Below are 72,089 nucleotides of genomic sequence, written 5' to 3'. Positions count from 1 at the left end.
CGTGTGTTTTCCTGTGAATCAGTACCCTCACTCAGAATGATATTTTCTAATTCATTCCAATATTCTATGAATTTCATGAAGTCATTGTTTTTTATAGCTAGTAGTACTCCTTTGTGGATATGTACTACATTTTTTCAATTCATTCCTCTGTTGAAGTGCATCTGGCATCTTTTCAGATTCTGACTATTATAAATAAGCCTTCTATGAACATAGTGGGGCATTTTTTTTGTATGTTGGAGCATCTTTTGGATATATACCCAAAAGTGGTATAGCTGGGCCCTCAGGTAGTTTAATGTCCAATTTTCTGAGGAACTTTCAGACTGATTTCCAGAGTGGTTGTACCAGTTTGCAATCCCACCAACAATGGAGGAGTAGTCATCTTTCTCATCCTCGCCAGCATCTGCTCTCACCTGAGATTTTTATCTCAGCCATTATGACTGGTGTAAGGTGGAAACTCAGGGTTGTTTTGATTTGCATTTCCCTGATTGTCCCGCGCTACGTCTCGCCAGCAGGAACGACGCGGCACACACAGGATCCTACTGCAGAAAAGCTTTAATGCATCTTGAGAGGGAGAGCATAAGCTTACAATGCGGAGACGGAGAGTGAGGAATAACCGTCCCTTATATAGGAAACTATCCTCGCCTAGGACGTGTCACTCTCTGACTGGTCGCTGCCAATTATGCCAGATGACGTACCAAAATGTACGTGTCCCTTTGAGTAGGGAAGTTTCCAGGCGCCTGCGTATTGTCCTTTTTACTAGGTGCGTTCTGCCGAATGCCGGTGCCATCTTGTAATGGAGTTTGTGAGGACAGCTCCTCACATATGTGAGGACAGCTCCTCGGACAGCTCCTCACATCTCTGTGAGGACAGCTCCTCGGACAGCTCCTCACACCTGATGACTAAGGATGTTGAGTATTTCTTTAGGTGCTTTTTGGCCATTCAATAATCCTCAGCTGAGAATGTTTGGTTTAGCTCTGTACCCCATTTTTGATAGGGTTTTTGGCTCTCTGGAGGCTAACATCTTGAGTACTTTGTATGTTTTGGATATTAGTTCTCTGTCAGATGTAAGATTGGTAAAGATCCTTTCCTAACCTGTTGGTTGCCATTTTGTCCTAATGACAGTGTCTTTTGCCTTAAGAAGCTTTTCAGTTTTAGGAGGTCTGATTTGTTGATTCTTGATGTTAGAGCATGAGCCACTGGTGTTGTATTCAGGAAATTTTCCCCAGTGCCCATGTGTTCGAGACTCTTCCCCATTTTTCTTCTATTAGTTTGAGTGTATCTGGTTTGATGTGGAGGTCCTTGATCCACTTGGACTTAAGCTTTGTACATGGTGATGAGAATGGATCCATTGACACTCTTCTACATGCTGACCTCCAGCTGAAGCAACACCATTTGTTGAAATGGTTTCTTTCTTCCATTGGGTGGTTTTAGCTTCTTTGTCAAAGATTAAGTGACCATAGATGTGTGGGTTCATTTCTGGGTCTTCAATTCTGTTCCACTGATCTATCTGCATGTCTCTGTACCAATATCATACAGTTTTTATGAATATTGCTCTGTAATACTGCTTAAAGTCAGGGATGGTGATTCCCCCAGAAGTTCTTTCATTTTTGAGTACAGTTTCCACTATCCTGAGTTTTTAGTTTTTCCAAATGAATTTGCATATTGCTCTTTCTATCTCTATAAAGAATTGAGTAGGAATTTTGATGGGGATTTCAATGAATCTGTAGACCGCTTTTAGCAAAATGACCTTCTGCAAATAGTGATATTTTTATTTCATCCCTTCCAATTTTTACTTTGACCTCTTTTCTCTGGTTAAGACTTCACATACTATATTGCATAAGTAGGAAAAGAGTGGGCAGCTTTGTCTAGTCCCTGATTTTAGTGGGATTGCTTCAACTTTCTCTCCATTTAGTTTGATGTTAGCTATTTGTTTGTTGTATATTGCTTTTACCATGTGTAGATATGGGCCTTGAATTCCTGATCTTTCCTGGACTTTTATCATTAATGGGTATTGATTTTGTCAAATGCTTTCTCAGCATCATGTTTCATTCTTAAAAGCTAAGTTGTGAGTTTATGAGGCTTTTGCAAGAGCCTCTGTATCAGGTCTACACAGTAGGCTAGAAAGAGGAACTTGTCTGTGTTTTGTGCTTAGAGCCACACTGACACACAGACACAAAGATATATTCACCCTCTTGAAATGGACTATTCTGTTGTTGTATGCAACTGATCAACCATTATTTCAATGGACTAGAGCTTTCTCTCTGTGTACTCTTGGACAACAGCTCTTAACAACTCACTACCTCAAATTGTCTGCAGGCATTTTGTGACAGTTTAAACAGTCTAGACACAGTGCCAGACCAAATGACAAATAAACAAGATTAGTAGTATTGTTTTTAATATGGATGTATATATGAATTTCAGATAGTTTCATGTATGTTGATTCTCTTTTAAGTAGTTGCCTGTGTAGTAACTACAAACTTATTATCATATTAAGTATGAGAACTAACACTATATATAATAGAGAATTATCTTTGTGTCTGAATATGAAAAAATACCCAAAGGTTCTCATGTGTGCATTCATGTATTACAGATGCTGGTGCATTTTTGGAAAAACTTTGGAAACTTCATGAGCGTTACAATCATCAGTGTGAGATCCTGGAGTTAAAGCATTTGCCTTTATATTCTCACCTCTCTTCCTTTTCACTCTTTGCTTCCTGACCATTGATGCAGTGTGACCAGCTTCCCATTTATCTCTATAACTGTCTTCATTGCCTGATGTCCCATCTTCCATCCATGATGGTCTATACTTCCTTAGAGTTGTAACCAAAATAAATCATTTCTCTCTTAATTGCTTTTCATGCATTTTTATCACAGTAATGAGAAAATACCCAAATGGTAATAGAACATAAATGATTAACTGCATACTGTTTTTGTTACTGTAGTATACTTACAGAGCAGATGGCATTCATGTGCTGGGTCCAGCATGGCTCCATGAAGGGGGTGTGACATAGTTTCTACCCCTAGTGCTCATTGCTGTCTAAAGGGTGTGTATGTGACATTGTTCCTGCCCCTGAAGCAAAAACAGACTGTTGATTTCATGCCCCCAAGGTATGCTAATGATTGCTGTTGTCCCCAAAGTTGATCCACTATCTTTACTACTCTAATTTCAATCTTTTTCTCTGAGGAATATACTTATCCTATTATTCAGAGTGAGTCATGCCATAGTAAATGAAACAAACACAGTTTTCAGAAATGATGAATGGAGATGGTCATGAGGGTATGGATGATGAGGAACAGACCCTCCACTTGGCCTTCAGGGTCATGGAAAAAGATCTAGAAAATAAAATCATATGGGCCATAAAAATCTTATGTGGCCCTTTTTGGAAATGGTACATTGCCAGAGTTGTCTTTGAATTTGAAATCATGAGAAAGCACATGAACCCTCTGGTCCAATGAATGCTACATTGATTAGCAAGGATGAATTAAGATATATTATGGATAGAGAGAGTGATTTTAAGAGTGATTTATGGATACAAAAATAGGAATTTTTAAATAAATTAAGAATAAATACTATTAGGAGAATACAGAAGACTATGAAATTGTCAGAATAAGAAAATGAAGATTAGAGAAATAAAAGATGATGAAGAAGCATATTAAAGGTTAGTGCTCTGTTTTTCTAGCTGACTGAAGAATTGAAAAATAATAATGTTTGAAAAGATATTAGACAAACCTAAATGTTTTACTTTCATAAATTCAAACCTTTCTAAGAAATTACTTTAATTTTAGTAGTTTGGCATTTTTCTATTCGTACATGTAAGTCGTTACCAATGTGTTGTCTGCTGTACCAGAAAACTAAAGATCTATGGCCAGCTACCTGAAAAACAAGGTGCGTAAACTTATAAGGAAATGTGCTTTTGTTTTGTGATTTGTTCTTCTCTAATGAAACAGGGAATGGGACTATTGATCCAGTACTTATAGAGTTTATGTAAATTTAAGAATTCTTGATAATTATTAATAATGATCAAAACCTTGATGATGGAACTATAGTAAATAAAAGACCTTCAGGCTTTCTCTGGAGGAATTAGGATATATGAATTAAGATTCAAAATATCATGGAATTCAGTTGAAGAATAAAGAATAATAAGTGTCATCAGGGAATACAGAGTACTTTACTATGGACTTTGACTCATTTTTGAATCGGTGTCATTCCCATTCTTGCCATTATCAATACCCTCTTCATGCTGAGGAAGGACCTCAGCATTCATGTAATAATCATATGCACAAGAAATATTTTATAAATATTGGTGATTATAATGACAGTGTATCTTGAGTCTTCCCTTAAAGAACTAAACTCAATAGTTGAATAGTCAATGTTAGTTAGCCATTATTATATTTTCTTTAACCATCACCACATTTAAAAACTTTATCCACTGCTCTAATGGATCCCAAATCAATAATACAAGTGTGTGTGTGTGTGTGTGTGTGTGTGTGTGTGTGTGTGTATGTGTCTTAAGCAGATTAACATTCTACAATCTTTCATGAGGTGAGTCTTCATTTTCTGTAAGTCTTCTGGCATTTTGTTGTTTTCTTTCTTCCTAGATGTCTAGATCTTATTGATACTGTACTTATCTAAAATAAACAAGTAGACATTACACAGAAGGAAGTCTTGTTGCCAAAGCAGTGAACACAGATGTATTGATCCAGTACTTATAGTATTTGTGTAAGTAATGATGGACATGATGTTTTATCCCTGATGAAAGTCTATATATTCCACTGATAGCAGGAGGTGACTCTGGTTCGACAATCATTTAACAAGCTCAGAATACGAACAGTCTGTGGAGATAATGGAAAGTATTTATTTCTGTTAAGAAACGTGTTTTCTGGGGTTGGGGATTTAGCTCAGTGGTAGAGCGCTTGCCTAGCAAGTGCAAGGCCCTGGGTTCGGTCCCCAGCTCCGAAAAAAAAAAAAAAGAAAGAAAGAAAGAAACGTGTTTTCCGAATCCATTTCATCAACAGATATAATTCTCCCTCAGTCAGCCTCAGGGATCAGAGGTGGAGAAGAATTTGTATTAGGTATTAAAGGAAACAAGCAGCTAAAATTGCTGAGCATCGATTGTGTGATATTTTGATTTGTCATTGCTGGTGACCAATTTACCCTGTTTTTAAATTAAGATTTTTGAAAGGAAGTCACCCCTAAAACATACACAAACTAATAATTGAAAAGGCAATACCGATCTTCAAACCCTTCCTGATACAAGCTTAAGGTCACTTAATTACCTATAATGTATATTTAGACATTTTAAAGTTCATGCCTGGAAGAAATGAAGCATAAGACACATCCAAATGGAGTGTGCCAGTGGTTATTTTTGGAGTGTTTTTGTTGACTTATGGTTGACAGCTTGTATAGGGAGATCTCCATAGCACCTGCTGTCCAAAGGCTGAAACTTCTAACTGCAAAAAGAGCAAAGCTGTGATTATGACTAGGCAGATAATCTCCTGATCCCTCAGATAGATTTTGGATGTATAAAATCTCTATATCGGCAGATCTTCCTGGTTGCTGCCGCCGCAGAGAGCTCATGGGCAGCACCCCGCAAGCAAACTTGAGCCTCGGGACCACAGGTAAGAACAACTTTTCTGCTGCAAGAGACCTGCCTGGTGAACTCGGGACACACAGAGGTAGAATTCCTCTAGGACCGGGCACGTCCTGTGTTCACCGGGAGTCCCACACCCGCGGATCTCTCTGCTTGCAGCAGCTCTCTGCTCCCAGACCACGTGGGAGAGAGACCTCACCACCTGGTCAGGTGGGCACTCCTGAGACTGCAGAGCAGAAGAGACCACCAACACTGCCCACCCCTGCCCACATCCCTGGCCCAAGAGGAAACTGTATAAGGCCTCTGGATTCCCGTGGGGGAGGGCACAGGAGGGGCAGGACCCCTGCACCTGAGACACTGCCGGAACCTGAAGGAACAGACCAGATAAACAGTTCTATGCACCCAAATCCCGTGGGAGGGAGAGCTAAACCTTCAGAGAGCAGACACGCCTGGGAAACCAGGAGAGACTGCACTCTGCACACATCTCGGATGCCAGAGGACAACACCAAACGCCATCTGGAACCCTGGTGCACTGAAGCTCCCAGAAAGGGTGGCGCAGATCTTCCTGGTTGCTGCTGCCGCAGAGAGCTCGAGGGCAGCACCCCGCAAGCGAAGTTGAGCCTCGGGACCACAGGTAAGACCAACTTTTCTGCTGCAAGTGACCAGCCTGGTGAACTCAAGACACAGGCCCACAGGAACAGCTGAAGACCTGTAGACAGGAAAAACTACACGCCTGAAAGCAGAACACTCTGTCCCCATAACTGGCTGAAAGAAAACAGGAAAACAGGTCTACAGCGCTCCTGACACACAGGCTTATAGGACTGTCTAGCCACTGTCAGAAATAGCAGAACAAAATAACACTAGAGGTAATCTGATGGCGAGAGGCAAGCGCAGGAACCCAAGAAACAGAAACCAAGACTACATGGCACCATCGGAGCCCAATTCTCCCATCAAAACAAACATGGAATATGCAAACACACCAGAAAAGCAAGATCTAGTTTCAAAATCATATTTGATCATGATGCTGGAGGACTTCAAGAAAGACGTGAAGAACTCCCTTAGAGAATAAGTAGAAGCCTACAGAGAGGAATCGCAAAAATCCCTGAAAGAATTCCAGGAAATCATAAGTAAACATGTAGAAGCCCATAGAGAGGAGTCACAAAAATCCCTGAAAGAATTCCAGGAAATCATAAATAAACAAGTAGAAGCCCATAGAGAGGAGTCACAAAAATCCCTGAAAGAATTCCAGGAAAACACAATCAAACAGTTGAAGGAATTAAAAATGGAAATAGAAGCAATCAGAAAGAACACATGGAAAGAACCCTGGATATAGAAAACCAAAAGAAGAGACAAGGAGCTGTAGATACGAGCTTCACCAACAGAATACAAGAGATGGAAGAGAGAATCTCAGGAGCAGAAGATTCCATAGAAATCATTGACTCAACTGTCAAAGATAATGTAAAGCAGAAAAAGCTACTGGTCCAAAACATACAGGAAATCCAGGACTCAATGAGAAGATCAAACCTAAGGATAATAGGTATAGAGGAGAGTGAAGACTCCCAGCTCAAAGGACCAGTAAATATCTTCAACAAAATCATAGAAGAAAACTTCCCTAACCTAAAAAAAGAGATACCCATAGGCATACAAGAAGCCTACAAAACTACAAATAGATTAGACCAGAAAAGAAAAACCTCCCATCACATAATAGTCAAAACACCAAACGCAGAAAATAAAGAAAGAATATTAAAAGCAGTAAGGGAAAAAGGTCAAGTAACATATAAAGGCAGACCAATCAGAATCACACCAGATTTTTCGCCAGAAACTATGAAGGCCAGAAGATCCTGGACTGATGTCATACAGACCCTAAGAGAACACAAATGCCAGCCCAGGTTACTGTATCCTGCAAAACTCTCAATTAACATAGATGAAGAAACCAAGATATTCCATGACAAAACCAAATTTACACAATATCTTTCTACAAATCCAGCACTACAAAGGATAATAAATGGTAAAGCCCAACATAAGGAGGCAAGCTATACCCTAGAAGAAGCAAGAAACTATTCGTCTTGGCAACAAAACAAAGAGAATAAAAGCACAAAAACATAACCTCACATCCAATTATGAATATAAGAGGAAGCAATAATCACTATTCCTTAATATCTCTCAACATCAATGGCCTCAACTCCCCAATAAAGAGACATAGATTAACAAACTGGATACGCAACAAGGACCCTGCATACTGCTGCCTACAGGAAACACACCTCAGAGACAAAGCAGACACTACCTCAGAGTGAAAGGCTGGAAAACAACTTTCCAAGCAAATGGTCGGAAGAAGCAAGCTGGAGTAGGCATTCTAATAACAAATAAAATCAATTTTCAACTAAAAGTCATCAAAAAAGATAAGGAAGGACAGTTCGTATTCATCAAAGGAAAAATCCACCAAGATGAACTCTCAATTCTAAATATCTATGCCCCAAATACAAGGGCACCTACATACGTAAAAGAAACCTTACTAAAGTTCAAAACACACATTGCACCTCACACAATAATAGTAGGAGATTTCAACACCCCACTCTCATCAATGGACAGATCATGGAAACAGAAATTAAACAGAGTCGTAGACAGACTAAGAGAAGTCATGAGCCAAATGGACTTAACAGATATTTATAGAATATTCTATACTAAAGCAAAAGGATATACCTTCTTCTCAGCTCCTCATGGTACTTTCTCCAAAATTGACCATATAATTGGTCAAAAAACGGGCCTCAACAGGTACAGAAAGATAGAAATAATCCCATGCGTGCTATCAGACCACCACGGCCTAAAACTGGTCTTCAATAACAATAAGGGAAGAATGCCCACATATACGTGGAAATTGAACAATGCTCTACTCAATGATAACCTGGTCAAGGAAGAAATAAAGAAAGAAATTAAAAACTTTTTAGAATTTAATGAAAATGAAGGTACAACATACCCAAACTTATGGGACACAATGAAAGCTGTGCTAAGAGGAAAACTCATAGCGCTGAGTGCCTGCAGAAAGAAACAGGAAAGAGCATATGTCAGCAGCTTGACAGCACACCTAAAATCTGTAGAACAAAAAGAAGCAAATACACCCAGGAGGAGTAGAAGGCAGGAAATAATCAAACTCAGAGCTGAAATCAACCAAGTAGAAACAAAAAGGACCATACAAAGAATCAACAGAACCAAAAGTTGGTTCTTTGGGAAAATCAACAAGATAGATAAACCCTTAGCCAGACTAACTAGAGGACACAGAGAGTGTGTCCAAATTAACAAAATCAGAAATGAAAAGGGAGACATGACTACAGATTCAGAGGAAATTCAAAAAATCATCAGATCTTACTATAAAAACCTATATTCAACAAAACTTGAAAAACTTCAGGAAATGGACAATTTCCTAGACAGATACCAGGCACCGAAGTTAAATCAGTAACAGATAAAACATTTAAACAACCCCATAAGTCCTAAGGAAATAGAAGCAGTCATTAAAGGTCTCCCAACCAAAAAGAGCCCAGGTCCAGACGGGTTTAGTGCAGAATTCTATCAGACCTTCATAGAAGACCTCGTACCAATATTATCCAAACTATTCTACAAAATTGAAACAGATGGAGCACTACCGAATTCCTTCTATGAAGCCACAAGTACTCTTATATCTAAACCTCAAAAAGACCCAACAAAGAAAGAAAACTTCAGACCAATTTCCCTTATGAATATCGACGCAAAAATACTCAATAAAATTCTGGCAAACCAAATCCAAGAGCACATCAAAACAATCATCCACCATGATCAAGTAGGCTTCATCCCAGGCATGCAGGGATGGTTTAATATACAGAAAACCATCAACGAGATCCATTATATAAACAAACTGAAAGAACAAAACCACATGATCATTTCATTGGATGCTGAGAAAGCATTTGACAAATTCAACACCCCTTCACGATAAAAGTCCTGTAAAGAATAGGAATTCAAGGTCCATACCTAATCATAGTAAAAGCCATACCCAGCAAACCGGTTGCTAACATTAAAATAAATGGAGAAAAACTTGAAGCAATCCCACTAAAATCAAGGACTAAACAAGGCTGTCCACTCTCTCCCTACTTATTCAATATAGTTCTTGAATTTCTAGCAAGAGCAATCAGACAACAAAAGGAGGTCAAGGGGATACAGATCGTAAAAGAAGAAGTCAAAATATCACTATTTGCAGATGATATGATAGTATATTTAAGTGATCCCAAAAGTTCCACAAGAGAACTCCTAAAGCTGATAAACAACTTCAGCAAAGTGGCTGGTATAAAATTAACTCAAATAAATCAGTAGTATTCCTCTACACAAAAGAGAAACCAGCCGAGAAAGAAATTAGGGAAACGACACCCTTCATAATAGACCCAAACTATATAAAGTACCTCAGTGTGACTTTAACCAAGCAAGTAAAAGATCTGTACAATAAGAACTTCAAGGCACTGAAGAAAGAAATTGAAGAAGACCTCAGAAGATGGAAAGATCTCCCATGCTCATGGATTGGCAGGATTAATATAGTAAAAATGGCCATTTTACCAAAAGCGATCTACAGATTCAATGCAATCCCCATCAATATACCAATCCAATTCTTCAAAGAGGTAGACAGAACAATTTGCAACTTCATCTGGAATAACAAAAAACCCAGGATAGCTAAAACTATCCTCAACAATAAAAGGACTTCAGGGGGAATAACTATCCCTGAAATCAAGCAGTATTACAGAGCAATAGTGATAAAAACTGCATTGTATTGGTACAGAGACAGACAGATAGACCAATGAAATAGAATTGAAGATCCAGAAATGAACCCACACACCTATGGTCACTTGATTTTTGACAAAGGAGCCAAAACCATCCAATGGAAAAAAGATAGCATTTTCAGCAAATGGTGCTGGTTAAACTGGTGGTCAACATGTAGAAGAATGCAGATCGATCCATGCTTATCACCCTGTACAAAGCTTAAGTCCAAGTGGATCAAGGACCTCCACATCAAACCAGACACACTCAAACTAATAGAAGAAAAACTAGGGAAGCATCTGGAACACATGGGCACTGGAAAAAATTTCCTGAACAAAACACCAATGGCTTACGCTCTAAGATCAAGAATCGACAAATTGGATCTCATAAAACTGCAAAGCTTCTGTAAGGCAAAGGACACTGTGGTTAGGACAAAACGGCAACCAACAGATTGGGAAAAGATCTGTACCAATCCTACAACAGATAGAGGCCTTATATCCAAAATATACAAAGAACTCAAGAAGTTAGACCGCAGGGAGACAAATAACCCTATTAAAAAACGGGATTCAGAGCTAAACACAGAATTCAAAGCTGAGAAATGCTGAATGGCTGAGAAACACCTAAAGAAATGTTCAACATCTTTAGTCATAAGGGATATGCAAATCAAAACAACCCTGAGATTTCACCTCACACCAGTGAGAATGGCTAAGATTAAAAACTCAGGTGACAGCAGACGCTGGCCAGGATGCGGAGAAAGAGGAACACTCCTCCATTGTTGGTGGGATTGCAGACTGGTAAAACCATTCTGGAAATCAGTCTGGAGTTTCCTCAGTAAATTGGACATTGAATTGCCTGAGGATCCAGCTATACCTCTCTAGGGCATATACCCAAAAGATGCCCCAACATATAAAAAAGACACGTGCTCCACTATATTCATAGCAGTCTTATTTATAATAGCCAGAATGTGGAAAGAAGCCAGATGCCCTTCAACAGAGGAATTGATACAGAAAATGTGGTACATCTACACAATGGAATATTACTCTGCTATCAAAAACAATGACTTTATGAAATTCGTGGGCAAATGTTTGGAACTGGAAAATATCATCCTGAGTGAGCTAACCCAATCAAAGAAAGACATACATGGTATGCACTCATTGATAAGTGGCTATTAGCCCAAATGCTTGAATTACCCTAGATACCTAGAACAAATGAAACTCAAGACCGATGATCAAAATGTGAATGCTTCACTCCTTCTTTACAAGGGGAATAAGAATCCGTGTGGCAGGGAAGAGAGAGGCAAAGATTAAAACAGAGACTGAAGGAACACCCATTCAGAGCCCGCCCCACATGTGGCCCATACATATACAGCCACCCAATTAGACAAGATGGATGAAGCAAAGAAGTGCAGATTGACAGGAGCCAGATGTAGATCGCTTCTGAGAGACACAGCCAGAATACAGCAAATACAAAGGCAAATGCCAGCAGCAAACCAGTGAACTGAGAATAGGACCCCCGTTGAAGAAATCAGAGAAAGAACTGGAAGAGCTTGAAGGGGCTCGAGACCCCATATGTACAACAATGCCAAGCAACCAGAGCTTCCAGGGAATTAAGCCACTACCTAAAGACTATACATGGACTGACCCTGGACTCTGACCTCATAGGTAGCAATGAATATCCTAGTAAGAGCACCAGTGGAAGGGGAAGCCCTGGGTCCTGCTAAGAGTGAACCCCCAGTGAACTAGACTGTTGGGGGAAGGGTGGCAATGGGGGGAGGGTTGGGAGGGGAACACCCATAAGGAAGGGGAGGGGGAGGGGTATGTTTGACCGGAAACTGGGAAAGGGAATAACACTTGAAATGTATATAAGAAATACTCAAATTAATAAAAAAAAAAAACTCTATATCAATGGTTCTCAATCTTCCTAATGCTGTTATCCTTTAATATAGCTCTGCCTTTTGTGGTTACTCCAACCCTAAAGTTATTTTTGTTGCTGCTTCATAACAAATTTTGCAACTTTTATCAATCATAATATGATTATGTTTTACAGTTTTCTTATGAGGTCTCTATGAAAAGGCCATCTACTCATGAAGGGGTAAAATCCAACAAGTTAAAAGATTATTCTCAATATTACTCCTATTAGCTTTGTTTCTGGCATTAGTTTAGCAGTTGATTGGAAACTCCAGGCCCAGAGAGCATGAGCACAATCTAAAAAATTTCTAAATGTAGATATGGCTCAAAAAGAAGAGAGAATGATACAAAGGAATAAAACAGAAGAATGAGATCAAAAGTTTCTGAATGAAGGTGGCATTTCCAGTACAATTTTACTACTATTTGATAATGAATGTTGGGGCCAATAGTAGAAAACAAAACAAGAAGGTACATGCAAACTTTTTAGGAATGCAACATGATTACATCAGGCTTACAAGTGAAGAACTCCACACATCCTTTCTGGCTGAAATGTTAAAGAGAATATCAAAGACTGATTTAACATTGCTGGACACAGAGGCAAACTTGGACTTTGAGATGGAAGGAGAAAGTTAAGTTCAAACAGGGAGAATATTGTTACCTAAGTGTGTTTAATTTTATTAACGCACTCTGTTTAATGATTCTACTCAATTATCTCTGAGGCCATGATGATTGGTTTAGAAACTCAACTTTTCAGAACTCATCCCTAAACTCTAATGACTCTACATTCTCCTGCAGTCTGTATTATCTATTTCTTAAAATGTTCTTGAAAAGTTTTATTACCACTTGACTTTTTAGCTACATCATGCACAAAGCAACTGTAGACTCTGGCCTCTATCTCATGGTGGGTATATTTTTGTCAATTTTTTCATATGTGTATTTTCTATTTCAGTTTCTGTATCACTGAGGTTAGTGGTAAAATCACTTCACATTTTACTCTGAGTTATTTATTATCTCATTTAACAGTTCTTTCCACATTATTGTTGCCAATCCCTTATCAGACAGAGTTTTAAAATATTTTCCCCAAAGTATAGATTGCCTTTTTTTCTCACAGTATTCTTTGAAGAAAAGGCAACCAGAATTATTCTTATGGTCACATTTGGATTGGTATCTGAGTGAAGTGGATGTGTGCAGTCAGCTTTATTAATGTATGTGGAAAGTAAGGCCTCATTGTTGAAAGACTTTTGCATTTCCCCTTAATATTTTTTGTGAACTTTCTGAAAATCACTTGACTGTTTGTATGCTCATCTTAATTTAAATTGATGTATATGTTATGCATTAGTTCTTATCTTTGTACTACATGTTTATCATCATTGTAGCTATCAGTGAAAATTATTGTCATAATATGATCATGTTTAGAGTCACCATGAAAACAAACCTCTTTGTGTGGATATTTCTAAAAATTGAAAATTCATGAGCAGTATGCACTCTTTCTTTTCCAGGGATTTTTTTAAATGTAAAATAGTTTTAAAAGATCATAATACTTAGGATTTACAAAGAGTTACAACCCCAGATGAATGTGTTTTTTTGTCCTTCATCTTTATTAACTTGGGAATTTCTCATTTACATTTCAATTGTTATTCACTTTCCCGGGTTCCGGGCCAACTTCCCCCCTCCCCCTCCCCTTGGCTATGGGTGTTCCCCTCCCCATCCTCCCCCCATTACCACCCTCCCCCAACAATCCCATTCACTGGGGTTCAGTCTTGACAAGACCAAGGGATTCCTCTTCCACTGGTGCTCTTACTAGGCTATTCATTGCTACCTATGAGGTTGGAGCCCAGGGTCAGTTCATGTATAGTCTTAGGGTAGTGGCTTAGTCCCTGGAAGCTCTGGTTGGTTGGCATTGTTTTTCATATGGGGTCTCAAGCCCATTCAAGCTGTTTCATTCCTTTCTAAGATTCCTTCAACAGGGGTTCCAGGTATTTTTTATTGAGAGAGAATGAAGCAAACTAAGCAAGAAGTCCCATCTCTGTCTGCTTCTTGACTACAGAAACAACATTTCTATCTCTTGTATACTTCTTCTGTACTATAGTGAGACCTCTGCCATGCCTTCCTCATGAGCTATGCCATCAAAGTGTGAGACAACATAAACTACCTTTCTTTCCTTCAGTTGCTTTATCATGTATTTTGTCACATCAGTAAATCGAAACAGAAACAGAAATTTGACATCAACATTGTTGTGACAAATTGATCATTCTTGCTTTTAAACAGCTTTGAAAGAATTTGTAGGACAAATAAAGAAGTGTTTGAAACTTTGGTATGGAGAATTCATAGAATATTGTTATTATAAGTCAGTGAACAATTTTGATTAGAATCTGGAAAAGCCACATGCCAAGAGAAATGGATATATTAGACACCCAGATCATCAGAATGCAGATGAGAATAAATACCCCATTAGAAAGTAGGCTATTATGCCATATAAAGAGACTAATTTGATTATATGTGAAAATTTGAGTGAGTCTGTATTCAAAAATAATGGACCCATTTGTGCTTCTAGAAAAAACTCCAAAAAAAGATAATATTCAAGTCATGTGAATGTAATTGCTCACTGCTCTTGAGTTTCCTCACAGTGAAGAAGAAAGATATGGAAAATTGCTGGTGGGTGAAGAATGGAGCAAACGAGTGTGTAAAATGTGGATAAGTTGGCTTCAGGGAAAAGAATTGTAATTTTTGGAGTAATACAAAAGGGAGAAACTTCATGCTCTGCAAACAGAGATTCAGACAAGTACCCTATATGGACAATATTCTGTGGATGGAATAATTGAGGGTACCACAATGTAACAAGGCATTAAGGAGAGTTCCCAAACTTAAAATGATTCTAAAAAGACTCCCTGTTCAAAAGTGGCTGATAATCAAATTTTCCCCATTGTCAATTTACATGGCATTTGTGAGTTACTGTGTTAGCTGTCCAAGGAAATTTAAAGAACTTTTCATGCTTGTAGCAGGATTTAACACTATTATCTATTTGGTGCTAGTTTTGATGATAGGAAAAATATCAAATTAAGGAGGTGATGGAACCTTTTACAACCTTCCAGAAAATCATTCTGGCCACAAAATGGATGGCAAAAAGATATTTTATAAGAAAGCATTTAGATTCTATTATGTGAACAAAGAAATTGAAATTGAAGTGGAAATGTAGATACAGGAGTGATAGGTACGTTGAGGCTAAAGGTACCAATGAACAGACATTTTTTATTGGATTTTTAAAATTTGCATTTCAAATATATTCCTTTCCCAAGTTTCCAAAATATAAGCCCCCTATACTATTCCTCTCCCCTTCTTCTATAAAGTGTTCCCCTCCACAACCAACCCCCTTCCTGTCCCCTGACATTCCATTACACTGGGTGGAGGGGGGTCCAGCTTTGGTAGGACCAAGGTCTTCTCCTTTCATCACTACCTGACAAGACAATCCTCTGTTATGTATGCAGTTGGAGGCATGAGTCAGCCCATGTATAGTCTTTGGGTAGTGGATTAGTCCCTGGGAGCTCTGGTTGGTTGACATTATTGTTCTTATGTGGTTTCAAGCCTTTTCAGCTCTTTCAGTCCTTTCTCTAATTCCTCCAACATGGATCTCATTCTCAGTTCAATGGTTTACTGCTAGCATTTGCCACTGTACTTGACATGATCTGGCTGTACCTCTCAGGAGACAGCTATACCTGGCTCTTGTCAGCATGCACTTCTTAGCTCCGTCAATCTTATCTATATTTGGGGCAGACTCTGAATGGCTGTTCCTTCAGTCTTTGCTCCAAACTTTGCTTCCATATCACCTCCTATGAATATTTTTTTCTCCCTTTTAAGAAGGAGTGACACACCCACATTTTAATCATCCTCCTTGAGCTTCATGTGGTCTGTGGATTGTACTGTGGATAATTTGAGATTTTGGGCTAATATCCCTTATCAGTGAGTTCATACCATCTGTGTTTCTCCATGATTGGACTACCTCACTCAGGATGTTTTCAAATGAACAGATTTTTAAACATAGAGTGGAATTAATCTAAGAACGACTGCATAGTGTTAGAGACAACAATACTTGAGGTATTTGGCTATTCTGAGATCTTTGACTACATGCAATCCCATAAAGCACAAAAAATGTAAGATATAGTGTTGTATAATTTGGGTTTTGGTTTGTTGGATTTCAATATCGCTTGCCTCATTATTCCTACTCACCCATTTTGAAAGAGAATAGGTACTCTGTGTAATTTCATTGAATAGTGTGGCCTTACCCAATAATACTACAGGTACTCATAGTTCTGTAATTCATTTGTGTAGGGAGCTGTATTGGATTTGGGCCTAGCAGCTTTGTGACTGTATGGTCACAGTTAAGATTACTTCTATAAGTCTTGAGATGGTTAGACAAAAAGCCTCTCTCATGAATTTATGGCACAAGAAGATAACAATCAGCCCGAACAAGACCCTTCTGGGTCTCTTGCAGGGTTTGACCCCTGCTGAGCCCTGCTGATGCTTGTTGAAGCCTTTTGTTCCTAACTAGGAGCAGTCTGGCCTGGTACTTCACACCTGAGTCAGAATTAGGCTGGCCTTCCTGGTTATTTCCCTAATTTATTCAGGTCACTAGTTAGTTGGTCTTTTGTTACTGAAGTCTCCAGCCAGGGTTTCCCACTGTGCTTCGCAGATACCTGCTAACTGGTGTTCTTGGGGTATATAGTTTGGTGAGTAAAGTTACAAGAGAGCCCTTCCTCTTCTGGCTTGACACGAATAACCTGTGTGTGTGTGTGTTTCTTTAATCCCACAGGCTTCCGCCCGATTCTCGGTACCGTGTCGGTGTGGGCACTGACACATTTGAATCATGAGAGAAACTTTGGTCGTTGGATACTATTCTGGGACTTTTAAGACTATAGGACTTGGAGGGATGTAGTAAACACATTTCATTCTAAGAAGAAAATGAGTAATGGGTTTGGAATAGAATGGTATTTTCTAAAGTCATTTGCCAAAATTGGAACAAGGATGTTAATCCATTCCTCTCAGACTGATTGCACTATAATCACTATGAAAATATAATTAAGTATGCATCTATGTTAATGTGTCAAGAAAGAAGATTCTCTCTTTATGTAGGTTGCATTTTTACACAATGTCCTTGAATAAATACATCTTAAAAAGTGAGCTAAGGTCATATGGATGAAAGATGGCAGGCATGCTGAACTTTTGTGGTAGCTAAAGATGATCTCTTAGCTAAGTCTTTCAAGTCATTATGGGTTGTACCATAAAACTGATCGAAAATAACATTACCTAAATATCATCTCCCTTCCTTCCTTACCTTCCTCCTGTGTTCCTTCTTTGCCTCCTTTGTTCTAAATTACATTCTATGAATTTAGTCACAGAAAAGAGAAAGTAACAACCACCATAGCTACTTATTCCATTATAGGAATGATTGAAAATATTGTGGGATTGTGTAATATAGATTAGCCTAAAATGATATGAATGTCTTAAAATCTTGGAATTGGATCCTTTATATATGTGGACATTATGATGAGAGAGTCATGTAAAAAAGTTTATGACAACTAAGTGATTTTTCTGGATATGGTTCAAAATTTATCATGGCAATCATAGGTGTACCCTGAGAGGCATGGGCCACAGAGACTTCATCTGAGGATTGCTTCTCACTACTGATATACCTTAATACACATATATACATTATACATGCATGCATAATATTTTTTGACTGGAAAGTCCTGGGGAATCTACTTTTTTGTATTATTCATTCTGAAGTTAAAAGTACACAGAGCTATGCTGAGATTTTAAAATGGATGCTTTGGTTTTGAACCTTATATTCCTATGCCTGTGTGTGTCTGTGAGTGTGTCTGTCTGTCTGTCTGTCTGTCTGTCTGTCTCTCTCTCTCTCTCTCTCTCTCTCTCTCTCTATGTTTGGGTGTTCAAGAAAAAAACAAAAACAAAAACAAAACAAAAACAAAAACAAAAACAAAAACAAAAAAGGAAAGAACTCTCTAAAGACTGGTACATATAAAATAAAAACTTTAGAAACCTTAAATGTTGAACTATATCACCTTTCTAAAGATAGAATGTATCATAAATTGCTTGAGGAAGTGACTTTTACAACTGTATATAGAAAAATACACCAATAATCTCTGCACTTGAAAGAAGGTGGGAATATTTCCATGTTTACATTTGATCCTGAGAAAGTTTCTAGGTGGGCAAGAACATTTATTCTGAAGGCATAGGAATGTAAGCACCTTTCAAGAGGAAACTCAGTTGAGGAGTTTTCTCTGTGAGGTTGTACGAGGTTCTAGCCTATTGTCAGTACTTGATAAGTGTCCTGAGTTGTATAAGAAAGGGCGCTAGTAGGCAATATTACACAAACTTTGCTTCAGTTCCTTTATACAAGTTCTCTCTTGAATGTTCAGCTTACTTTGAATAATGTACTCTAATGTGTAAGCAGAAAAAAATTTCCATCACCACCACATACAAAGCAAACCAATCCAACAAACAAAAGGGTTAATTAAGAAGAAAACCTCTGTAACTCCTCTCAGTTCTTACTACATGGCCAAGGATGCCTGGATTGAACATTATTTGATACACATGACTTCTGGCCTGTTCAGTAATGATCTGGAAATATGTATTCCCTGGGTCAAAGAATCTAGCGAGACTTATGCATTTTATTTTTAGTATTAATTGCCAGCTACTATAGGGAAGATGAGAAAGAAGATGATACCCTCCTCTTTCCTCGATTACTTAGCTTACTTTATTCATGTTTCCCATCCCTCCCCACCATATGTTTTCTACATTTGTGTCTTGTTTAGCACACTATTGGCAACAGTAATCTGGGAATATCTACCATTCAGCTTTATCCTGTGCACTGTTAACTCTTTCCTTTTATAGCATTTGCAGAAAAGAAAACAGTGATTGCTCTAGGTAAATGAACAAATGGGTAAAGTATTTACCACATATGGTTTTCAGTTACTAAATTTATATCTCAAGTCCATGTAAAAGCTGGGTGCAGCAACCCACACCGACAATTACAGTGCTAAGGTGGCACGAATAGGGAGATAGTTGGCACTCACTAGACAGCTAATCTAACCAAATCTATGGGTTCCACATTAATTTGAAGTTCATTGTGTCAAAAAATAAGAGTGAGAACATTTGAACAATATATTCAACATTACCTTTGATCTTTACCTGTATGTACTTATGTATAAACATTAAAAAAATAAGTATTGTGTGTAGTCTGCCCACAGATTTCTCTTCTCTGTTACATGAGTCCCAGTACTCAGTGTCACCCTTAGCGCTGCAAAAGAACACTGATTACACTTTCACTTCCAGTTTTCACACAACTCCTGTTGTTCTTACAGATCCTTTTTCTGTGTCCTTCCTTCCACACTTCTTTGCTGTGTTACAGTCTCAAACTCAGAAGGAAAACACTTACTTAATCACAGGCAGCATTTGCTCCATGACCAGGAGGGATGCCAATGGAACTCTCTTACTCTCAGTTTCTCATTCTCTGTTATACTAGACCTAATTCTCAGGTTTACCTGTAATGAAACAATAGACTAACATGTACAGTACCCATATTGTGATCATGCCTCCTGTGGAATCCTCAGAATGACAACCTCAGCCTGTCATTGCTGCCTCATGGCTGTGTCCCAGTTTATAACTCAGGTAGACATCTTCTGCTCAACCAAAGTATATATCTAACAGAAGATCTGTAGACCTGTTTTGTACTAGAGGCATGCTCTTTTTCAAAGAGAAAATGGCAGGGGAATGGATCTGGAAAAGAAGGGAAGAGGTTGGGGGAGCTAGGAAGTGTGGAACTGCAGTTCGGATGTTTTATATAACTGAATAACCTATACTAAAAACAAACAAAAATGCCACAAAACCCAAGCAAACAAAAAATGTGTGAGAATGTGAAACATATAGCACAATCAGGACAGAGATGCATTTTGAACCATTCTTCAGGAGCATAAGTCATTTGGGGACACTACCGTGTTGTGTGCCACATTAGGGGCTGACTAAGTGCCAAATTTAGCTTCCCTTCAGAATGTGCCATCCCAGAAAGTCCACATTGACAAAAGAGTAAGAAGAAAGTGTCAAGACCCAGCTCTGCACATTTAAGCTCTAATGTAACTTCTCTCTCAACAGTGAAGAACTCTGAGTGCCCCATCTCAAATGCTGCCGTTGGCTGCCCTTTAAAATATGGACATGGGATGGAGCAGGATGGAATCATTTTGATTATGCAATATTATTTTTGTTTCTGTTTCACTTAATCTTAAGAGGGAGTAAATAGTCCTCACGTATGGATATAAAAATATTTTTTATTTTGGGTCTGTGTCAGTGTGTATCTGTTTGTTTCTGTGTATGCATGTGTACTTCTTTGCGTATGTGAATGTATGTATGTTTGTGTGTTTGTGTACGTGATTTTGGAAGCCATAGATGTGTGCAAATGTGTATGTTTGTACACATGTTTGCTTGTGAACTGAAAGACTCCACGACACCCTGCTTTTTGTACTTTTCCGTTGTTTTCATTAGGGCTCATTGCAAAAAGAGAGGGAAAACAGAATAGTGTTAAACTTCACAACCTCTGCCTCTTTGTCCTTGCCCAGTTCCCTTGTCCATTCAAGCCTAGGAAGAAAATTGCTTAATATCAGTAGTAAAATAAATATAAATGAATAAATTGCTATTCATTATCTAAAAAACCTTTACACAGTTGCTGAGATAAAGAACACAGTATAAGATACATAAAATGTAATAATAATGGAAATTGAGATAATGAGAACTTGAGTATAAAGGATAATTCATTTGTATAATTGCAACATAGGATTTCAATCAATTAAAATGAACTCTGAGGAGGCAACCACATGAACTGAGATGAGGAGTAAGAATATTAGGATAATTTCAAAGGCATTAACCCAAGGTCAGATAAAATGCTGGTAAAGTTTGAATTTTAAACACATATTAAATAGATGAGAAACCATAAACATTATTCTTTTAGCTTACGTAGATAACTAGGTATTCTTTAAAGGGGTATACTTACATTTTTCTTCTTGGATATTGTTTTTCTTCCATGGCATAAAACTGAATTTTCTATTAAGATTTTCTATCAACGTTTTCAGAAATGAAATCTGTTCATTTTGAATTAATATCATGATTAATAGTGCTGAATTTTCTAGATAATCATTTCACCCAAAGCATTCATTAAAGACTGGAGAAACTTAGCTCCAATTGGTAGGGCGAGCAGTTGTTATCAGGTGACATGGAGACCGCATAGCCAGTATACATGGTGATATCTAGATTCCAAGGTTTATAATCACCTTGAAAATTTGAAAAGCATCATGTAATGGAAACAGGAGTGTTTCTGCTTCTTTCTTAAAGCAAGCAAAATTACCATTTGAATCCAAATGAAGAATAATATAATTGGGAAGTATAATGAAAAATTGGTTTTAAGACAGACAAACTAGATTTTCAGCTTTTCTGATTTATGTGACAAAAATATCCTCACTATGAATATACTCAGGCTAGAGAATGGTAGAATCGATGATCAGGAGAAATATATCCATGAAGAAAGCTTTTGCAAGTGTGAGAACCTGAGTTTAGTTCCTCAGAACTCATGTAAAGGTCAGCATTGCAGCAGGCAACTCTGATGTCAAAACACTGTCAGATGATGAGAGATGGAAACATAAGAATCTGGAGAAGATCAGAAAGCAGCTACATTGGTGAATTTAGTGGTGAACAAGGAACTTTAAATTCAGAAATGTAGAAGTTGAAGACCAATTGCAAAGTTTTCCTCATGCTTTCTCAGTCTCATGTGATTGTGAAACATTAATAGTTGGATGACTCAAAATCTGTGCAGCTTCTTTTTATTTATTTTTATTTTTCCATCTAATGGACTGTTTTTATTCTTCTCCATTACCGGTGAATAGCCAAAGTTTGCTCAAAAAGACTCCTCTTTACCTTTCCATACCCTGAACCAGCCCATCCCTCACTTCACTACCAATTACAGCCTAAAGCAGTAATTAAGTTAGTATAACTTATGTAGTTGTGTAGATAAATACTCCCTGACACCCAAACCTGACAACCTGAGTCTAAGATCTAGAATTTGGGTAAAAATGCTGGGGGCAATCATTTTTTCTATGTTGTTGCAAACTCCTTTAGCTCCTTCAGGCTTTCCCCTAACTCCTTCTTTAGGGTCCCTGTCCTCAGTCAGATGCGTGGCTGCAAGAATCCCAATCTGCATTGGTCAAACTCAAAAACAGCCTCTCAGGAGACATCTGTATCAGGGTTCTGTCAGGAACAATTTCTTGGCATCAGCAATAGTTTCTCGGTTTGGAATTGCATATGGGATAGTTGGGGCAGCCTCTCGTTGGCCTTTCTTTCAGTCTCTGCTCCCATGAGAATTTACGGGCTATAATTTTGGAGATGACTGATTGGTCCCATCCCTCAACCGTGGGTTTTGCCTAATCTTTGTTTATGGTTTCTATAGGTTCTCTCTCCCCTTTGGTATTTCAGCTAATAGCATTTCTGTTGGGTCTTGGGAGCCTCTTGCTTTCCTGGCATTTAGGACTTTCTGGTGGTTGCCCCAATTCACGACCCCCACTGCTTTACACCTATATTCAATTTCTTGACCTTCTGTACATATCTCTCCTCTTTTCTCCCACACCAGATCATGCCTCCCCTTTTCCCTCCCCCTTTTTTCTTCCTCCAAAATCTCTGCCACTGTCTACCTCTATTGATTATTTTTTCACCCTTTTAAGTAGGACTGAAGCATCCAGTCTTTGGTCTTCCTTCTTCTTTAGCTTCATATAGTCTATGAGTCGTGTCAAGGGTATTCTAACTTTTAGGCAAATATCCACTAATCAGTGAATACATACCATATATATTCTTTTGTGACTAGGTTACCCCACTCAGGACAATATTTCCTAGTTCTAACCATTTGCCTGTAAAATTTCATGAAGTCATTGTTTCTAATAGCTGAGTAGTAGTAGTCAATTATTTAAATGTACCAGATATTCTATATCCATTCCTCTCTTAAGGATCATCTGTATCATTTCCATCTTCTGGCTATTATAAATACTGCTGCAGAGATTCCGAACTTCGCTGAGCCCTGCCCGGAGCTCACTGCTCCCGAACCCCTTGGGAGAGAGAGCTCACCACCCGGACAGGTGGGCACTCCTGAGACTGCAGAGCGAGAGAGACCACCAATAATGCTCACACCTGCCCACATCCCTGGCCCAAGACGAAACTGTATATGGCCTCTGGGAAACGGTAGATAGGTGCACTGGAGCTGCAGACCCCCTGCGCCTGAGACACCTCCAGAACATAAAGGAACTGGATTAACAGCTCTCTGCACTCAAATCCTGTGGAGGGAGAGCTAAACCTTCAGAGAGGCAGACCAGCCTGGGAAGCCAGAAGAGACTACACTCGGCCCACATTTCTGACTCACAGGAACACACAGGAACTCTTCAGGCCCACAAGAACAGCTGAAGACCTGTAGACGGAAAAACTACACGCCCGAAAGCAGAACACTCTGTTCCCATAACTGGCTGAAAGAAAAGAGGAAAACAGGTCTACAACACTCCTGTCACACAGGCTTATAGGACGGTCTAGCCACTATCAGAAATAGCAGAACAAAGTAACACCAGAGATAATCTGATGGTGAGGGGCAATCTCAGGAACCCAAGCATCAGAAATCAAGACAACATGGCATCATTGGAGCCCAATTCTCCCACCAAAGCAAACATGGAATATCCAAACACACCAGAAAAGCAAGATCTAGATTTAAAATCATATCTGATCATGATGCTGGAGGACTTCAAGAAAGACATGAAGAACTCCTTTAGAGAAACTCAGGAAAACATAAATAAACAAGAAGCCTACATAGAGGAATCACAAAAATTCCTGAAAGTATTCCAGGAAAACACAATTAAACAATTGAAGGAATTAAAAAAGGAAATAGAAGTAATCAAGAAAGAACACAGGGAAACAACCATGGATATAGAACACCAAAAGAAGAGACAAGGAGCTGTAGATACAAGCATCACCAACAGAATACAAGAGATAGAAGAGCGAATCTCAGGAGCAGAAGATTCCATAGAAATCATCGAAAGAACTGTCAAAGATAATGTAAAACGGAAAAAGCTACTGGTCCAAAACATACAGGAAATTCAGGACTCAATAAGAAGATCAAACCTAAGGATAATAGGTATAGAAGAGAGTGAAGACCCCCAGCTCAAAGGACCAGTAAATATCTTCAACAAAATCATAGAAGAAAACTTCCCTAACCTAAAGAAAGAGATGCCCATAAGCATAAAAGAAGCCTACAGAACTCCAAATAGATTAGACTAGAAAAGAAACTCCTCCCATCACATAATAGTCAAAACATCAAATGCACAAAATAAAGAATATTAAAAGCAGTAAGGAAAAAGGCCAAGTAACATATAAAGGTAGACCTAAAAGAATTACACAGACTTCTCACCAGAGAATATGAAAGCGAGAAAGTCGTGAACAGATGTCATACAGACCCGAAGACAACACAAATGCCTGCCCAGGTTACTGTATCCAGGAAATCTCTCAATTAACATAGATGGTGAAACCAAGATATTCCATGACAAACCAAATTTACACAACATCTTACTACAAGTCCAGCGCTACAAAGTAAAATAAATAGTAAAGCCCAACATGAGGAGGCAAGCTACACCCTAGAAAAAGCAAGAAACTAATCATCTTGGCAATAAAATAAGGAGAAGTAAAGCACACAAACATAGCCTCACATCCAAATATGAATGTATCAGGAAGTAATAAACACTATTCCTTAATATCTCTCAACATCAATGGTCTCAACTCCCCAATAAAAAGATAGATTAACAAACTGGATACGCAATGAGGACCGTTCATTCTGCTGCCTACAGGAAACACACCTCAGAGAAAAAGACAGACACTACCTCAGAGTAAAAGGCTGGAAAACAACATTCCAAGCAAATGGTCAGAAGAAGCAAGCTGAAGTAGCCATTCTAATATCGAATACAATCAATTTTCAACTAAAAGTCACCAAAAAGGTAAGGAAGGACACTTCTTATTCATCAAAGGAAAAATCCACCAAGATGAACTCTCAATCCTAAATATCTATGCCCCAAATACAAGGGCACCTACATACGTAAAAGACCTTAGTAAAGCTCAAAACACACATTGCTCCTCACAATAATAGTAGGAGATTTCAACACCCCGCTCTCATCAATGGACAGGTCATGGAAACAGAAATTAAACAGAGACCTAGACAGACTAAGAGAAGTCATGAACCAAATGGACTTAACAGATATTTATAGAACATTCTATCCTAAAGCAAAAGGATATATATTTTTCTCAGCACCTCATGGTACTTTCTCCAAAATTGACCATATAATTGGTCAAAAAACAGGCCTCAACAGATATGGAAAGATAGAAATAATCCCATGCGTCCTATCAGACCACCACGGCCTAAAGCTGATCTCCAATAACAATAAGGGAACAACGCCCACATATATGTGGAAGCTGAACAATGATCTACTTAACTATAACCTGGTCAAGGAAGTAATAAAGAAAGAAATTAAAGACTTTTTAGAATTGAATGAAAATGAAAGTGGAATAGATGGGACACTACCAAATTCCTTCTATGAAGCCCTAATTACTCTTATACCTAAACCACACAAAGACCCAACAAAGAAAGAGAACTTCAGACCAATTTCCCTTATGAATATCGACGCAAAAATAGTCAATAAAATTCTGGCAAACCGAATCCAAGAACACATCAAACAATCCTCCACCATGATCAAGTAGGCTTCATCCCAGGCATGCAGGGACGGTTTAATATACGGAAAACCATCAATATGATCCACTATATAAACAAACTGAAGGAACAAAACCACATCATCATTTCATTGGATGCTGAGAAAGCATTTGACATAATTCAACACCCCTTCAAGATAAAAGTCCTGGAAAGAATAGGAATTCAAAGCCCATACCTAAACATAGTAAAAGCCATTTATATCAAACCAGTCACTAACATTAAACTAAATGGAGAAAAACTTGAAGCAATCCCACTAAAATCAGGGACTAGACAAAGCTGCCCACTCTCTCCCTACTTATTCAATATAGTTCTTGAAGTTCTAGCCAGAGCAATCAGACAACAAAAGGAGGTCAAGGGGATACAGATCGGAAAAGGAGTAGTCAAAATATCACTATTTGCAGATGATATGATAGTGTATTTAAATGATCCCAAAAGTTCCACGAGAGAACTACTGAAGCTGATAAACAACTTCAGCAAAGTGGCTGGGTATAAAATTAACTCAAATAAATCAGTAGCCTTTCTCTACACAAAAGAGAAAAAAGCCAAGAAGGAAATTAGGGAAACGACACCCTTCATAATCGTCGCAAATAATATAATGTACCTCGGAGTGACTTTAACCAAGCAAGTAAAAGATCTCTACAATAAGAACTTCAAGCCTCTGAAGAATGAAATTGAAGAAGACCTCAGAAGATGGAAAGATCTCCCATGCTCATGGATTGGCAGGATTAATATAGTAAAAATGGCCATTTTACCAAAAGCGATCTACAGATTCAATGCAATCCCCATCAAAATACCAATCCAATTCTTCAAAGAGTTAGACAGAACAATTTGCAAATTCATCTGGAATAACAAAAACTCAGGATAGCTAAAACTATCCTCAACAATAAAAGGACTTCAGGGGGAATCACTATCCCTGAACTCAAGCAGTATTACAGAGCAATAGTGATAAAAACTGCATGGTATTGGTACAGAGACCGACAGATAGACCAATGGAATAGAATTGAAGATCCAGAAATTAACCCACACACCTATGGTCACTTGATTTTTGACAAAGGATCCAAAACCATCCAATGGAAAAAAGATAGCATTTTCAGCAAATGGTGCTGGTTCACTTGGAGGTTAACATGTAGAACAACGCAGATCGATCCATGCTTATCACCCTATACAAAGCTTAAGTCCAAGTGGATCAAGGACCTCCACATCAAACCAGATACACTCAAACTAATAGAAGAAAAAGTGGGGAAGCAACTCAAACACATGGGCACTGGAGAAAATTTCCTGAACAAAACACCAATGGCTTATGCTCTAAGATCAAGAATCGACAAATGGGATCTCATAAAACTGCAATCTTCTGTAATGCAATGGTCACTGTGGTTAGGACAAAACGGCAACCAACAGATTGGGAAAAGATCTTTACCAAACCTACAACAGATAAAGGGCTTATATTTAAAATATAAAAAGAACTCAAGAAGTTAGACTGCAGGGAGTCAAATAACCCTATTAAAAAATGGAGTTCAGAGCTAAACAAAGAATTCAAAGTTGAGGAATGTCGAATGGCTGAGAAACACCTAAAGAAATGTTCAACATCTTTAGTCATAAGGCAAATGCAAATCAAAACAATCCTGAGATTTCACCTCACACCAGTGAGAATGGCTAAGATCAAAAACTCACGTGACAGCAAATGCTGGCGAGGATGTGGAGAAAGAAGAACACTCCTCCATTGTTGGTGGGATTGCAGACTGGTACAACCATTCTGGAAATCAGTTTGAAGGTTCCTCAGAAACTGGACATTGAACTACCTGAGGACCCAGCTATACCTCTCTTAGACATATACCCAAAAAGTGCCCCAACATATAAAAAAGACACGTGCTTCACAATGTTCATAGCAGCCTTATTTATAATAGCCAGAATCTGGAAAGAACCCGGATGCCCTTCAACAGAGGAATGGATACAGAAAATGTGGTACATCTACACATGGAATATTACTCAGGTATCAAAAACAGTGACTTTATGGAATTCATAGGCAAATGGATGGATCTGGCAAATATCATCCTGAGTGAGTAACCCAATCACCGAAGAACACTCATGGTATGCACTCATGGACAAGTGGCTATTAGCCCAAATGCTTGAATTGCCCTAGATGCACAGAACACATGAATCTCAAGACGGATGAGCAAAATGCAAATGCTTCACTCCTTCTTTAGAAGGGGAACAAGAATACCCTTGGCAGGGAATAGGGAGGCAAAGATTAAAACAGAGGCAGAAGGAACACCCACTCAGGACCTGTCCCACATGTGGCCCATACATATACAGCCACCCATTTAGACAAGATGAATGAAGCAAAGAAGTTCATGCCAACAGGAACCGGATGTAGATCTCTCCTGAGAGACACAGCAAGAATACTGCAAATACATAGGCGAATGCCAGCAGCAAAACACTGAACTGAGAATGGGACCCCCATTGAAGGAATTAGAGAAAGGACTGAAAGAGCTTGAAGGGGTTCGAGACCCCATACAAACAACAATGCCAACCAACCAGAGCTTCCAGGGCCTAAGCCACTACCCAAAGACTATAAAAAAATAAATAAAAAAAGATAAATATTGCTGCAGTAGACATAATGGAGTATGCTGTCTTCTTATACGCTGGAGAATTTTTGATTATATATCCTGGAGTCCTATCAATATCAACCAACCAGTACTCCACTGAGGTCCCAGTGACTAAACCACCAACCAAAGAGTACACAGATCCAGCTGCATATATACGAGAGGTTGGCCTTATCTGGCATCGATGGGAGAGGATGCCCTTGGTCCTGTAAAGGCTCGGTGTCCCAGTATAGGGGAATGCTAAGGTGGTAAGGTAGGAATGGGTAGGTGGGTTGGGGAGTCCCCTCACAGAAGCAGGGTGATAAGGGATTGGATAAGGGTTTTATGGAGGAAAAACCAAGAAAGGATATACTATTTGAAGTGTAAACAAATAAAATAACCAATAAAAATAAAAAGAAATGGGTAAATGACAATAAAAAGAAAACAATTTTTACTTTGGTGCTGATAGACCATCTTGGACCCCACTGCTGCTGGACTGGGGGAATTTCTTCTATGATAGCATCTTTCCCTTTTTTGTCCAGTATCAATAAAGACTTTAAAATAAAGTTTTAAAAAGCTGAAAAAATGTTGTGTGTGCTGATCTTATTTTTAATCGCAGTATGCCTTTGGCAAGTTGGAGGTACAGACAGCAGAACTGTAAAGAAATTCATGAGCTAGATAACTTGGAGTACACAGTGTATCAGAACACAAGGGAGAGAATACCTGAACAAAATATAAAAAAAGAAGATATTCTTAAATATTGTTATCTGACAGTACAGAAATATGCTATACCCATTCATGCACATGATACCTTAATTAAAATAAACAGACATTTAATATCGCTTAATAAACTATGGAAAATCATTCAAAAATATCTAAATCATTATTTTTAAATTAAATACCTGAAATAAGAAATATATTATGCAAAACTATAAAGTTTGAGAAACAAAATAGGCAGGTATATGATACACACAAAATTTAATGGAAGACAAGTTAACAACAATGAAAATAATTCTAGATATTAATGGGTTAAAGAATGGAATAAAACGGATTTTGTACATAAAACAAAAAGCACACTCTGACTCTATAGTTGTAGCAGAAATACATTAGATTCAAAGGACCAGAACATTATATTTTTATAAAGCAAATTTTCTCATATATTTATTGGCAATTATTTCTTTTCTTTTTATTGTTCTTTTATATATTACATACTGATCATAATTTCCTTTCTTCCCCATCCCAAGTCTCACCCACAGCAAATCATTTCCCCCAGTTCCACCCACTTTATTTCCCCTTCGAAAATATCCCAGGGATATCAACAAAATACAGCATAAAACTACAATAATAGTAGGCACATACCATTAGATCGAAGATGGAGGATGCAGCCACCTGAGAGAAACGGGGTCTGATAATCAGTTGAAAGAATCAGGGACATCCCTGATCCTACAGTTAGGATTCCCACAAGAAAAAATAACAACTCAGACAAAACATATATGTATAGGACCTAGATTTGAACATTACAGGTTCTGTGATCTCTACAAATTTACACATGTCCCAGTCATTTGACTCTTTGAGCCTTGTTTTCCTGTGAGTCCTTGGACCCATTAGTTCCTCAGATCATTCCCTCCTTCACATATTTTCTTAAGCTCCACATTCTAGTTGGCTGTCTTTTTCATCATGTGCTAGATTAAATTTCTCTGATCTCATTGATTACAACTCTGCTAGTCTCTAGTTGAAGAGTAATCTGCAAGCAGAACCAACTGTAAATTGAAGTTTTCATGTCTGGGTTGTTGTCCCAATCCCTCCAAATGAGGATCTGCCTGATTATAAGAGATGGGTAGTTTAGGCTCCTTGATTCTTATTACAAGGAGTCTTTTCAAGGGTTACGCTCATAGATTCCTGGGAATAAAAATTTGACTTTTTATGAGCTTTAGCCACAAAGAGAAATTTTACATAACTTATTTTATTTCCACATAGCATATTTGTATGCAACGAGGACCATAAAAATGCCAGATACCACAAATTGAAAGCTTTGAAGTTACAGCTGAGACTGCCCCCTAATTCTCTATGCAAGGGTAATAGGCATGCAGGACTATATCTGTTGAATATGGCATAAGACTTCAGGTCTGTGTTCTAACATTGGAGGGTGCACCCCCACTGTTTGGAAATGCTGTAAAAATGTCTTCTGGGTATGATATTGTTCATTCATTCAGGAAAACCTTTCACTATGTTTATTTAAGTCTGAGCTCACCAATATCAACACAAAAGGATGGAGTACGCAGATTTTTTATCATCCTGAGAATTTATTACAAATTAATTAATTAGTTAATTAATTAATGATTGCTGTAGGAAACAGAGGCAAACTATCAGTAGTGTTAACACTGGTACAATAGCATACCTGTGACATCCTGTAAATAAATTTGACTACTGTAAGCAGTCCTAGTCCTGGGTCCCATCCCTATCCTGTTGGTCATGATTTCTATAAAAAAAAAAAAGGCTGGGCAAGTCATAAAGAACAAGCCAGTAAGCAACATGTATCTGTGGACTCTCCATGAGCTTCTGCCTTCACATATCTTCTCTGTTTAAATTTCTGTTATGAGTTCTGTCAATCATGAATTATGATGTGGAATTATAAGAGAAATAAACCCTTCCTATCCTTGCTTGATTTTACTAAAGATATTTCATCATAGCAATAGAAACCTGACAAAAATTACCCACCTAATTTCAAAAGCCAAAAGTATTCCTGGAGAAATGCAAGTATTCACTCACAGTTAGAAGGATTAACATGCTGAGTTTTGATGGCAGTAAAAGATAGCAGCAGCTGTGTCAGCCAACGCAGCAATAACCACAGCAATTCATCCACTTAGATGAATCCAGATCCTAGAAAGTTGATAATGTAAAATTTTAAACCCTTCTTAAAAGCTAAGTTTTTGAGCATAAAGTTCTATTTTCAACTTGTTTCTCATGAAATAATAAAACCACTGACTCGGACTTTGCCATGACATTGGAACAGTTTTATTCAAATGTAAGAAAATATTCATAAGATATTTAATCTGGGGCTGGGGAGATGGCTCAGTGGTTAAGAGCACTGACTGCTCTTCAAGAGGTCCTGAGTTCAATTTGTAGTGACCACATGGTGGCTTGAAGCCATCTGAAATAATGTCTGATACCCTCTTCTGGTGTGTCTGAAGACAGCTACAGTGTATCCATATACATTAAATAAATAAGTTTTTAAAAAAGATATTAAATGTACCTTAATATCAAGGATCAGGGAAGTCAAATTCATGGGACTCAAGATCCAGATAGTCTAAAGTAATAAAATGGGAAAAAAGAAGTAGAAAAATACTTCAGACACTAGAGCGGGGGAAATAAATTAGTGAAATTATTTGATGTGAATATTAGAGAACATAATCTAATTCTCATAATGCAGATTAAAATGCCTGTATACATTTTTAATCCCAGTGCAGAAGAGGCAGAAACAGATCCTAGTGTCTCTCCCCTCTGCCTGGCAAGCGTAGCCTAATAAATGAGCTCCGGGTATGTGAGAGTTCATGCCTTATTAAATAAAAAAAAAAGATGAGAGAGAGAAGGCATGGCAGGGAGACAAGCACAGAGAGGCATAGATACTGCTTGAGAGAGAGAAGAGAAAAGAAGAGAAGAGAAGAGAAGAGAAGAGAAGAGAAGAGAAGAGAAGAGAAGAGAAGAGAAGGAAAAAGGTAGCTAGCACTTGAGAAAAGAGACTCTAGTTTGATTTCGGGCCACTGCAGTCACTGCAGTGTGTATGTGCTTACAAATACAATGTTAACCTGACCCAGGAGCATGTACACCCAAACACACACACACACACACACACACACACACACACACACACACACACACACATACACACACACACAAATTCACAATATCAAACAGCATTCTGTTTTTCTGAGATCTTAACAATATTTAACGTAATCAGTCACTTATGGTGGAGCAACTCAGTATCAATATAGTATGATGACAATGCCCAGAGCATATACATGTATGAATTGAGATTTATGTATGACAATTTTCTTATCATTCTACATGTATGATTCAGAAATTCCTAAGCTATATTCAACTAGAAGAAAATCCTTACAGTCATTTCCAAATTATAATTATTTTTGATGTTATTAAAGGTTCTATAAGAGAGTTATCCTTAGTCTAAATCTGTACTACAATTAGTTAGACTTATTAGTTACATCTATTTCTCAATACTGTAAACATCTGATAATAATGTGCTTACTATCCTAATCCAGGCTCCTAATTGTTCCAAAGACATTTTAGTAAGATTCCTTTTTCATTTATGAGTCATTATATAACATTCTCTGTACCTATAACAAAGTGATTATTTAGTCAGTAGTAAATACTATATCTTTATTTAATTCATTGAGTTCTTCACAGCTGACTTGAAATGTCAACTCAATATTTTACTTCCTTACCGTTACCCCACTTGCTTACTAATACACTGTTAACAAGGGTGTAGAGGGTACCTGGAAGAGAATGGGGGACAAGAGACTCAGAGGACACCAAGACAAGAGTTTGATGAAGGCGACAACTGTATTTTTTCCCAAGGCTGAATTTATACCATAACAGGGGTAACAAAGAGAGGGGGGAAGTGTGAAACATTTACACAGGCCAAGGATACAGTATTCATGTGGTCAGCTGATGTCAACAGGATATAAGAAAGGTCACAGGTCTGTCATATCTATTAGTCAGCAGGATGTTGGTTTTTCATAAAGGTTACAGGTCATCACCTTGGGCATCTAGATGTCAGATGTATTTCTCATCAAGGTCACAACTTTGTCATATCATTTTTCATCGTGACCACCAGATTTGTAGTAGTCTTCTGCAGCTGGCTGGGGATTTTCCATGAACTCAGTCATATTTGACTATAACCATAATATTAACATCAATAATGGAAGGTTTCAAGGGCATCACTCCCAACATCCCCCCACCCCTTCCTTAAAATCAAATGAAAAGGTGATCAAATGGCCATGCTGTCTTTGAATGAGCCCCTCGGGAACTGTGTCTGTCTTAGGTTGGAATGATATTTGTCACATGTAAAAGATAATCTTGTAGCCAGGGTCCGTCATGGGATAAGGCAGCAGCTAATGGTGGTCGTCCTGTCTTAGGCCCTTTATACCTGAATATATCACTCTGTTACCCGTCATTAACTGTCCAGCTTAGCACGCAGGGGTGATGATTTGTTGATGTTTCAGCAAAGACATCAAGACAGCAGGCAGAAAAGAATTTTGGCCTCATTTGCCTCAAGGACAAATTGTCCTTGCCTGGGCTGGGAGGAGATGTGTAGGTAAGCTTGGCCATCATCAAAGGCATCCTCCATAGCTAGTCTATGATAATATACCTGAATAGGTTTTGCTGCTATATTACCTACCTGTTGTTTAATAAAGCTGGTTAAATGATTAAATGCCCAAGAGCCAAAAGATATAAACAAAAGAATTTCTACTAGGGGGCCCAATAGAGAGGGAAGCAGGGTAGATAAACAATGGGAGATGGAGAACCAGTTTTGATACCAGTTCTCAGTTTTTTCTCTTTCTCATTTTCTCTGTTCTATGCCTTCTCTGACTTTTTCATGCTCTCTTTAACCCTATTCTAAGACACAGGAAGTATCCAAGCACTGGCTTTCTCTCACAAACCAGAATTCACTGTGATTGCTCAAAGTTGGGAAATTAAAAGTAAAAAGCCAATCCTAATAAGTACACTTGTTAGCATGTATGGCTTATGTAAAAGGGGGGGCAGAGAATTGTTCTTTCTGATGAATTTCTGAATCTTAAAGACAGTGTGATTCAAAATTAAAATATTCAGATATACTTAAAAAATTGCTTCATTTTGGATAGAGGTGGAAGTTTAAAAATTGAATGAATTTATATGATTGTAAATGTTTACCATGAAATATCCACGAAGGGATACCACCAAGCAGGGAATTATAATTTTAACTGATATTAAACATCTTAAATAATTTGGAAAAATCTCAGCATTGAATTATACCCATCAGAAAAAAAATAAAGACATGAATAGGTATCCTGTGCATGTCATGTAAGAAATAAACAAACCCCAAGTCAGTACAGTACAGTATCAATAACTGAAACTTAAATAAAATGTTGATACATAGAAAGAGAAGATAACTTGTTGACTGCCACTGTTGAAATTCCCAAAATAATTCCAATAGACAGTTTAATTTGGGTTCCTGCAACAATAATAATTGTGTTATCCAAAGAGCCAAACCCTCTGAAAGGTATTGCATTGTGGAAGAATACATATCTCAGCTGTCATGGAGTGGGTGGTAGAGGTTCCAGTTCTTCTTGTGCAATGGCAGTGAACGCGAAGCAGTGCAGATCTTTAAGCAAGCAGCTCCTCTCAGTGGAGTGCAGACTGTAGATGAATTTGTGTGTGTGCTGCGACATGTTCAGCACCTCCATGGGCTCCTTCTTGGGATGAGTTCCCAGAAGCCAGGGAGTAGGAATGTACAGGCTCTCTGAACAATTTTATGGTAAATATAATCCCTGTATTGGCACCTGATTGAAACATTCTAAGGCCCCAAGTATATCCACTTGTCCAACCTTGGTTTCGACCCATGGAGGTAAATTTAATATTTAGGGGGGTGCATCATTCCCTTATTTTAGAATTAGAACCTTCACAACAAGAATCTGGGACATGCATATTGGAAGAACGGGGGGTATTATAAGTCAAACAACACAGTATATTAGGTGATAAAATTCTTCAGAACAGAGGAAAGGGGCCAGGCAAGAAAACTTGGGATGGTCCGATGAGAGATGGTGGTACAACGAGATCAGGTGACAAATAGCATTCAGTCACACAATTAAATGAGGAAGCTTTCTTGGGATGAAAAGGCTAGCACAAAAAGAGTGCAAGCTTTGTCCCTGTGAAACAGAAAGGCGATCAGAGGGGCAGCTAGAGTCTATTACCTGCTGTCTCTCTGGACTTTGATTCTCCTTTAAGGACTACCTCCCTTCATTGTGAGCTTGATGGCTCTGCCTCTCAAGAAACCCAATCTCTAAATGATGCTAGGCTTCCAGTAAGAAGTAATAACAAAAGGATGGAGAGATTGTTAGGGCCTGGGTGCTAGATGCCATGCGACGGAGAAAAGAATTGTATGGCTTGTCTGCTCCCTGGAGCATCTTGGTGAGTGTGGAAGAAATGCCAGATTTAGGGAAGAAGTTTTTTCCAGGCTGTCAGACATGCCTGGTGACTTTGGGTCAAGAGACCAGGAGAAAATAGCATCTGAGTTTCTAGACTATTGAAATTAGGCTTGCCCAGGGGGGTGTCATCCAATCAAAGCCTTGGGTGTCAGAGAGTAAGCTATAATCAGAGATAACTGGCTATAAGAACTCTTTCTGCTGCCATTCCAGAGGCAGGAGTCCACAGTTGAGCCGGGTTTCCTGTCTTGTGTATCCAATAAAGAGATTGCTAACACTGGAATACTGATTGTTAATAGAACTACAGCCCTCCCTGTGCCTCGGAATTCCAGGACCTCAGTAACAGTCCTCCACCAAGCTGTTTCACTGGATTAGAGGGACATAGAAAAGAAACATTGATCCTGACCTTTACCACAGCCTCAGTTGGAAAAGGCTGAAGAACCCATTCCAAGACTTTCTCCTCTTGTCATCCTAGAATAAACATAGCCAAAACCTGAATTCTGAATTCTGACTGGCAAAACAAAGTTCCTCCTAGTTTGCTGCAGACTCTTTCTGGAGCTACTTTAGGGGCTCTCCTTCCCCCTAACCTAGGGGATTTTGACCACAGGGGTAGGAACTGACTGCTGCAGAGATAATTCTAAGGATATCATTAATAAGATAACAGTAACTGAAGGTCGTCACTGGAATTTTTTCAGGGCCAAAAGTCTCATAGTAGTTTTTAAAACAATCACTAATTCTGTGGTTTCTTTTTGTATCAAATGTTCCCTCCTGGGGTAACTATGGACAAATATTTCCTACAAATTCTAAGAATTTCTAGAGATCTTTTCTCTTAACACTATTCCTCCCATCTTGAATGATTCCTCTAATCCTGTCACAAAAAGTTACTGTAGAATGCTTGTCTAATCACTCACCAGTGAGATCTGCATCATCCGGGGAGAAACATACCAAGCATCTGAACCAAGGTCGGGTGGTCCATGGTAGCCAGAAGCAGGGGAGCACAGGCTTCGACAAAGAAGGAAGACAGGCCAGGATGATGTTCTCCTCCAGGAGACCTCCAAACAGCAGCACGCAAGGCGCCATCTGTCAACAAGGGTATAGTGGGTACCTGGAAGAGGATGGGGGACAAGAAACACGGAAAAGAATGCCAAGGCAAGAGTTTGATCAAGGCGACAATTTTATTTTTTTTCCCATGGCTCAATTTATATCATATCAGGGATAACAGACAGAGGGGGGAAGTGTGAAACATTTACACAGGCCAAGGACGCAGTATTCATGTGGTCAGCTAATGTCAACAGGATGTCAGAAAGGTCACAGTTTTGTCATATATGTTAGTCAGTAGAATGTCTTTTTTTCAGAAAGGTTAGAAATCATTACATTGGGCATTGTGACATCAGTTGTATTTCTCAGCAAAGTCACAACTTTGACATATCATTATTCTTCCTGACCACAAGATTTGTATTAGTCTTCTGAAGCTGGCTGGGGATTTTCCATGAACTCAGTCATACTTGACCAAGGATTTCAAGGGCATCGCGCCCAACAATACACAAATCATTGAGTGCTAGTTTCCAATTGACTTACTATGATGACTGCAGAATATTATTTAAACAGGGTAAGATTGAAGGGAACTCTGGAAGACAAGCAAACCTTCATGCTGGAATTCTTCCTGTATTGACACTCACTGAGAAAGTAATTTATGCAGTGCAATCGTATAGTTTTTTGACTGATATGACAAAATATCTGACAAGAATCAACTTAAAGAAGAAGATATTTCACAGTGGTATAGACATACTTGGCCCAGGTACTGGGACTGTTAGGTGATTTGGCCTTTTAAGAGTAGGTTTGGCCTTGTTGGAGGAAGTGTGTCTCTCTGATGGTAAAAAATGATACATTCTTCCTGGCTGTCTTGGAGACAGTCCACTCCTTGCTGCTTTTGGCTCAAGATGTAGAATTCTCAGCTTCTTCTTTAGCATCATGTTTGTCTGGAAGCTCTCATGCTTCCTGCCATAATAATAAAGGACTGAACTTCTGAACCTTAAAGAAAGCCAGATTAAATGGTGTCCATTTTAAGAGTTGTTTTGGTCATGGTATCTGTTCATAGCAATAAAATCGTAAGACACATTTACTTGCCCTTTAATCTATATTTCATTTCCCTGGCATATAGACAATTACAGTAGAGCTGTCATGGTAGGGAGAGGGTTGGCTAGTTACACTGCATCTTCAATGGGGAAGTTGAAAGAGTTTAACATCCCTTGGTACCTCACGTTCTACTTCGTATGGAGTCTGCAGGCACAATGCTTGAAATGGTCTGACCATTTAAAGGCAGTGAGATGCCTGATTACCTTATTTAATCTATTATAGAAAATCCAGGTAGGCTCAAAGAGTTGCCTCCAAGATACTCTTAAATTCTTTGAAATTGGCATTGAGTATAAACTACCCATAGGTATAATATGCCTCTTTCTGAAATTTGGATGCTTACAATAAAATAGAATGACATATACTCTTGAGTTTCAACACTTCTAAATGTTGCTTTTATTTCTTCAGATGAATAAAAGAGATGATTGTTGTAACCAAGCTATATGTATACATAGTTTGAGCTCAGCCCAGACCATTACTTTCTTTTTTCGATCTAGCACTGTTCCTTGGGCTGGACACTTATAGAATCATTCCTTAATGTTTCAGCCTCTGTCTGCTAACCTATGCCTAAAATGATACAGCCTCTCAGATTTACTTTTGAAAATCTCACACTTTCTAGTTCTTCTAAACTCTCATTGCTGTTTCACTCAGATATTTATCCCCAATTCCTCTCGAAGCTTCTCTTAACTTCTTACTAAATTTCTTGGCTTCATACTAACTTTGGCCATATGTTCTAATTTTCTGGCTCTTTCTCATTCTGTGGATCATTCTATTTTCATCTGTATCTAGCTGATTTTCTCTGCAACTTCTCTCTGTAAAACTGCACGGGGCAAAACTGCCACACATATAGCTTTGCCATACATACTGATCTCCTGCCCCTGTGCTGCTCATAAGTAACTTTTCTTTCCTGTTCTCTTGTCACAGGAGTTGGGAGTATCCCATCTCTGATGAACTCAGTCCACTCTTTCTCTTACTCATCATATTGTCTATCCATCAATTAGACAACATTTTCAAACAATAGTACTTCCTTCTACAGACTATCCTTACCTTCATTGTTAGGGATTAAAGGTAAATGGTAAAGGTTTGTCTATATTCTATCCAGATCATACTGTAAATCAGAATGTGTATAAATTATGGCCACAACATATAAACCTAAAATACCTTTGCATATGTCCCTTACTTGAGCAGTCATATTGTTTGATTAAATTTCTCTACAAAAACTCCTTTCAATTATCTAACTACAATTATGCAATGCAGGGTCCCAAATCTCTTCCATCCATCAATTTCAAGAAAGGGGTTATAACCCTTTAACATTGTAAAATGTACTCTTTCAGCAATTTAAAAAAGAAAATCATAGTTTCTCAGCAGTGTTTAGAGATATAACTTTACAATCAAAAAAAATCCTAAATATCCCATTGTAAGTAGAATGAAGAAGTAATTTTCTCTGAGACAACCATACTGAAATTTTATTGAAACCTGGATTTTCAGAGTACCTCTCTCTGTCCCAATACTCATGCTTAAGATCTATTTTGCAATAATTTTAGTAATAAATATCTTTGCTTCACAACTGTAGTCTACTGATATTCTTTTGCTTTTCCCTTTTTATTAGTTTTGAGTCTTCATCTTTGTAATAACTAATTTTGTTCTCTGACAAGGTTGTCCTTTTAAAAATTTATCCTAATTTTAGAGGTTCAGGAATTGACACACATCCATACAAATACTGATCTCAGTTTACGAAATCTAGTTTACTGAATGCACATCCCAAGACTGAACATTCAGGAACACAAAGAAGTAACCATGTTCCTGTTGTACAAGTCTATTCTCAGTGTAAGGTTATAATTTAAAAAATACAGTGAACTCATATGCAAGAGCAAGAAGTGTTTCACAATGGAAAGTTGTGATGTTATTTCAGACATAACAGTTTATATTGACCTTTAAATTAATGGGTCCTACATAAAGGTTTGTGGAATTTCTTAAGATTAACAAACCTAATACAGAGCATACAAAATATAACAACAATTTGTTCACATGACCCTACCATGAATGATGTTATTTTTCTGTGTCAATGACTGGCAGGCATTTTACTGCAATGATATGAAATAAATAGCCGACATGAAGCAAAATGTTTATAGGTATGCTGGGAAGCAAACCTCAACACTGATTAATCTTCCTTCTCAATCTTCTATAAGCAACTCTCATCTTTACCACTACTAAAGTCGAGATTCGTGATATACAGCTATGTTCTTACTTTTAGGATAAACAGGACTACCTGTATGATCATTGCATTGGAACAATTTCTAGGACTGGAATGATTATGGTTATGCATATTAAGTGGTGACTCCCCTCTCATGGAACTTACCAGAAGCAAATAGTTAAAGCCTGAGCAGCAGTGAGCCCCTCTGTGCTGGAAGCATTTTTTTTTAAATGCCAGCTTGACATAAGCCTAAATATACCTGGAAAGAAAGAACTCTTAAGATAAATGCCTGTACATGGTTTTCCTGATAAGTGGGTCTGAATGGTATTATTTTGATTGATGAGTGATATGAGAGGACAAAGCTCATTGTGGTTAGAACAAGAAAGTAGGAAGATCAAGTCAAGGAGAGTAAGTCAGTTTGCAGCACTCCTTCATTGCCTCCTGATAAGTTCTTTTCTCCAGGTTGCTGACGAGTTTGAGCTCTGGCCTGACTTCTCTCAGTGATAGACTGTCTTGTGAATCTGTAAGCTGCAACAGCCTTTTCACCCCTCAGGTTGCTTTTAGTCAGCGGATTTAATCACAGTAGTAGAAAAACTCAGTAATATATGAGTCTAAATTCGTGACTAACTGTTGACAGTATCTTTTTGTGAAGATCTGGAAATATCCAAAGGCATTGTGAGTCTGTAATTCCAGTGTCTGAATTTGCCCCAAATATGGCATTTCACAGCCCTTCTCCATCAGGTCCATTCTTTCTGCCACTTATTCTATAATATTTCTTAGCTTTAGGAGCAATAAGCCAAGTGTTTCTCATAAGGTTGAACATTCATATTTTTCTTACACTTATCATCCTGTACAGGCATGAGTCTCTGTATCCTCTACTTTTTTTATAAGTAGTGATTAAGGGTTATATTAGGACATGTTTATGGGTATAAACAAATATTTACAAAGTAGTGTGATTCTCTGCCAACTTAGATAAACAATATATCTCCCATGGCACCTTCTGTATTCACTCTCTACATACATCTCTACTCTCCACCTCCTTGAGGCTATTCCATGCCAATTACTATTTGTAGCTTCGTGACCTCTATAACTGCTTCTGCTCAACATTAGAGATTTTAAGCAATGATTCCCATATGAGGTCAAGCATGTGCTGCTGGCTTTTGTTGTTACTCATGTTTTTCTATTTCTGTATTATTTCTTTGTTTCTAGTTTCATACATTTACCTACAATTTTAATATTATTTTTTTATTATTGCTGAATGGAATTAATTGCATTGTGTTTATGTATCACATATCCGTTACCAATTCATCAATTGATGGACACCTTGCCTCATTTCATTTACTACTTATTATAATAGGATAGAAATAAGCATGAATGTTCAAGTGTCCGTTGTGGGATATAGAGTCCTTTTGCGTATAGGGTCCAAAAGTGATGTATCTTGATCATAATGTAGTTCATTTATACCTCGCTGGTAATCTTTTCTGATAATCATAAAAGTTGAGATTCTTTCTACCATCAAAACAAAAAATCCTGGTTTTGCTTGAGTGAAGTCCTCAGAGAGGAAGGCAAATTATTCTGACTGTAGGCACAGGCATATCTATGCCTTTCGTATGTACTCATTTATGTAAGTTGGAAAATCTGCTACTGCTACTGTATAGGTTTCCATGGTGTATTCTCTAGGTATTCTGCTTTAACTTTGTCTCCTCTGTCTAATGCCTCTTACACACAGGAGTTCTTTATTTCCTCTTTGGCTGAGTTGGCATTGTTCAGCTTCCATATGTACATGGGACTTCTGATGTTTTTTTGTTATTGGAGGCGAGTGTTAGTTCATGGTGATCTGGTGGGATGCCTGTGATTATTGATATCTCCTTATATGTATTGAGACTTGTTTTGTGACCAATTAAATGGACAGTGTTTGAGAAGGCACTGTAAATTGTTATGGAGAGGTTATATTCTTTTGTTTTAGGATGAAATGTTCTATACATGTTTGTTAAATCCATTTGGTCCATAATTTCTGTTAGTTTCATTATGTCTCCATTTAGTTTCTGATGATGCGAAGTAGTCTTTGTTTCTCTTGCTTAGGTTCCTGTGTTTGCCTCTAGCCATCTGTTTATCTCTCATCTTATTTGGTTTTGCTGTCTCTGACTGGAGCTTGTCTCTCTTGTGGCTCTTTGAGCCTGTGATCTTTGGTGTGAGAGAGGTCCTGTCAGATCTGCTCTCCATTGGCAGGTTTTGAGTCTGAGACCTGTGGCATATCCCCTGCTCTGGGTGAAGATGTAGAATGGAAGGTTCCTGTCCTAGGTCTCTCTGAGACTCCTGCTCCCAGTGTGCTCTTGGGGAGTCCCTCCTAGACAGTCAATGGGGAGAAAGTGGGGTCCCCTCTGTAGGCTGTGGGTTTAGGAGGGGGACTGGCAGACCAGCTCTCTGTGGTCAGGTTTTGTGTCCAAGGGCTATGGAACAGTCCTGGCTTTGGGTGCAGATGAAGACAGGAAAGGCCCAATCCTAGGCTGCCTGTGCTTTGGACTGCTGTGTACTCCTCATTAGTCTCTCCTCGGGCAGTCAATAGAGGGATCATGGGGTCTCATCTGTGGGTTGAGTGCTTAGGAAGGAGATTGTTCCTGGCAGATTAGCTTACTTCAGTTTTGACATCCTGAGTGACAATATATTATTTCCTTTGTTTGAAGAATTGAATGCTTGCATTAGTTACCTTTCCCATTGTTCATAGAAATCCATGACAAAAAAGCAACGTCAGAAAAGGAATATATTTTGGCTTAGAGTTTTAGCAGATACATTCTCATGAGCAGCAAGGTACATTCTCATGATGCAGGCAACCTGTAACATAGTACATCAACAGTAAAGCATCAGAGGCAACAGGCAGTAGGGACAAACTAAAATGCCCTTGATTGCACAGGATGAAACTGGAAATTTTAGAATCTTTCAAAAAAAATGCCACCAACTCAGAAACAAGGGTTCAAACACAGACCTATGAGGAGGATTTTACACCCAAACAACAATGTATATTTTGTAGTATATGTTTGACTATTTAACATTTGTAGCACTTATGGGTGATGGAAGGGGAAGTGGTGAAGCCATTAGAGGAATGGAAGTAGAATGATCTTCTTTTTGTTTATGCAAGAATTATTGAAGACTGCCCCTGCCAGCGGGGACCCAGATACTTGTGGGGGTGGAGAGGGACCCACACCTGCGGAAGAATGGGCGAGAAAGAGTAGCAAAACAAGCAGTGTCCTTGTTAAGGTCTGTTTATTGAGAGGAATGCACAGCATTTAAAGCTCTGAAGCAGGAATTGTAGCAGGAACTGAAGCTTAGGGCGGGGGGAGTACTGGGAAGTGCCCAAGGACATAAGGTGAATCTCTAAACCGAAAGATATTCTCCTTAGACAAGGAGGCAACAGTCTTCCGAGGACATGTTCTTTCTTTGAAAAGGTCAAGCCCTTCTCAGGAATCTGACTATTCTGGCAGTCCGTTCCCCGACATCTCCACTTTTCCTTAACTATAAGTGGGAGGAAGTTCTGTCTATATGGTGTGCGTCCACAACCAGCACCTGGTCGGCAAAGACCCGTGTCTTAGACTACACAGGTTGCCCCCATGTCTGGCACTCTCACTTAGGTTCCATTATTTCCACCGGGGTGGAAGTAGTGGTCTGTAATTGGTCAGACATGCTTCACAGAGTACCCAGCTCAGCCATGGTGAGCCACTCTTGCAGTTAGGACTGCACCCCAATGGCTAGGAACGATCTTATGCTTTAACACACCTTTCTGGTGTGTTAAATATAAGTGAGTTTTGTGAGAATGGGCAACACAGATCATGGACCCATGCTAATCCCATCGTAGGGTTACTTTACAGCGTTGAGGTGTGCCCTGGTATGTGGCACCATAATATTCCCGTCATTGACGCTTCCACCAGCGACTGATTTTCCAGCGTGAGTTATAGGTTGTATTTAGGGTGGAGAAGTCGAGGCCAGTCACGGGCGACCCAAGGGGAGTTACCACACTCCCCGGTTGTCTCAGCCTCCTCACAATGGAGGTGGTGGTAATGAACTTAGACCTGCTTGGTAACTGAATCCACCTGGGCCTTGATAAAATCAGTTAACTTTCTAAGCACACATGGACCGAAGGAGATGAGTAGCAGGCATCCTATAAAGGGACCCAGGATACTGGGTAGAAGAATGGTGAACAGGGGAAAGGCAAAAACAAAACAAAACAAAACAAAAAAACAATTTTTATACCAGGCCTCACTCTTTTCTCTTTCTCTATGTCTCTTTTGTAGACTTTCTCTTACTTTTTTAGGCTGTTTTCTACTAATCCTTTCTTATCAGAATAAAAACAACACTCCTCCTTGAGGGCCGCACAGAGCCCTCCCTGTTGGAGAAAGAGAAGATCTAATCCCCTTCTCTTTTGTAGAACAACCTCAGCCAAGGAAGCGACTGAATCTTTAAGATAGGTTATTCCTTGTTGAAGCTCACTGATGTCCCTGTCTATGGTGGCACTGAGCTGATGATAACTCTGTTGGGAGGTGATCAGGAAGACAACCCCAGTTCCTATCCCCACAGCTGATAGGCCTACGAGTACTGCAAGAGTCACAGCAGTGATGGGTTCTCTCTTTGTATGCATGGAGGTGCCTCTTTCCCAGAACTGCAGGAACTCAAGACTGGGCGTGGGAACTTGTGCGGTGGTGGAGTTGGCAGACACCACATCTCTGGTGCTATTAAGAAACACCCAGGTATAGTTGAACATCTGGTGAGGCGATGTAGCAAGAGCAGATGTGATGATGCTTCCAGGGATCCAGATGAAGGGGAACATCGTCAGCATGATCTGTAATTAAGCATAGTTAGACTCTTCCTCAGGGTTGTCCCCTGGGTGGGTTAAAGGCCTTAACAAGGCGCTTAGGTAGCCAACGAGCACCCCCAGTCTTTGAATCATAAATGCAGGCTGATCCATGTCCCCAAATGAGGACCGGATCAGGGCCATAGCATTGGAATGTAAATGGGTCCTTCTATAAGACTTGTGCATAATCATAAGAATTATGGGGGTGCCACAGGTGGTCTGCTGGAGTTTTTCCATCCTTGTCCATGACAAGGTAGTTAAGGACAAAAAGTGCATGATTTATAAATTTTTGTGATAACCGGGGAGGGGGAATAATATTCCCCCATTTGACTCTAATTTATGGATCATAGTTTTAAGGGTTTGATGAGCACTTTCAACTATACCCTGTCTCTGAGGATTAATTCCAAGTTGGGAACAAAAGTTTTTAAAATTAGTACTAGTATATCCAGGTCCATTATCTGTTTTAACAATCTTAGGTTGTGGGAGCACCACCAAGCAGGCCAGAACATGGCTGATAACGTGCTTGGTGGCCTCTCCTGCCTGCAGAGATGCAAAGATAGAGCCGCTAAGGGTATCAATGGTGACATGAATATATTTTAATTTACCAAATAAGGGAAGATGGGTGACATCCATTTGCCAGAGCTCTCCAGGAACCAGCCCATGGGGGTTGACTCCTAGGTGGGGGACAAGAAGTAGGGTCATGCAGCCCTTGCAAATACGTACTATTTGGCAAGTCTGTTCACAGGTGATCTTATATTTAATCCTAAGGGTTTGTGCATTAAGGTGCTATAAGTCATGTGCTTTTTGGGCAAGTGTAAGGGGCGTAGAGAAGGCCCCCTGGGCCAAGGCCACAAGCCAGGTGAGGCGATCAACGGCATCATTACCATTGGCCAAGGGGCCTGGCAATCCAGTATGTGCTCAGATGTGTCCCACAAAGAAGGGGCAAGATTGCCTCTGAATATATTTTTGCAAGGTGGGAAACAGGGGGGCAGCATTGGTGGTAGGCCGAATATAGGGCACTGTTTCTAATAGGGGTATAGAAAAGGCAAGATATGAGCTATCTGTATATAGGTGAAAGGGTGCATCAGGCAGTGCACAAAATACTGCGAGGATAGCTTGAAGCTCTACCAGCTGAGCGGAATCTAAAGGAATAGAGAACTGTTGTATTTCCCCATCAATGGAAAATGCGAATTGTCCATTAGAGGAGCTGTCTGAAAAGACAAGGTGGACTCCCGACATAATGCGATGACGTGTTATGTTTGGAAAGACCACTGGGACTGTAATTTTGTGAAAAAAACTGTATCAACTTATCTGAGGGGTAATGATTATCTATCTTACCCTGAAAGGCAAAGCAGCTAATTGACCATTCATCTACATGTTGACTGAACCAAGAGACCTGGGAGGGGCTATAGGGTAAAATTAAAGCAGCGGGGTCCCTTCCAAAGGGCTTATGGGACTGTTCTCTTCCAAGACATATGACTTGTGCTACCAGCAAGAGATAGGTGGGAAGGACTCTAGTTGAGGAGGCGGGTATATGTATCCAGTAAAGAGGATATTGCTGCCAAAAAACTGCTGTTGGGGAAAAAGGGGTAGGAAGGACATCATTGGAAAATGTCGAGAATACCAGTGAAAAATCACAAGGAGGAGCTTCCTGTTTCTCAAGATTATTTAACTTTATGGTCCGCTAGTTCCTGAGAGAAGCTTCCTGCTTCTCAAGATTGTTCTTAACTTTATGGTCCACTAGTTCCTGGGAGAAGCTTCCTGTTTCTCAAGATTGTTCTCTAAGATTTTCATCTAACTTTATCTCCCAGGTAGTTCCTGGGAGAGAGTTGTCGAAACGGCTGATGTAAATTACCCATTCTATGTTCCTAGGAGAAGCTGCCTGGAACATACAATTCCAGGGCCTCACCCATTTTTTTTTCTTCTACTCTGAACCTTTGTCTAGCGGGGGAGGCAACCTTAAAACTTCTACCTTTCATTCCCCACTTCTTCTAGTGGCTAGTTCTAATCATAGAACCAAATTAAAACATGACATTGCTGATGTAACATCAAAATCTGAAGAGCAGTTACTCTTTCTCTAATGAAGGTTACTAGCTTATTTAACACACATGGACGTATAATCAGAAACAGAAGCAAAATTAAGAATGGTCCCATAAGGGAAGATATCAGAGTAGTCATCCAAGGAGATCTACTATACCAGCTCTCTAACCATCCCTGATACACTTCTCTGTCTCTCTGTCTTTTGTCTAACCTTTTTCTAAGTTTACTCATGGAGTCTTTAATTACTCCTGAATGGTCTACATAGAAGCAACATTTTTCTTTTAGTGGAGTACACAGACCTCCTTCTTTAAGGAATATGAGGTCTAATCTTCTTTTATTCTGAAGGACTATCTCTGAGAGGGAGGTTAGGGATTCTTGGAGGTCATCTAAAAGGTCTTTTTTACTCTTTTTATATCAAATTCAATGGCAATTCTTAATTCTCCATAAGCCTTGTGTTGCAGGGCAACAGCAGATGTTCTTGTAGCTGCCCTTGCAGCACCTAGACTCAGCCTTAAGATAGCCCTAAGTAATTCTCAACACTCTTTTGTGTCTTCCTAAGTCTTTAGCATCAGGATTCCAATGTGGACACTATCTGAACGTACACACCAAGGTCATGACTGTCTTTTAGAACTTCTAAACTTATACAGGTTGTGATCCCTGAGGCACAATCCCAAAAAGTGTTAGGAGTGATAACATATTCAATGTTACATCATTTACAATAGAAATCAAGCCTATCTCCACACCTATCCTGATGGAACCCAGGACAAACCTAAAATTCTTGTTTCTAAAGCACACTCCTCAGGTGAGCATATAGATTTCCTGTAACAGCTACTAACAAGCATCTCAAGTGGGATGGTGAGAAAACAAGAAGAGAGTCCATAAAATAGTGGTCTGCCGAAAAGGACCAAAGCATTCAGTCACACAGAAAGACAATCCAAAGATTAACAGACAAAAAAAAAGTGCACAAAAAAACAAAAAATAAGTGGCCGCTGCAAGATTGCCACAAAACTGAACTGATTCAGATGGGAGCTTCCATGAAAGACACCAAAGACAGATGAAGGGGAGCGGATTCCACATCACTCCTCCTTCCCAACCAGAATCTTCCCATTGTCTAAGTCACAAGTAACACAAAACAAAGACCTAAGACACAGAGATAAAGACCACTCTGGAAATACAGACGGCCTGGATGGCGGGTTTTTTGGCCAATCCAGGAGAATCACCGAATCCTCACCAGCACCCAGACCAGAATCTCCCAGGTGTGCCTGGGGTCTCTTCTCACCTTCTGGAATGTCTCCCAGAGCAGTGCAATCGGTGAGCCCCTGGCACATCTACCGCTCACATTTGCGTCTCTCCTGAGACACGAGCCTCCCTCTCAGCCTGAGATGGGAGCAACTGCAAAACCAGAACTCCAGAACTCACGAGCAAATACGGACCCAGAGTAGCAAATACAGACCCAGAGTTTAGCCGGCACAAAACAAAAGACACAAGTTTCTGACAAAAAGACAAAAAAAATTTAATGAGATCCTTTTTCTTAACTCTTACTCCCCTTTCCCTGAGAGAAGCCTTAAGGTCATTGATAAAGAGCGCTTCCTTAGACATTTTTTGCCCATTCTCAATTAGACAGAAAACTCTTACCTGCTGCATCTTTCTCTCATGAGTGGTGAGAGCATGCGGCCATGAACACCAGATTGGCATAGCTACTTTCACTTTATCTGTGTCAGTTTCTGGACAAATACCCCGGGTCCTCAACTTCTTTTTCTGTCCGGTGAGGGTCCGTAACTCGAGCCGCACGTTGGGCGCCACTTACCCCCGCCAGCGAGGACCCAGTTATTTGTGGGCCTCGAGGGGGACCCATACCTGCGGGAGAACAGGCGAGAAAAAGGAGCAAGACCAAGTAGTGTCCTTGTCAAGGTCTGTTTATTGAGAGGAATGTACAGCATTTAAAGCTCTGAAGCAGGAATTGAAGCAGGAACTGAAGCTTAGGGCGTGGGGGGGAGTACTGCGAAGTGCCCAAGGACATAAGGTGAATCTCTAAACTGAAAGATATTCTCCTTAAACAAGGAGGCAACAGTCTTCCGGGGACATGTTCTTTCTTTGGAAAGGTCAAGACCTTCTCAGGAATCTGATTAGTCCGGCAGTCTGGTCTCCAACAGAAGACATTATTTTAGTTGAAGAAAGTCATGAAAAAAAAACATAAAGAAGGCAGTTCAAGAAGTGACTGAGTGACAAAGGCCAGTAGAGAATTTCAGTGTCCACCTACAATTTCAGCAACTGAGTCTGAACCCAACTGTGCTTCTGACAATAGGTTTGCTACTACTCTAGTGTGTTTACTCTTGTAACAGTGGCTGGAATTCACTGAGGACTCTGGACGCAGGAAGCCTTATTAAATGAAACATTTAAGGGTAGATATAATAAAAAATTACTCAGTCCAGATGAAAACAAACAAACAAACAACAACAACAAAACAAAACAAAACAAGCGACAATTCCTCCAATGCTCACTTTGGCAAACCAATGAATTCTTGAAGTGCATAGCTGAGGCATAATGTACTGGAGCATGGTTGACACAAATGTAGCTTCACCAGCAGTTAGTCTATCCAAGCTGGGGAAAGCTGCATTTTTTGACTTCTCAGCAAAAATTTCAGGTAGCCCATAGGCAGCTCCATCACTCAGTGTCTCCTTTTCACAGATAATGTTTAGTGTTTATATAATCTCGGACATGAACCCTGTGAAAATTACAAGTTTTAGTAGCTTAGATTTGCCCTAAATTATTTTGATCTCTGACACTTGTTTTGTTCAACTCTTGAATGCTGAGTCTTTTTCTAAAAATGAATATTTCAGTGCCATGGAAATAGCTACACAATTAGACTTCTCAAAATTTCTTAAGAGCTATTACATACAGTAAATGTCATACCAAACAAGCACTTAATAAAAAATGGTGAGTGGATTATGGGCATTGTAAATTGATGCTCTCTATTTATCATTCCTAATTATGACTGGATACAAAACTTTAAGTCTTAAAACTATATGAAGAAACATATATACACTCAATAGGAATGTCCTAGTTCGTGCTGATTGTCAACTTGATACAGTCTAGAGTCATGTGTAACGAAGACTAGAATCAAAAAAAAAAATCAGATTGGCCCATCAGCATGACTATTGGAATTGTCTTGATTTTTATTGATAAAAGAGATAATAGAGAGGGGGAGAGAGAAGGAGGGAGGGACTGATGGAGGGAGGGAGCGAGAGAGAGAGAGAGAGAGAGAGAGAGAGAGAGAGAGAGAGAGAGAGAGAGAGAGACAGGCTTGCTACATAGAATAAAGTGACCTGAAGCTTGTAAGACACAATTTCTGCTTCCTGTGGTTTGGTATTAGGGTTTCAGGCACCAAATCAAATAAAATGTTTACTAATATTTGACAAATAATTAATTATAAGGGCACAAATTACATTTTGAACATACTTGTGCCAATTTCTCATTCTTTTTTTCCTACTACTGTGATAAAATACTCTGATCAGCAGAAACATAGGAGAGGAAAGGGTTTATCTGGTTTACAACTCTAAGTGATAATTGTTGCATGTAGTCTTAAAACCTCATTATCTGCCTTGCCCTGGAACTGCTCCTTTGTCCCAGGACAAAGAGAACTGCTCCTTTGTCCAGCTTCAGAACTAGACCCTCAGACTCCCGTTTGTTCCACTCAGCATGACTCGAGAATTGGCTGACACCAGTCCCAATCTGGCGCCTCTCTCTCTCTCTCTCTCTCTCTCTCTCTCTCTCTCTCTCTCTCTCTCTCTCTCCTTTTGTTTTAGGATAGGTCTTCTTAACAGCCCACTCCCAGACTCTTGAAAAGGCACATAAAAGATATTCAGACAGTTCCATTACTTTAAAACTGGTCTGCTAGGCACAATTAATCTGGGAGCAGATAATTCCCACCTGGAATGGTATATTCTTACCCATTTATTATCTCCACCCCACCCCCTGCCCTAGTTTAGTGGTTAATATCAGCTAGCTGCTGCCAAAATACATGGTAATCTATATCAAAAGCTGAGGCTGGAGATCATAGGTGCCAAGAGGCCTTCACAGTTATTGCATTATTCTGCCCAACAATTGACTCTAGCAATTTAATCCCAGCCATCTTTATTGACAAAGCAAGAACTGAAGAACCAGGAAAAACTCAGATCCCATAGCAAACAGAGTAGAACCAAAAATGTAGGTTAGCCAGTTCAGTGACTCTGTTCCAGGAACTTGACTGACCATAGAACTGCTGGTTACACCAGCCTGTTCACTAACTCTCTCCCTGGAACTAACTAACCATAAAGCTAGATTACAATCTTGAAAACAATCTTGAGAAATAGGAAGGTTCTCCTTGTGATTTTTCACTGGTATTCTCGACATTTTCCAATGATGCCATCCCTACCCCTTTGGGTTCTGGCTTCTTCCTTTAAATACTCCTCCCAGCTACTCAGGGTCTAACTCTTCTCCCCCTGTGTGGAATACGAGTCTCGACCCCAGTGCACTCTTTCCTATCAATAAACGTTGTGTGATTACAGCAAGGGTGATCTCTAGTGAGTTCTTGGGGTCCGTGTCATCCTGAGACTTTAGTGAGGGTCTCCCCACTTCGGGGGTCTTTCAGAACCAATTAGGGAAATTGAATTTAGTGTCAGAGTAAAGGTAATTATATCCAGACAGTTTCACCCTTAAGGTAAGATATATATATATATATATATATATATATATATATATATATATATATATACACACACACACACACATATGGCTTCCCAATAAAATAGTTCATCATTGAATCATTGAGAGAGGGAGAGAGAGAGAGAGAGAGAGAGAGAGAGAGAGAGAGAGACACTGAGACAGAGAGAGCGAGAGGGAGAGGGAGAGGGAGAGGGAGAGAGAGAGAGGGGGTGAGGACTGAGGAAGGGAGGGAGAGAGAGAGGGGACAGTGGGAGGAGAAGGAAGGAATGGGAAAGAATACTAAAGAAAAGGACTTGGATCATAGATTAGTAGTAGAAAATACTTGTTGACCATGGATAATGCCCTAGGTTCAATCCTAACATCACAACATATCCAATAAAATATGTGAGAAGTCTAAATTGCTTAAAAATCAATAAGAAACTTACAGTTTATTCTCATAAGTGCTATAAGAGATAGAAATATTGTTTTCTATATGCATTTAATTTATCTCATTTCCTATGTGGAAATGATGGAAGTGATATGCATATATGTAAAGGAAATATTAAGATAATGTTATTATAAACTATTTAAAATGACAAGATATTATTCTGATTCACTAAAGATAATCTGAAACCTTACATACTAGTAGGAATTTTAACGATAGGAACACACAGACCTGCACTGTATTTGAATTGGTAACTGTATTACATGCTTTTATTTTATTATAAAAGAGGATAAGTAATGTAAGCAAATAATTCCCTCTAAAGATATTTCAAAAAAAAAAGAAATATTTCTCTGGCTCCCAGGGGAAGCCATGTATATATTAATGAGCAAATCAGAAATATGTTTTCCTTCAAACACATCTATTTGGTATAAACAAAACCAGTAACATCCTCATGAGCAAAAATTTTATACTTAGAATGGCACACATAACTATCCTAAAGATCTCTGTGGATGAGAGTAAACTGTCACTTTCCTAAAGCCTATTTCTCTCCAACTCTAGAGCAAATATAAAATTTACTCAGCAAGATACCTATAATGAGAGGAGGAATTAAATTAGAATAATTTACATTATGTCCATGAAATATTCTAAGAATGCTCCTGTGTCTTAAAACATTTCTCCTTGTTGCTGCCGCCGCAGAGAACTCGTGAGCAGCACCCCGCGAGCAAACTTGAGCCTCGGGACCACAGGTAAGACCAACTATTCTGCTGCAAGTGACCTGCCTGGTGAACTCAAGACACAGGCCCACAGGAACAGCTGAAGACCTGTAGAGAGGAAAAACTACACGCCTGACAGCAGAACACTCTGTCCCCATAACTGGCTGAAAAAAAAAAAAAAGGAAAACAGGTGTACAGCACTCCTGACACACAGGCATATAGGACAGTCTAGCCACTGTCAGAAATACCAGAACAAAGTAACACTAGAGATAATCTGATGGCGAGAGGGAAGCGCAGGAACCCAAGCAAAAGAAACCAAGACTACATGGCATCATCAGAGCCCAATTCTCCCACCAAAACAAACATGGAATATCCAAACACACCAGAAAAGCAAGATCTAGTTTCAAAATCATATTTGATCGTGATGCTGGAGGACTTCAAGAAAGACATGAAGAACTCCCTTAGAGAAACAAAGGAAAACATTAATAAACAAGTAGAAGCCTACAGAGAGGAATGGCAAAAATCCCTGAAAGAATTCCAGGAAAACACAATCAAACAGTTGAAGGAATTAAAAATGGAAATAGAAGCAATCAAGAAAGAACACATGGAAACAACCCTGGATATAGAAAACCAAAAGAAGAGTCAAGGAGCTGTAGATACAAGCTTCACCAACAGAATACAAGAGATGGAAGAGAGAATCTCAGGAGCAGAAGATTCAATAGAAATCAATGACTCAACTGTCAAAGATAATGTAAAGCAGAAAAAGCTAATGGTCCAAAACATACAGGAAATCCAGGACACAATGAGAAGATCAAACCTAAAGATAATAGGTATAGAAGAGAGGGAAGACTCCCAGCTCAAAGGACAAGTAAATATCTTCAAAAAAAATCATAGAAGAAAACTTTCCTAACCTAAAAAAAGAGATAGCCATAAGCATACAAGAAGCCTACAGAACTCCAAATAGATTAGACCAGAAAAGAAACACCTCCCGTCACATAATAGTCAAAACACCAAACGCACAAAATAAAGAAAGAATATTAAGAGCAGTAAGGGAAAAAGGTCAAGTAACATATAAAGGCAGAATTATCAGCATCACACCAGACTTTTTGCCAGAAACTATGAAGGCCAGAAGATCCTGGACTGATTTCATACAGAACCTAAGAGAACACAAATGCCAGCCCAGGTTACTGTAACCTGCAAAACTATCAACTAACATAGATGGAGAACCCAAGATATTACATGACAAAACCAAACTTACACAATATCTTTCTACAAATCCAGCACTACAAAGGATAATAAATGGTAAAGCCCAACATAAGGAGGCAAGCTATACCCTAGAAGAAGCAAGAAACGAATCGTCTTGGCAACAAAACAAAGAGAAGAAAAGCACACAAACATAACCTCACATCCAAATATGAATATGACAGGAAGCAATAATCACTATTCCTTAATATCTCTCAACATAAATGGCCTCAACTCCCCAATAAAAGGACATAGATTAACAAACTGGATACTCACCGAGGACCCTGCATTCTGCTGCCTACAGGAAACACACCTCAGAGAAAAAGACAGACACTACCTGAGAGTGAAAGGGTGGAAAACAACTTTCCAAGCAAATGGTCGGAAGAAGCAAGCTAGATTAGCCACTCTAATATCAAATAAAATCAATTTTCAACTAAAAGTCATCAAAAAAGATAAGGAAGGACACTTCATAATCATCAAAGGAAAAATCCACCAAGATGAACTCTCAATCCTAAATATCTATGACCCAAATACAAGGGCACCTACATACGTAAAAGAAACCTTACTAAAGCTCAAAACACACATTGCACCTCACACAATAATAGTGGGAGATTTCAACACCCCACTCTCATCAATGGACAGATCATGGAAACAGAAATTAAACAGAGACGTAGACAGACTAAGAGAAGTCATGAGCCAAATGGACTTAACAGATATTTATAGAACATTCTATCCTCAAGCAAAAGGATATACCTTCTTCTCAGCTCCTCCTGGTACTTTCTCCAAAATTGACCATATAATTGGTCAAAAAATGGGCCTCAACAGGTACAGAAAGATAGAAATAATCCCATGTGTGCTATGAGACCACCACGGCCTAAAACTGGTCTTCAATAACAATAAGGGAAGAATACCCACATATACGTGGAAATTGAACAATGCTCTACTCAATGATAACCTGGTCAAGGAAGAAATAAAGAAAGAAATTAAAAACTTTTTAGAATTTAATGAAAATGAAGGTACAACATACCCAAACTTATGGGACACAATGAAAGCTGTGCAAAGAGGAAAACTCATAGCGGTGAGTGCCTGCAGAAAGAAACAGGAAAGAGCACATGTCAGCAGCTTGACAGCACACCTAAAATCTCTAAAACAAAAATAAGCAAATAAACCCAGGAGGAGTAGAAGGCAGGAAATAATCAAACTCAGAGCTGAAATCAACCAAGTAGAAACAATAAAGTCCATAGAAAGAATCAACAGAACCAAAAGTTGGTTCTTTGAGAAAATCAACAAGATAGATAAACCCTTAGCCAGACTAACGAGAGGACACAGAGAGTGTGTCCAGATTAACAAAATGGGAAATGAAAAGGGAGACATAACTACAGATTCTGAGGAAATTCCAAAAATCATCAGATCGTAGTATAAAAGCCTATATTCAACAAAACTTGAAAATCTGCAGGAAATGGACAATTTCCTAGACAGATACCAGGTACCAAAGTTAAATCAGGAACAGATAAACCAGTTAAACAACCCCATAACTCCTAAGGAAATAGAAGCAGTAATTAAAGGTCTCCCAACCAAAAAGTGCCCAGGTCCGGATGGGGTTAGTGCAGTATTCTATCAGACCTTCATAGAAGACCTCATACCAATATTATCCAAACTATTCCACAAAATTGAAACAGATGGAGCACTCCCGAATTCCTTCTATGAAGCCACAATTACTCGTATACCTAAACCACACAAAGACCCAACGAAGAAAGAGAACTTCAGACCAATTTCCCTTATGAATAACGACGCAAAAATACTCAATATAATTCTGGCAATCCGAATCCAAGAGCACATCAAAACTATCATCCACCATGATCAAGTAGGCTTCATACCAGGCATGCAGGGATGGTTTAATATACGGAAAACCATCAACGTGATCCATCATATAAACAAACTGAAAGAACAGAACCACATGATCATTTCATTAGATGCTGAGAAAGCATTTGAATATATTCAACACCCCTTCATGATAAAAGTCCTGGAAAAAATAGGAATTCAAGGCCCATACCTAAACATAGTAAAAGCCATATACAGCAAACCAGTTGCTAACATTAAACTAAATGGAGAGAAACTTGAAGCAATCCCACTAAAATCAGGGACTAGACAAGGCTGCCCACTCTCTCCCTACTTATTCAATATAGTTCTTGAAGTTCTAGCCAGAGCAATCAGACAACAAAAGGAGATCAAGGGGATACAGATCGGAAAAGAAGAGGTCAAAATATCACTATTTGCAGACGACATGATAGTATACTTAAGTGATCCCTAAAGTTCCACCAGAGAACTACTAAAGCTGATAAACAACTAAAACAAAGTGGCTGGGTATAAAATTAACTCAAATAAATCAGTAGCCTTCCTCTACACAAAAGAGAAACAAGCCGAGAAAGAAATTAGGGAAATGACACCCTTCATAATAGACCCAAATAATATAAAGTACCTCGGTGTGACTTTAACCAAGCAAATAAAAGATCTGTACAATAAGAACTTCAAGACACTGAAGAAAGAAATTGAAGAAGACCTCAGAAGATGGAAAGATCTCCCATGCTCATGGATTGGCAGGATTAATATAGTAAAAATGGCCATTTTACCAAAAGCGACCTACAGATTCAATGCAATCCCCATCAAAATACCAATCCAATTCTTCAAAGAGTTAGACACAACAATTTGCAAAGTCATCTGGAATAACAAAAAACCCAGGATAGCTAAAACTATCCTCAACAATAAAAGGACTTCAGGGGGAATCACTATCCCTGAACTCAAGCAGTATTGCAGAGCAATAGTGATAAAAACTGCATGGTATTGGTATAGAGACAGACAGATAGACCAATGGAATAGAATTTAAGACCGAGAAATGAACCCACACACCTATGGTCACTTGAATTTTGACAAAGGAGCCAAAACCATCCAATGGAAAAAAGATAGCATTTTCAACAAATGGTGCTGGTTCAACTGGAGGTCAACATGTAGAAGAATGCAGATTGATCCATGCTTATCACCCTGTACAAAGCTTACGTCCAAGTGGATCAAGGACCTCCACATCAAACCTGATGCACTCAAACTAATAGAAGAAAAACTAGGGAAGCATCTGGAACACATGGGCACTGGAAAAAATTTCCTGAACAAAACACCAATGGCTTATGCTCTAAGATCAAGAATTGACAAATGGGATCTCATAAAACTGCAAAGCATCTGTAAGGCACAGGACACTGTGGTTAGGACAAATCGGCAGCCAACAGATTGGGAAAAGATTTTTACCAATCCTACAACAGATAGAGGCCTTATGTCCAAAATATACAAAGGACTCAAGAAGTTAGACCACAGGGAGACAAATAACCCTATTAAAAATGGGGTTCAGAGCTAAACAAAGAATTCACAGCTGAGGAATGCCGAATGGCTGAGAAACACCTAAAGAAATGTTCGACATCTTTAGTCATAAGGGAAATGCAAATCAAAACAACCCTGAGATTTCACCTCACACCAGTGAGAATGGCTAAGATCAAAAACTCAGGTGACAGCAGATGCTGGCGAGGATGCGGAGAAAGAGGAACACTCCTCTATTGTTGGTGGGGTTGCAGACTGGTACAACCATTCTGGAAATCAGTCTTGAAGTTTCTCAGAAAATTGTACTTTGAACTGCCTGAGGATCCAGCTATACCTCTCTTGTGCATATACCCAAAAAATGCCCCAACAGATAAAAATGACACGTGCTCCCCTATGTTCATCGCAGCCTTATTTATAATAGCCAGTAGCTGGAAAGAACCCAGATGCCCTTCAACAGAGGAATGGATACAGAAAATGTGGTACATCTACACAATGGAATATTACTCAGCTATCAAAAACAACGACTTTATGAAATTCGTAGGAAAATGGTTGGAACTGGAAAATATCATCCTGAGTGAGCTAACCCAATCACAGAAAGACATACATGGTATGCACTCATTGATAAATGGCTATTAGCCCAAATGCTTGAATTTCCCTAGATGCCTAGAACAAATGAAACTCAAGACGGATGATCAAAATGTGAATGCTTCACTCCTTCTTTAAAAGGGGAACAAGAATACCCTTGGCAGGGAAGAGAGGCAAAGATTAAAATAGAGACTGAACGAACACCCATTCAGAGCCTGACCCACATGTGGCCCATACATATACAGCCACCCATTTAGACAAGATGGATGAAGCAAAGAAGTGCAGACTGACAGGAGCCGGATGTAGATCGCTCCTGAGAGACACAGCCAGAATACTGCAAATACAGAGGCGAATGCCAGCAGCAAACCACTGAACTGAGAATAGGACCTCTGTTGAAGGAATCAGAGAAAGAACTGGAAGAGCTTGAAGGGGCTCGAGACCCCATATGTACAACAATGCCAAGCAACCAGAGCTTCCAGGGACTAAGCCAATACCTAAAGACTATACATGGACTGACCCTGGACTCTGACCTCATAGGTAGCAATGAATATCCTACTAAGAGCACCAGTGGAAGGGGAAGCCCTGGGTCCTGCTAAGACTGAACCCCCAGTGAACTAGACTGTTGGGGGGAGGGCAGCAATGGGGATGGGTTCGGAGGGGAACACCCATAGGGAAGGGGAGGGGGGGAGGGTGATGTTTGCGCGGAAACCGAGAAAGGGAATAACACTCGAAATGTATCAAGTACTCAAATACTCGAAATACTCAAGTTAAAAAAAAACATTTCTCTACTCATTGATGAAGAATCATTACTAATTGTAATTTCTAAGTAATGATTTTTTTGTCACACACATACTTAGGAATAATATCTCATATGGTGTTTTATTTCCTTTTGTTTTGCAATAAATATATTCTGATGAAAGGAACTTAAAGGAAAATGATTTATGTTGGCTCATAGTTTAAGTTTACAATATACTATGGTATGTAAGCTAAAATAACAAGAATTATAGCTGTGTATCTCTAAGCAGAATGCAGAGGATATAAGTAAGTGCGTGCAGCCCAAATCCTTTCTCCAATTATACAGTATCAGGATCACAGTCAGGACATCATGTCATCAACACTAAGTGGGGGTTTCCCCTTCACTTGACACTAGCTAATCTGGCACAGACATTCTCTGATGTTTAGATAATTCCTGCCTTTGAAATTGAAATAGAGCAAAATTATACCTCAAAAATAACATGTCGGACAGACTACAAGATATATTTAAATAAAATACTTGTTCTTATTTGTGTCTTAGTAAAAGAAATCACTAAAATTTTATAAAATACGTATCCTATGGTTTATATATATATCATTAAATAATATATAATCCTAAATACAATATAATATGTAATATGTATTATTAAATACAGAAACATAATTATATAATTATATACTTTATATATAAATATTTATATGTAGCATGAACATATGTTTATATGTAAATATATTAACAATATAGGCTTTCCCAATAAAATAGTTTTTCTCTCCCCAAATCTGGCATTGGAGATTTGATCCGAGATCCACTCTGGATAATTCAGTGCAAGAATTCATTGCTTAAAATGACATGATATAATCCTGTACACAACACATATGTTTTCATGTAATTTACTTCATCTTAAAGTTCTTCACAAAACTTAAATCTTTGGAAAATCTATATAAATCCTTGGTATAATATTTTGTTTAGATAAGAAGAGCCAAAAAGTTTGTACAAGTTCTGCAATGATATAATTTTCTTTCAAATCATTTTGACCCAAGTTTAATTGAATCCATGGATGTAGATATTGCAAATTTGTGGAATTTTGGTATGTGACCTTTTTATAATTAGACATGTGATTGAATTTATAAGAAGTCCTTTGTGGCTTATATTTTTTAAAATCTACTTTAATAATAGTTCTTAAACTTTTCAGTCTCTTTTCTAGTCTACTACTACGAGAGGTGGTAGAAAGGGAAAGTTAAAAGGAAAGGACGGTTTTGGACCTATTTGGAAATAGTTTTTTTGGGTGTTTTCCAATGTTTGTTCTCTGCAGTCTAATCCACTAGTAAAACACCAACACAAATCTGCCAGTCTAGTCCAATCATCCATCACCACTTACAATTAAGCAACCAACAGTACCATGCCGAAGAAACAGTGAATCTCCTCCAGTTGGCCTAAATTCATGGAAGCAGCAAAAAGTGGCTAGAATATCACTGGAAAGTCTTTGTCACAATACTCTCAACTCCTGTTTACACTTGTTACAACAAGGAAGATCAGCAATATGATGCAAGGCAAATCAATACATGAACGTCATTGGTTAAGACTAGTGCGGCCCAATGAATTTATCAAATTCCAGAGCCTCATCAACAAAGACTACTGAAGGTGAGCAAGGGGAATCACTGCTACAACTTCCTGCCACTGTCTGTGTGGTCATATTTATATTCTTTCTAAACATCATGTGTTCTTAACATATCGATTTCAGGAGAAATCCTCTCACTTATGTCTGCTTCGGCAAAAGATCCTTTATCCTGTCTGACCCAGCAAACATCATGTGACATAACTGAGTTTCCAAAGAAGACAGAAGTTTCCATTTCACACCTGTAAGTTCCACAGTGAAGAAGGTAGTCCCCATAGTGATTAACTAAAATACTCAAATACTCTTCCTTGTATTCTGTTTCAGCTGATATGTATCTCTTTGATATGCATTAGAATATGTAGACTGTGTCCAAGTCTTTCTGGGAGAGAGTAATTTCATAACTCAAACAAAGTATCTCCTATGTGTTCAGTGTGAAGTGAAGAAGAAAAACAAAACAAAATAAAACAGAGCAAAGCAAAAGAGAACAATACATTACAGAAGCTTAGCTCTAGACCTATATTGATATTTTTCTTAGTGAACTCTTGAAAGCATTTAAGTTGATGACCTCTGTTCTCTCACTGTGAAGACGTGCTGTATCTGAGATCATCCAATCACCAAGAGAAATGTGTGTCATGAACGATGGAGGAAGAATGACAAATCGTTTTGGAACTCATGAAATATGGACCACAAGATAGCACAGCTATGTTATGTATGTATCTGTGTGGGTTTATATTGAAGACCACTTGTCCTGAAAACTTCGTGCTGTAATGAATTTCTGCTTTTCTTGCTGTCCTCATATCCCACCTAGTCCTTGAACTATATGAAAACTCTAAGGAGGCTTCCAACCCCTCAATGGGCACCTTCTCTGGAACTCAATAATAGTCCATGATCTTTTTCAAACACTGCTGTTGGAGATTAATGATTAAATCATCACCCTAGAAAAGAACTTAAAGATGTAGATTGTCAGCAATGAAGAAAAAATTTAGAAGTCATTTGGAAAAAATAAAATGATTAGAAAAGATACCTTCAGATGTTTTTGTTATTGGCTGTGATGCAGAAATCTTAGGGAACAATTAAAAGTTCAAAAAGGCACAGTCATATTAGTTAAACCAGGGACAATTTAAGGTCACAGAACAAGAAAAATTGCAGCACTGGATAACGTGACTTTCATGGAGACTGACTGGTGATGATTGATTTCTTAAATGTATATGTTCCCTCAGGTCTATAATATGACTTAATAAAATTTTCTGATGAGTGGACATGCATTCTGAGGATATAAAGTGCATATAACTGATTTTTATGTAGAAGTTTAGGCCCAAACCAAATGGGATCTAGAGCTCATTGTCCAGAAAGGTGGGCACTCCTGAGACTGCAGGGCAAGCTACAGGAACTCTGTGGTCCAGACTGCGCCTGGATCTGAAGGAACCCAGTCAAACAGCTCCTGCACACAAATCCTGTGGGAGGAAGAGCTAGACCTTCAGAGGGGCAGACACTCCTGGCAAGCCAGAGGAGACTACTCTCTGCCCACATTTTTGACTAGAGGAAAATGCTTAGTGCCATCTGGAACCCCTGTGCAAATGGACCCGAGAGAAGGAGGGGTAGGCCCTTCTGGTTGTTGCCCTCATGGAAAGTTGAAACTCGGCACCAAGGAGCGACTTCAGGCACAAAACAAGAGGTAAAACCAACTTTTCTGCTCCAAGTGACCTGCCTGGTGGACTCAGGAAACACGCCCACAGGAACAGCTGGAGACCAGTAACAGGAACGACTACACGCCTGATAGAAGAACACTGTGTTCCCATAACTGGCTGACAGAGAACAGGAAAACAGGTCTGCAGCACTCCTGACACACAGACCTATAGGACCGTCTAACCACTGTCAGAAGTAGCAGAACAAGGTAACACCAGAGACAACATGATGGCAAGAGGCAAGGGCAGGAACCCAAGCAACAGAAACCAAGACTACATGGCATCCTCAGAGTCCAGTTCTCCCACCAAAGCAAACACTGAATATCCAAACACACCATAAAAGCAAGATCTAGATTTATAATCACATTTGATCATGATGATGGAGGATTTTAAGAAAGACATAAAGAACTCCTTTAGAGAAATGCAGGAAAATACAAATAAACAAGGAGAAGCCTATAGAGAGGAAACACAAAAATCCCTGAAAGAATTAATGGAAAACACAATCAAACACATGAAGGAATTAAAAATGGAAATAGAAGCAATAAAGAAAGCAGAAAGGGAAACAACCCTAGATATAGAAAACCAAAGGAAGAGATAAGAAGCCATAGTTACAAGCATCACCAACAGAATACAAGAAATAGAAGAGAGAATCACAGGGCCAGAAGATTCCATAGAAATCATCAACACAACTGACAAACATAATGCAAAACATAAAAAGCTGCTGACCCAAAACTTCCAGGAAATATAGGACACAATGAGAAGATCAAATCTAAGGATAATAGGTATAGAAGAGAGTGAAGACTCCCAACTCAAAGGACTAGTAAATATCTTCAACAAAATCATAGAAGAAAACTTCCCTAACATAAGGAAAGAGATGCCCATAAACATACAAGAAGCCTACAGAACTCCAAATAGATTGGACCAGAAAAGAAACTCCTCCTGTCACATAATAGTCAAAACACCAAATGCACAAAGCAAAGAAAAAATATTAAAAGCAGTAAGGGAAAAAAGTCAAGTAACATTTTATATTTTAGGCAGACCTAAAAGAATTACACCAGACTTCTCACCAGAGAATATGAAAGCGAGAAGGTCCTGAACAGATGTCATACAGACCCGAAGACAACACAAATGCCTGCCCAGGTTACTGTATCCAGGAAATCTCTCAATTAACATAGATGGAGAAACCAAGATGTTCCATGACAAAACCAAATTTACACAATATCTTTCTGTAAATCCAGCCCTGCAAAGGATAATAAATGGTAAAGCCCAACACAAGGAGGCAAGCTACACCCTAGAAAAAGCAAGAAACTAATAATTTTGCAACAAAACAAAACAAAGAGAAGACAAGCACACAAACATTATCTCACATCGAAACACAAATATAACAGGAAACAAGTCACTATTCCTTAATATATCTCAACATCAATGAACTCAATTCCCCAATAAAAAGACACAGATTAAAAAACTGGATATGTATTGAGGACCCAACATTTTGCTGCCTACAGGAAACACACTTCAGAGACAAAGACAGACATTACTTCTCAGTAAAAGGCTGGAAAACAACTTTCCAAGCAAATGGTCTGAAGAAGGAAGCTGGAGTAGTCATTCTAATATTGAATAAAATCGATTTTCAACCAAAATTCATCAAAAAGGATAAGGAAGGACACTTCATATTCATCAAAGGAAAAATCCACCAAGATGAACTCTCAATCCCACATCTCTATTCTCCAAATATAAGGACACCTACATACATAAAAGAAACCTTACTAAATCTCAAAGCACACATTGCACCTCACAGATTAATAATAGGGGATTTCAATACCCCACTCTCATCAATGGACAGATCATGGAAACAGAAATTAAACAGAGACATAGACAGACTAAGAGAAGTCATGAACTAAATGGACTTAACAGATATTTCTGGAAGATTCCACAGTAAAATAAAAGCATATACCTTCTTCTCACCAACTCATGGTACTTTCTCCAAAATTGACTGTATAATCAGTCATAAAACAGGCCTCAAGAAATAAAAAAGGATAGAAATAACCCCATGCATCCTATCAGACCATGACAGGCTAAAGCTGCTCTTCAATAACAATAAGGGAAGAATGGTCACATATACATGGAAGTTGAACAATGCTCTACTCAATGACAACCTGGTCAAGGAAGAAATAAAGAAAGAAATTAAAGACTTCTTAGAATTTAATGAAAATGGAGGTCCTGCATACCCAAACTTATGAGACACAATGAAAGCTGTGCTAAGAGGAAAACTCATAGTTCTGAGTGCCTGCAGAAAAAAACAGGAAAGAGCATATGTCAGCAGCTTGACAGCATACCAAAAAGCTCTAGAAAAAAAGAAGCTAATATACCCAGGAGGAGTAGAAGGCAGGAAATAATCAAACTCAGAGCTGAAATCAACCAAGTAGAAACAAAAGGGACTATGCAAAGAATCAACAGAACTAAAAACTGATTCTTTGTGAAAATCAACAAGATAGATAAACCCTTAGCCAGATTAACCAGTGGACACAGAGAGTGTGCCCAAATAAAAGAAAATCAGAAATGAAATGGGAGACATAAGAACAGAATCAAAGTAAATTCAAAAAATTATCAGATCCTAATACAAAAGCTTATACTCAACATAACTTGAAAATCTGGAGGAAATGGACAATTTCCTAGACAGATACCAGATACTGAAGTTCAATCAGTAACACATAAACTATTTAAACAACCCCTTAGCTCCTAAAGAAATCGAAGCAGTCATTAAAAGTCTCCCAACCAAAAAGAACCCACTTGCAGATGGGTTCAGTGCAGAATTCTATCAGACCTTCATAGGTGAACTCATACCAATACTACCCAAATTATTCCACAAAATTGAAACAGATGGTGCACTACTGAATTGCTTCTATGAAGCCAGAATTATTCTTTTACCTAAACCACACAAAAACCCAACAAAAAAAGAGAACTTCAGATCAATTTGCCTTAAGAATATGAACTCGAAAATATTCAATGAAATTCTTGCAAACACAATCCAAGAGAAAATCAAAACAATCATCCATCATGAATAAGTAAGTTACATTCCAGGGATGCAGAGATGGTTTAATATATGGAAATACACCAAGGTAATCCACTATATAAAAAAAGTGATAGATGGAAACCATAGGCTCATTTCATTAGACTCTGAGAAAGCATTTGACAAAATTCAACACCTCTTCATGGTAAAAGTTCTGGAAAGAACATGAATTCAAGGTCCATACCTAAAGATAGTAAAAGCCATATATAGGAAACCAGCAGCTAATTTTAAACTAAATGGAGAGAAACTTGAGACAATCCTACTAAATTCAGGGACTAGACAAGGCTGCCCACTCTCTCCATACTTTTTCAATATAGTCCTCAAAGTCCTAGCCAGAGCAATCGGACAACAAAAGGAGGTCAAAGGGATACATATTGGAAAGGAAGAAGTCAAAATATCACTATTTGCAGATGATATGATAGTATATTTAAGTGACCCCAAAAGTTCCACCAGAGAACTACTAAGCATGATAAACACCTTCAGCAAAGTGGCTGGGTATAAAGTTAACTAAAATAAATCAGCAACCTTCCAATACACAACAGAGAAACAAAAAGAGAGTGAAATTAGGGAAATGACACCCTTTATAATCGTCCCAAATAATGTAAAATACCACGGTATGACTGTAACCAAGAAAGTGAAAGATCTGTATGATAAGAACTTCAAGCCTCTTAAGAACGACATTTCTTTCTTTCTGTTTTATGTTGGCTTTTTCAATGTTGCTGTTTAAAGCCTGGCATTCTTCCTTTCATTGCAGTTATAACCACACCTGCTTTGCTACATGGGTCCTTCTGTTATTTTTGGAAGGACCTTGATACCTCATGTCTTCTATTTTTGTCCTCTCTACTTGTACCAGAAAGAACTTGAAGAGTTATATCTTTTTGAAATTTAAAGATATAATGGAAAATGACTTATGGATATTTCTGATAAATTCTACAGTACTGTGCCTTCCTTTTATCTAGGAGATTTGGTGAAATACCTTCTTATATTGCCATTGTTAGGAAGCCATGCCATTCTGAACATCACATTATTGATGATTGTCAGATAATAACTGCATTATAGTTTATACAAATTTACATATTATTTAAATGAAGAGGTTGCTACAGAAACAGGAGTAATTGAATAAATATATAATTGGTTTATGAGAATGATTTTTTCTTTAGTTCAGATTTGCTAAAAATCTCTGTCCATTAATTGAAGGTCCAAAAATCCAGTTCATGTTCAGTCCATGAGGTTACATATTTCAACTAATCTTCAGTACATACCAAAGTCTTTAAGAGGTAGTCTCTAATATAAGTGAAAAAAGTGGACTTTCCAGAGAGGGGAAACAGTCCAAGAGAGCACGTTTCTTTCTTCAATTCTTTTCAATTAGCTCCCAGTAGATATGGACCAGATTATGGGTGGATCTTCCAATATCAAAGGTCAGATTAGAAGTGGATTTCCTACTTAAAATTATTCAATTAAGAAAATTGACTCAAAGGCCAGTCATTTTGTTTTCTTTTGGAAATTCCAGATGATATCAATTTAATCAACAAGACTATTCAACATAACTAATAAATCACAGAGAATCAATAGTCTATTATATGTTATCTGTATATATTATATCTTCTATATAGTGCTATGAGTTTCATATTTTTGAAAATAATTATAAAAGGTTTAATAATATAGCAGTTTTTCCAATATTTCACGGTTTTAATTTTTTAATAATTTTATTTTTCCTGGACATTTTATGTATTTACATTCCAATATTGTCCCTTTCCCCTATCTCCCATACCCATCTCCCCTCTCCCTGTTTCTATGAGGATGTTCCCATTCCTACCCATCCACCCCAACCTCAATGTCATGGCATTATCCTACACTGGGGAAAGAACCCTTCACAGGATCACATTGATGCTGGACAAAGCCATCCTTTGCCACATATATGACTGAAGTCATGGGTCCCTTCATGTGTACTCATTTGGTTGGTGGTTTAGACCCTGGGAGCTCTGGTGGGGATTGGTTGGTTGATACTGTTGTTCTTCACATGGTGTTGTAAACCCCTTCATGTCCTTCAGTATTTTCTTTAACTTCTCCATTGTTCAGTCCAATAGGCAGCTGCAAACATCCTCATCTGTATCAGTAGGGTTACACTGGCAGTGTCTCACAGGTGACACCAATATCTGACTCCCGTCAGCTAGCACTTCTTGGTCTCAGCAGTAGTGACTGGTTTTGGAGTGGGCATATGAGATAGATCCCCAGATGGGGGAGTCTCTTAATGACCTTTTCTTCAGTACATGCTGCACTGTTTTTCCCTGTATTTCCTTGTGAGAGTAATTTGTTGTCCATTCTACGAAGGAATGAAGCATCCACATTTTGGTCTTCCTTCTTCTTGGCTTCATATGGTCTTTGATTTTCTTGTTAGGTATTCCAAGTTTTTGGAATACCTAAATACTAATATCCACTTATCAGTGATTGCATACTATGTGTGCTCTTTTCTAACTTGGTTACCTTACTCAGGAAGATACTTTCTAGTTCCATCCATTTGCTTATGAATTTCATGTACTGGTAGTTTTTAATAACTGAGTAATATTCCATTGTGTAAATGCATTTTTTGCATCATTCCTCTATGGAGAGATATCTGGGTTCTTTCCAGCTTCTGGCTATTATATACAAGGCTACTAAGAACCTAGTGGAGCGTGTGTCCTTGTTACATATTGGAGTGTCGTTAGAATATATGCTCACAAAAGGTATAGCTGGGTCCTCTGGTATTACTACCTCCAATTATCTGAGGAACCAGGAGATTGACAACCAGAGTGGTTGTACCAGCTTACAATCCCACAAACAATGGAGTAGTGTTCCTGCTTCTCCACATCCTAGCTAGCATCTACTGTCACCTGCTTTTGATCTTAGCCATTCTAACTGGTATGAGATGGTATCTCATTTTTGTTCTGATTTGCATTTTTCTAATCACTAAGGATGTTGAACATTTCTTTAGGTGCTTCCCAGTAATTCTCTATTCCTCAATTGAGAATTCTTTGCTTAGCTCTGTATCCCATTTTAAATAGCATTATTTGACTCTCTGGAGTCTAACTTCTTGAGTTCTTTGTATATATTAGTAATTAGTCATCTATGAGATGTAGGATTGTTAAAGACCTTTTCCCAGTCTGTTGCATGCCTTTTTGTACTACTGACAGTGTCCTTAGTCTTACAGAAGCTTTACAATTTTATGAGGTTCCTTTTGTTGATTCTTGATTTTAGAGTATAAGCCATTAGTGTTCTGCTCAGGAAATTTTCCCCTGTGCCTATGTGTACAAGACTCTTCCCGACATACTCTTCTATTAGTTTTAATGTATCTGGTTTTATGTGGAGGTCTTTGATCCATTTAGACTTGAGATTTGTACAAGGGGATAAGAATGGTTCAATTTTCAATCGTCTACATAATGACCTCTAGTTCAACCACCATTATTTGTTGAAAATGCTGTCTTCTGTCCATTAGATAATTTTAGCTCCTTTGTCAAAGAACAAGTGACCATAGATGTGTAGGTTAATTTCTGGGTCTTCAATTCTATTTCACTGATACACCTGCCTATCTCTGTACCAATACCATACAGTTTTTAATCACAATTGCTCTATAATACCACTTGAGGTGAGCAATGGTGATTCCCGCAGACATACTTTTATTGTTGAAAATAGTTTTCACTATCCTGGGATTTTTTTTTTCTAAATGAATCTGGAAATTGCTCTTTATACTTCTTTGAAAAATTATGTTGGAATTTTGACGGGGATTGCATTGAATCTATAAACTGCTTAGGACAAGATGGCCATTTTAATCCTGCCAATCTATGATCATGGGAGATCTTTCAATCTTCTGAGATCTTGTTCACTTTCTCTCTTCAGAAATTGAAGTTCTTGTCATACAGATCATTTATTTTCTTGGTTAGCTCACATCAAGGTATTTTATATTTTTAGTGGCTATTGTGAAAGGTATCATTTTCCCAATTTATTTCTGAGCCTGTTTATCCTTTGAGTAGAGAAAGTCTACTGATAATTTTTTGAGTTAATTTTATATCCAGCCAGTTTGCGAAAGGTGTTTATCAGCTGTAGGAGATCTCTGGTGGAACATTTAAGGTTGTGTAAGTATACTATCATATGATCTGTAAAGAGTGATATTTCAGGTTTTTCTTTTCCAACTTTTATCTCTTTGATTCTGTTTTGTGATCCAATTTCTCTGAATATTACTTCAAATATTATATTGAATATATATATATATATATATATATATATATATATACAGAGAGAGAGAGAGAGAGAGAGAGAGAGAGAGAGAGAGAGAGAGAGAGAGAGAGAATAGCCTTGTCTAGTCCATGATTTTAGTGGGATTGCTTCAATTTTCAATTCACTTAGTTCAATGTTTGCTACTGGTTTGCTTTATGTTGCTTTTACTATGTTTAGGCCTTGAATTCCTGATCTTTTCAAGTCTTTTATCATGAAGGCGTGTTGAATTTTGTCAATTACATTCTCAGCATCTAATGAAATGATTATGTGTTTTCTTTTTCCTTGAGTTTGATTATGTTGTGGATTACGTTGATGCATTTGCTTCTTTTTTGTTCTAGTGGTTTCAGTTGTGCTCTCAAGCTGTTAGTGTATGCTCTCTCCAATTTATTTTGGAAGCACTCAGAGTTATTAGTTTTCCTCTTAGCACTGCTTTAATTGTATTCCATAAGTTTGGGAATGTTGGGACTTCATTTTCATTATATTCTAAAAAGTCTTTAATTTCTTTCTTAATTTCTTCTTTGGCCAAGTTGTCATTGAATAGAGCCTTGTTCAGCTTCCATGAGTATGTGGGTTTTCTTATGCTGCTGTTGTTGTTGAAGACCATGGTGATCTGATAGAATGCGTGGGATTATTTCAATTTCCTTGTATCTATTGAGGCCTGTTTGTGAACAATTACATGGACAGTGTTTGAAGATTTACCATGAGGTGCTAAAAAGAAGGTATATTCTTTTGTTTTAGGATGAAATGTTCTACAGATGTCTGTTGAATCCTTTTGGTTCACAATTTCTGTAGTTTCACTGTCTCTACTTAATTACTGTTTCCATGATCTGTCCATTGATGAGAATGGTGTGTTGAAGTCTCCTACTATCATTGCATAGTATAATGTATGCTGTGAGCTTCTTTTATGAATGTGAGCTCCCTTGCATTTAGAGCATAGATATTCTGAATTGTGAGTTCATTTTGGTAGGTTTTTTTTTCCTTTCATCAGTAGAAGGTGTTGTTCCTTATCTTTTTTGATAGCTTTTGGTTGAAAGTCAATTTTATTTGATATTTGAATGGCTACACTAGCTTGTGTCTTGGGACCATATGCTTGGAAAAAAAATTCCCAGGCTTTTATTCTTTGGTAGTGTCTGTCTTTGTCAATGAATTGCATTTCCTGTAAGTAACAAAATGCTGGGTCCTGTTTACTTATCAAGTCTATAAGTCTGTTTCATTTTTTTATGATTGCATATTTTTTATTTACATAAAAATGTTATCCCCTTTCCCAGTTTTCCATCCATATAAACCCTACCCAATCCCCCATACCCCTTCTTTGTTGCAGGTGTTCCTTCACCCATCCTCCCACCACTTCCAGCCTCCCTGCCCTGACATTCCCGGATGCTGGAGCTGCAGGTCAAGGGCTTCTCATCCCATTGGGACCCAACAAGGCCATCCTCTGCTACATATGCTGTTGGAGCCATGGGTGTGTCGACGTGTACTCTTTGGATGGTGTTTTAATCCTTGGGAGCTCTGGATGCTATTGTTGTTCTTATGAAGTTGGAAACCCATTTATCTCCTTCAATCTTTTCTCTAACTCCACTATTGGGGACCCTGTTTTCAGTTCAATGGTTGGTTTGGACAGAAAATCCAGGTATTTGTCATGCACTGGTAGAGGCTCTCAGGGGACAGTTATATCTGGCTCCTGTTAGTATGTACTTCTCTGCATCAGCAATAATGTCTGGGTTTGGTGAATATGGACTGGATCCCCATGTGGTTCATTCTCTTGATGTCCTTTCCTTCAGTCTCTGTCCTCATATTTCCTTCAGTGAAGTTTTTTGCTCCCCCTTCTAAGAAGCACTAAAGCATCCACACATTGGTCATCCTTATTCTTGAGCTTCTTGTGATCTGTGGATTGAATTTTGGTTAATCCGAGCTTTTGGGTTAATATCCCAAATGAGTGCATACCATGTGTGATTTTTGCCATTGTGTAAACGTTATTCAGGATGACATTTTCTAGTTCCACCCACTTACCTGTGAATTTTATGAAGTTATAGTTTTTTCTTTTTTTTTAATTTATTTAATACTTAATAATAATTCTTTGGTTTCTGGGCAAACATCCCCCTCCCCCATCCCCTACCTTATGGCTGTTCCCCTCCCAAACCTCCCCCCATTGCCGCCCTCCCCCCAAAAGTCTAGTTCACTGGGGGTTCAGTCTAAGCAGGACCCAGGGCTTCCCCTTCCACTGGTTCTCTTACTAGGATATTCATTGCTACCTATGAGGTTAGAGTCCAGGGTCAGTCCATGTATAGTCTTTAGGTAGTGGCTTAGTCCCTGGAAGCTCTGGTTGCTTGGCATTTTTGTACATATGGGGTCTCGAGCCCCTTCAAGCTCTTCCAGTTCTTTCTCTGATTCCTTCAACGGGGGTCCTATTCTCAGTTCAGTGGTTTGCTGCTGACATTCGCCTCTGTGTTTGCTGTATTCTGGCTGTATCTCAGGAGCGATCTACGTCTGGCTCCTGTTGGTCTGCACTTCTTTGCTTCATCCATCTTGTCTAATTGGGTGGCTGTATATGTATGGGCCACCTGTGGGGCAGGCTCTG

Source organism: Rattus norvegicus, chromosome 13 (assembly GCF_021556685.1).
Source record: "Rattus norvegicus strain SHRSP/BbbUtx chromosome 13, alternate assembly SHRSP_T2T, whole genome shotgun sequence".
Taxonomy (NCBI): Eukaryota; Metazoa; Chordata; class Mammalia; order Rodentia; family Muridae; genus Rattus; species Rattus norvegicus.
The sequence above is the reverse complement of the archived record's forward strand: the minus strand, read 5'-3'. Positions refer to the sequence as shown.